This window comes from Ursus americanus, chromosome 12 (assembly GCF_024610735.1).
Source record: "Ursus americanus isolate L20-20 chromosome 12, mUrsAme1.1.p, whole genome shotgun sequence".
Lineage (NCBI taxonomy): Eukaryota > Metazoa > Chordata > Mammalia > Carnivora > Ursidae > Ursus > Ursus americanus.
Window position 1 is genome coordinate 5,576,185 of NC_142138.1, and position 62,788 is coordinate 5,638,972.

At 43.9% G+C, this 62,788-nt stretch overlaps 1 protein-coding gene across 2 annotated transcripts; it reads left to right on the top strand.

Annotated features, from left to right (window-relative positions):
• Positions 1-895: 895 nt before the first annotated feature.
• Positions 896-35,195, top strand: CMPK1 (cytidine/uridine monophosphate kinase 1). 2 transcript variants are annotated; one of them, XM_045799603.2, is made up of 6 exons: positions 896-1,193; positions 27,176-27,322; positions 31,269-31,421; positions 32,898-32,974; positions 33,210-33,306; positions 34,225-35,195. In XM_045799603.2, exons 1-6 carry the CDS (start codon positions 1,023-1,025, stop codon positions 34,264-34,266), a joined length of 687 nt encoding a protein of 228 aa, XP_045655559.1. In that variant the 5' UTR covers positions 896-1,022; the 3' UTR covers positions 34,267-35,195. The 2 variants fall into 2 exon arrangements, with proteins under 2 accessions (XP_045655559.1, XP_045655560.1); XM_045799604.2 differs by lacking the exon at positions 896-1,193 and adding an exon at positions 1,402-1,474.
• Positions 35,196-62,788: the final 27,593 nt, after the last annotated feature.

The following is a 62,788-nucleotide window of genomic DNA, read 5'->3' on the forward strand; positions in this document are numbered from 1 at the left end:
CTCCCTTTCTATCAAATCATTCCCAGGAGCTTAAATACAAGCTCTAGTACAGCACTGCCCAATAGAACTGATTGTAGTGGGTATGTTCTCTAGGAGCTGTCCAATACAATTGCCACTACCGCCTGTGACCACTGAGCACTTGAAATGTGTTAGTGTGACTGAAAAAATTAATTTTTATTTCTATTTAATGAGATTTTTCTCACATGCAGGCAGCAGAGAAATGGAGTTACAGTTAAAGGCTTCCCACTGCAATTAGAATGTAATACCAACTCCTTTCCATAACCAAAGCGCCTGAACGACCTGCCTGGGCCTACCTTTCCCACATTCCATTCTCTGCCTCATTCCCTTAGCTCTGGTCTCTCCGGCCTTTTCCAACACAGGCTGTTTTAGGGTTTTTTCACGCGCTTTTCTTTTTGCGGGACACTATCCTAGTCTTTACCTGCTTTTGCTCTTTCCTATTCCTATGTCTTGGCTTAAATGTCACCTCTTCAGAGGCTTTCTCTGCCTCCCTTCTACAAATCACATCCACCCCTTGTTATTTTTCCGCTCTTTTCCTCCAAAGCCTCTATCACTCTTCCTTCCTTCCTTCTTGTCTATCATCTCTTCTTACGTTGGCTTGTCCAGCTCGGCTGCCTCCCCATTGGAATTTAAACTCTTCACGAGCAGACAATAGGTTTTCTCTCCCCCGCGTCGCGTTGCAGACGCCAGCACAGCCCTGTCACACAAGGCGTGCGATGAAGGCTCTGCGGCTGGACGAACTGCCAGCGGTGGGATGAATGAGCCGGCAGAGGGGCGGGGACGAGAACGCGCGCGGGCCCGCACCGTGGGGCGCCCAGGCGCAGCCTCTTAGGGAGCAGCGGAAGCCCCGCCCCTTCCGGCTGCGGCGCGGACACCTCGGCAGCCACGGCGGCGGGGCCGCGGCGGGCGCCGACTCGGCCCGTCCCCTTTCCCCCGCCCCGCCCCGCGCCGCCGCCGGCCGGGCTGCTGTCAGCTCTCCTTAGCGTCGGGCGGAGACGCTGTGTATGCTGAACCGCTGCGGCCGGAGGCTGCTGCACGTCCTGGGCCTTAGCTTCCCGCTGCTGACCCGCCGGCCGCTTTTCCTCTGCCCTCACCGCCTCATGAAACCGCTGGTCGTGTTCGTCCTCGGCGGTCCCGGCGCCGGCAAGGGGACCCAGTGCGCCCGCATCGTCGAGGTGAGGCCCGGGCAGCAGGCGCACTCCCTGGGCTTGACCGGACGCCGGGTTGGCCTGTCCCGCCGTGCGGGGCGGTCCGCGCCCCCCCCCCCGGAGCCGCGGACTACGAGTCCCGGCGACCATTGCGGCGCCCGCGTGGCGGTAGTCGAGGGTCCTGAGGCGCGCAGCCTGTCGGGACTCGTAGTCCACGTCCGCCCGCCTCGGGGGCGCCCGTAATGGAGGGGGACCGCTTGGGGTCGCTTTGTTCCCGCGCACCTCTTTCCTTACAATTTGGGGATCAGGTTCGTCTCGAGAGTGGGCTGGGAGGGAGATCCGGGAAGATCAGCCTCGGGGGACCCCCGGCGCACCGAGGTCAGTGTGTCGCTGGTTGTGTGGTAGGTGAAGGCAGCAGGAGCGTGGGTTCAGGTTAGAGGCAGTGTGCACTCGCAGCTATCTGGAGGGGAGACCGGTTTATCCACTCCGCCCCTTCCCTCAAACCCTCCGTAAACACCAACGCCTCAGCTAACCTTACCCTGGTCTTAATCTTGGAAAAGAACCCCTGGGGACAGGGTGTTGCTTAAGGTATTCTGTGATCTGCCCGGAGCACTTCTGTGACCCTGTCAATGGCAGTACCAGCTCTGAGGCTCAGTCCGGATTCGTGTGGTCGAAAAGCTGAGGAGCAGAGTAGGAGTTCAAGCTTCAACCTCTGGTCCCGCTGCCAACTCACGCCTTGTCCATGGCCAAGTCACTTCCTCTCTCCGAGTCTCAGTTGCACTCTGGACCCTAAGAGCTCTGCACCCAGATTTAAACTCAATGTGAAATACCTCCCGACTCAAAAATTGTGTTACTTTTTTTGTTGTTGCTTCACATGTTAAGGTTACCGGTTCCGTTCTCTTAATTTTCGAACAGGTAAACGTGGTTAGCTGCGGTGACACTGTGAGGAGAAAGGCTAATTGGAGAATCAGGGGAGTGAAGGAAAACAGGATATGATATATAGAAATGAGAGGCGACCAGTGGTGCTGTAAAACACCCAAACAATCCCTGTGAAACTCTGTGACCACAAAAGTTTTGACCCAGAACTTCTAAAATAATGCTCTCTGCTGTTCCAGGACGTGGCTTATATTAGCTTTGGACTTTCATTCCATTCCTATGTTCATACAATGCACTCCTGTCCTGTATTTTATTCTCTAAAGAGCATCCAAAGAAAGTCAAATAGTAACATCTACTTCATTACTGTTTTACAGCTGTCTTGATAATTACTGATCATTTTAAGGAATGAAAGTGGAACTAATTCAACCAAAAAAAAACCCCATAAATATTTTTCTTCTTATTTTTGTTGGTTCTTTTTAACTTTTTAAGATAAGTGGCAATTGAATGATGTCAGGTTTTGTTTTGTTTTATTTTTATTTATTTATTTTTAAATATTTTATTTATTTATTTGACAGAGAGAGAGACAGCCAGCGAGAGAGGGAACACAAGCAGGGGGAGTGGGAGAGGAAGAAGCAGGCTTCCCAGCCAAGCAGGGAGGCAGTAGGGGAGCTCGATCCCGGCATTCTGGGATCCCGCCCTGAGCCGAAGGCAGATGCTTAACAACTGAGGCACTCAGGCGCCCTTTGTTTGTTTGTTTGTTTGTTTTAAATATCTGAGATGACTCTTACATGTATATAGCATAATAGGGAAAGGAGAAAAGATTTTGGAGTCAAAGAGGTACGGGTTCAAACCCTAACTCTGTCCTTTGTGTTTCTTTCTTTTTTTTTTTTTTTTTTTAAGATTTTATTCATTTTGGGCACCTGGGTAGCTCAGTTGGTTAAGCCACTGTCTTTGACTCAGATCGTAATCCTGGAGTCCCAGGGATGGAGTTCCGGAGTCCTGCTCCTTGCTCATCAGGGAGTCTGCTTCTTCCTCCGACTCGCCTCCCTCTCGTGCTCTCTCATTCTCTCTCTCAAATAAATAAATAAAATAAAATAAAAAGATTGTATTTATTTTTAAGTAATCTCTATGCCCACTGTGGGGCTTGAACTCACAACCTGGAGATCAAGAGTTGCATGCTCTACTGACTGAGCCAGCCAGGTGCCCCCCATTTACTGTTTGTTTAGACCCAGGGAAGTTGCTACTTTTATCTGGCCTTCCTCTGTGAAAAGAGAAATGATACCTATCTAGTGTGGTATTTGTGAGTATTAAATGAGGTAAAATATCTAGCACACATAGATGCAGATAATTTTTTTCTCCATTTTATACTTCTTGTACTTAATTTATGAAGTTGGTTATTTCTACTTTAAAGTAGTATTACTTTAAAAATTGGTTTATGACTGCTGTATTTGAATGCATTTAAATATTTTGTTTCTGAATCATAATGTGGCTTTAAATATCCACACCCAAACTAATAATACTCAAATTACTCCACTGCTTTAAAAATAATCTACACATTCTGTAACTAGTATTTATTCTTTACTGTGTTCAGTAATGGCTGATAATGTTTTAAACCTGTTAATTATCAACTATAAGATTTCCATGATTAAATGTTTCATAATGTATTATTCTTTAGTATTTTGGCAATTATATGAGCTTAAATTGTTTTAAATTGTCATCTTTCATGAAAATAGTTGCTCTTGATTCCAGTTGCGATAATTGGGTTGATTTCTACAAATTCCAAATAGTTTATAATTTAGCAATTGCTATCTCCTAGCTGACTAAATTAAACAATGGAATGTCTGTGAATAGTTAAGTCAGAGACTTTTTTTCCCCCCTCATGAGTCTTCTGTATTTTGACTCATTTTTTTAATTTCATAGGCAAATATAAACTGAATCCTAAAAAATTGTAATTTTGAGGACTAAGTTTTTTTCTGTAGGGAAAAAGTTCTGTAACTAAAGGTTAAATTCCCTATCTATCATGCCAGTGCTAGTTTAGCTTACAGGGTACCTGAATTGTGACTGAAATACAATTTGGGGAGGTGGGGAATTACATGGATTTCCAACTCATGCTGCCAGAAGTACATATTTGGACCTGGCTATAGAATCTGAGAATATCTGGCCCTCCAATGTCCTGGGGCATTGCAGTTAGTGATGTGGATATAAGGGGAGGGAAGCTGGTTTGTATGTTTATATGTATTTATTTATTATCTATCTCTTTCTTTTCTCCCTTCCCTCCCTGCCTTCTTTCCTTCCTTGAGGTGAGTTGTACCTCTGCTGCTTACTCTCCCAGACCGTGAGGAAGAAAAGGCAGATCTGATACAGTGTCTTCTGAAAGTGTTCTGAACTGGGATGAGAGGATTTGAGGGAGATTTGGGTGTTGACTTTGCCCATTTATTTGTACTTGTCTTCCTCAGTTTTATTTTATTCTGTAACTAATTGTTTCTAAATCTGTGTCCTCTTGTACTCGATTTGTTTTTGAAAATTAGCGGTGTTCTAAATCAGTGCAATCCTTCCAGAGTTAAGTGCTTAGAGTTATTGTGGAATAACTTGTTACTAAAGGATGATGGGCTTACTGTGTCATTTTTTTAATTTCTAAAATTAAGCTTTATTTATATTGTTTTGGCCCAAGAAAAATTTTGGTGCCATAACCTAAATTTGTCTTTCAAAATAATCACATTTTGCATGTGTTAGCTGGAAGGTTATTTAAACCTCCTCTCTCTCTCTCTTTTTTTTTTAAGATTTTTTATTTATTCATTTGAGGCACAGAAATACAGAGAGAGAGCGCGCATGAGATGGGGAGAGGGAGAAGCAGACTCCCCGCTGAGCCCGGGGTCCGGGCTGGGGGAGGGGGGGGAGCTGGATCGCAGGACCTGGAGATCATGACCTGAGCAGAAGGTAGGTGCTCAACCATCTGAGCCACCTAGGCGCCCCTTAAATCTCCTCTCTTTTAAAGATTTGCTTACATAAACAAATTATGCTAAATCTTATCTCAATGCCAAATTGCTTTCTTTAGTACCCCAAAAACATTCTTGTCATTTTCTGTGTCATAACTTTCTCCAGGGACTATATGGGTAATTCATACTTTGTATGGTCTCCCTACCTACTGTGCTTAGAAATTTTGGGATGATATTAACTTTAAGCATGTAGAAATCAGAAAGCTGATTTTATTTGTCTTTGTGTTTCTAGTGCTGTACATTGTGCCTGGCACATAGTAAGGGCTTAATAAGTATTTTTTGAATCAGTAGATTTCTTAGAAGACACTGGTTTGTCCTAAGATGTAAAAAGTTTTAAAATTTGGTCCCCAGGGGGCGCCCAAGTAGCTGTTAGCTCTCCCAATTTCAGGACAGAAATGCTTGAATGAGACCTAGCTCTGTCAGGCTCAGATTTCTTATGTAACACTTCTGCTTACTCTCAGTGAATAAATGGTATGGTTGTGAAAATCTGCTGAATATTCTGAAATATCCAAGCTCCTGATTACAAATCCCCAAAGCAGATTATGGCTCATAGAAGAAACTTGATAGAAAGATCCACTGAACATTAAGCTTGTTTAAGAATAGGCCTTTCTCTCCTTTTGGTGGGATAGGATAGAGTAAGAGATAGGTTTTTTAAATAATAGAAAGTTTAAATTATCTGTAAAAGAGATAGTCCACAGAATTCTTGACTTTTCTGATGTACCACCTTTCTTATTAAAGGTGGTTGTAACTTAGATTTTTTTTTTTTTTTTTTTTTTTGGTTAAGAACTTGTAGGAGAGGAGACTATATTGAGATACTACTATCATTACTTTTGAAAACGTCCTCTTTTTTTTTTTACCTTTCTATTTTAAATTACAAAAGTAATACATACTTGGTTGGGAAATGTAAAATCCCCTCTAATTCTGATGTCTTTTGTATTAGCTGTCTAGTTTTAACTGCTTCACCATCTCTTTCTCAATATTCTTAGAAATAAAAATGCCAGTGTATATATGTATTTTTTACCTCCAGATGGGATTTGTCTATTTTCTACTGAATGTATCATGGATATCCTTTCAGGTCATTACGTATAGATTTAATTCATTCTTTTTTTTTTTCTTTAAAGATTTTATTATTAGAGCATGAGAGAGAGAGAGAGAGAGAGAGAGAGAGAGAGAGAGAGCTCAAGCAGGGGGGAGGGGCAGAGGGAGAAGCAGACTTGCCGCTGAGCAGGGAACCCTACAAAGGACTCCATCCCAGGACCCTGAGATCATGACCTGAGCCGAAGGCAGACTCTTAACGGACTGAGCCACCCAGGCACCTGATTTAATTCATTCTTATTAGTAGCTGTAGAATATTCCATAATATTCATGTTCTATAGCATGGTTGTACCATTCCCCTATTGATGGACATTAAGGATAGTTTCCAGGAATTGTTTTGCTATTGTAGACTGTACTTCAGAAAACTTCCTTGTAAATAGACATTGCATATGGATACTGTTTTTGTAAATAAAGTCCCTAAAAGTAGGATTGTCGAGTCAGAGGATATGTGCATTTTTAAAAATTTTAATTGATAATTGTCAGAATACTTTTCAAAAACATTATACTTATTACATTTCTGTCAGCAGTGTATGGTTCTTTATTAGATAGCACGGGATGGTTATGAACTGCTTTAATTTTTGCAAACTTGTGAACCCCCTTTCTAAAGTTTTTCTGAGTAAACTCCTCATTTTTTCCAATAAGTCCATAAAGGTGAGAAAACATAATTTTAAAAATTTCCTTTGACTTGTCATTTATTCAGAAAACAGTTTTTTGAGAGCTAGGCACTGTGATTGTTGTTGAGCTGAATAAAGCACACATCCTGCTGCTGAAAGCTTTTAGTTAGTGTGGAGGTAAGGAAGTTTATCGGTGACTACTATAGAATAGAGTGGTAAGTCCTATGATAAAAATGTACTAAATATACCATTTAAATAAGGACATTTAAATTTCAGTCTAGTGGGTCAGGGAGGTCTTCCCAGGGTAGGTGGTGTGTCTGAACTCAGTTTTGAAGGACAGTAGGAAAGAAGCAGCTGGGAGATGTGGGGGAGTAGAGAACACTTAAAGCAGAGTTACCCTTGACGGGTAATTGGAGGTTTCATTTCTGAGAAAAGCCTAAGGAGAGTAAACCTATGTGAGATTGACCCAGAAAACACTTCCTGAATGCAGACTGTGTGCTTATCTGTGTATGCAGATAGAGGCAGGCTTCTACGGGCTTTCAATTTAGTAGGGATAGATACGCATTTAATAGAATTTTATGAGAAAAGATATGAAAAACTTTTGCAAATAGTCAAATTTAACATTACATTGTTTAAAAACTGTTTATCTTGTAGTTTTTGCCTTCTGAACTGTACTGTAATGCCTTCAAGGGTGGGGACCCTGTCTTTGACTCCTTCTCCTACTTGGTGTTTGAAATGCTTGCTTATCTTTCAGATCTTAGCTTACTACGGAAATTCCAGGACATTCTCAGTTCATGGTGCCCTAGTGTCTCAGTAATTTTTTCACAACTACCCTAGTCCAAAAGAAATATCTAAGTTATATTTGTTAAGTAATTAGATCTGAACAATACTTAGGTATTTTCAGAACAACTTGTGATCTTTGTTCACAGTTTCTGACTTAACACCTTCCCAAAACCCTTGGAATTTCCCTAGTGTTCAGAGTTACAAAAGTGTTTCTTGTTATGTTAATGAGGTGGGGTTTGGACCCCACGTAAGGTGGGCGGGGTGCTGGTTGACCAGAAAACCAACTGTGTGAAGAGAGGGTTGGAACTTTCAGTCTCACTCCTCCCCCTCACCTGCTGGGAGGGGAGTGAACCTGGATATTTAACCAATGGCCAATGATTTAATCAATCATGACTATGTAATAAAGCCTCCAAAAATGAGGACGGGGTTCAGAGAACTTCTGGGTTGGTGAACACGTGGAGACTCAGGGGGAGACACTTGTCTGGAGAGGCACGGAAGCTCTGTGCCCTGGTGCTATGCATGTATCTGGCTGTTCCTGAGTTACATCCTCTTTATAGTAAACCAATGATCTAGTAAGTAAAATGTTTCTCTGAGTTTTGTGAGCCATTCTAGCAAATTAATCAAATCCAAAGAGGGGGTCTTGGGGTCCTCTAATTTATAGTCATTTGGTCAGAAGTATAGGCAATACCTTGGATTTGGAACTGGGCTCTGAAGTGGTGGGGGGGGGCGTCTTGTAGGACTGAACCTTTAACCTGTGAAAGCTGACGATATCTCTGGGTAGATAGAATTGAGTTGAATTTTCGGACACTCTGCTGGTGTTCAAGAATTGTGTAAGGCAACCTGTCCCTCAAGTTAGAATTGGGTCCAGGAACCCCAAAGATTACCCCCCTTTAGACCATAAACTCCATATGGGTAGAACCTCAAATGTCTGATTTACTCTCATATCTTTAGTGCCCAGCACAACATCTGGCATAAACTGATGCTCACTGAACATTTAAATAGATTTTGAAGCCATTCAGACCTGGGTTCCTGCCTCTTGGTGAGTTACTGAAATTTTTGCTTTTTAGTTTCTTCCACTGAAAATTTGGAATATTAATTTACTTTTCATGGTGATTGTGAGGATTAACCAGAAGAACCTATGTAATAAAATGTCTGGCAGAGTGCCTAATATGTATTATTACTTCATATATGTTAGCACCCCCCTCTTTGCCTACTCTGTGCTTATCCATAAATAGTCAACGTAGGAAATGGTTTGAGCAGTGTAAGTAGCTATACTTTGGGTACGTTTGGTACAGGTAGCTAATTTCTTAGTCATTAGATGAAGAAAAATCGAACTGAAAGGATATGAATGAATGTCAAAGTGTCTGTGTATTGTCTATTAGGCACTATGTAGAGTTCAGATTCTAGAGTCAGACTGCCTGGGTTTGAATTTCATCCTAACACCTGTACGCGTGACCTCAGCCAAGTCATTTAATCTCTCTGTGCTTAAATTTCATCTGTAAAATGGGAATAATAATATATAGTATCTACCTCAAAGGGGTGGTGCGGAGATTAAGTGAACTAATATGTGTAGTTCTTAGAGCAGTGCCAGGCACGTGGTAAATCATACATAAGTGTTTTTATTAATATCATCATCTTTTTGTGTGTGAATTTTGTACACCCCCCTCCCGCATCTGCTTTCTTTGACTTGATTGAGATGCCTCCCCTCATTTACTCCCTCCTACTTTGGTTGCTATAGTCTGTTTTTAGTGTCTGCCCTAGAAATTTTAAGCATACGTGTTATTTAACTTAAGTCTAGTATTGATTAATATTTTTACTCTCCCCCCTCCTAATCAGTAGAAATACCTTAGTAGGCTTAACTCTAGGTTCATCCTATCTGTGTTCCAGGATTTAAATACTGTAGTGATTTCTTAAATCCCTGCAAATGATGTGTTAATGTTTTATAGCAATGATGTAATGTTTGTGTAGAATAACTCACATGTATACCAGTTTGTCTATTCACCATTTATTTTTGCACTTCAGAACTTCCTTCTTTTTTCCTTAACAAGTTTTTTTAATCAGTATGGGCTTGTGGTTAGGAATTGTTGCAGTTTTCTCTGCCTGGTGGGTTTTCTTTTCTAGTTGAGCCACGAAGAGTATCATCCTTTTGGGGTTCTGACTTTACATGGAGCTCTTTGATCTGATCTCCAGTCCTATTTAGGCCTCAGTCTTTGTCCCCTTTCCCCAGTCTGTGGGCCATTAAATCCCAGGTTCTAGCCATCAGAGATTTGGGGGTGGGGAAAGACCCCAGGGCAGCCACAACTCTAGCACACACTCACTCCAGATTTGTGCATCCTCGATTTAGCTAAATCTGAGTTACTTCTTTAATTTTCTGCCAGCTCAGTCATGCCTTGAAAAAGAATATATATACGGTGTGCCTGGCTGGCTTAGTTGGTAAAGCATGAGACTCTTGATCTCAGGGACATGAGTTTGAGCCCCACATTGGCTGTAGAGATTACTGAAGAAAATAAAGAAAAAATTTTATAAAAAATACTCCATTTGGGGTGCCTGGCTGGCTCAGTCGACTGGTGGAACATGTGACTCTTGATCTTGGGGTTGTGGGGTCAAGCCCCATGTTGGGTGTAGAGATTATTTTAAAATGAAATCTTAAAAAATACACACACACACACACACACACACACACATATATCCAACTACATGAATTTGCTATGCAGGGAGGAGCTTCTCTGAATGTATGTATATGTTCTACCCCCATGAAAATTAGATGCCTCGACCTAAGTCTTAGCTCAAAGCGCCTCTTCAACATCAGTTCTTTCCCTTATCCTTACTCTCTTTGAAATCTGCTTGATGTACACCCCTTGGGTTAAAGTTCCAGTGACAATAATGGGTTGATCTAAAGACCACATTCTAGTTAAGATGCCAATGGGGAGAGAACCTCAATCACTGAGGACCTCCCAAAGTTACATAGGAGTACAGTATTTTTTCTAACGCTTGTCCTGAGCACTTCAGAGAAGTTCTCTAGTAGTGGGACTTTTAGATCAGGTAAGAGAGAAAGGGTGGACATGGGTGATAACCGTCTTATTCTTCATGTCATGTTCACCGAATCACACCTACTCTTGTTAACCTTAAAGCTAATACTTTTAGCCCAGTTGCCTATGAAAATGTATTTGCTCTAACATTTCTATTGCTTTAACCTGGCAAATCAAGAACATTTTTATAGACTAAATATGTGATAAGAGCACCTAGAATTTAATAGAGAACAGGTGCGAGTGGACATATTGTTTGCCAACAGTTTTATGCTGCCTGGTAAATAAACCTAACAAAACATTACTTTGGTAAAGGAAGAAGGACCGGTTGTTACCGACCATTCTCAGAAACTCACGTTGAGGGACTGGGTCCCATCAGTCTTCTCCAGAAGACCCGTAAATTGGTTTCATTCATCATTAGGCTATATCTTATTTCAACAAACAATTAAATATGCTTAACTTGGGGCTATGCAAGAGACTGCTTCCCTGCCCACCATCCGTTTGGAACTTCCGTGATGTATTTGTCACTGGTGTGTGCCATTGGAAAGTATTATGTGTTTAATTTAACCGATAAGATTTCCCTTTATAATTATGTATGGTTTAGGTAGATAACATGAATTAATATTTTCTTGGTGTCTACAGGGAGTAGAGAGACAGCCCGGATGCTTTGATTATGTGATTGGGAATTGACTTAATGGTTAATACAGGTTTTTATATTGTGGGCAGTTTTATTTGCTACTTATTTAGTGATTATTGGGTGAGGGAGGTGGCAAGTGGAAATGGTAATGGTGTCAGAAGCGGTAGTGGTGTCATAAAGGCAAGACTGAAGCAAGGATGGTCAGAATCTGGCTGGATGATAGATAGGCCAAATATGTCTGGCTCTTTGTGTGTGGATAAAGTTCTCCTCTCATCCCTATGCTAGGATACAACCCAATGATAAAGTACATCAACTTTGAATTCCCTTTTTAATTTCTACCAGTAGATTCTGTTATTCAAAGGCAGTAAGTATCTTGAAGGCAAAAAACTGTCTCCAGGTCTGTCACCTAGGAATTGCCCCAGATGCTTACTGTGGATTAATAGTCAGATTTGGGTTCAAGTGCTGGTTTCCTCTCCACTAACTGGCAGGTCGGTTTATCTCAGCGTGCCCTCTTATAAAAGGAGGGGTATAGAAGTAGGTGGTCTTGCCAGCCCTGAAACAAATCTGTATCCCGAGACTTCAGTGTTAGATAGCGTGAAATCCAGTGTAGTCACACTCAGAGGCAAATCAGCCAGTCACTATGAATATGGATACCTTCTGTGCCATTCTGTGCTGTATGAATTGTGCTCAAGGAATTGTATTTAATAACTTCCCATGTATTTCATGTTTACATAGAGCTTCAGGCTGGTAACAAAGAATGTGTAAGGTGGGAAAAGGAGTAGCTTTCTGAAATAGAATTGTGCATGTATGTATTTTACACATTACAAATATGTAAGAATTGGGGTATTAGGACCAACTTTCTTTCTTACGATAGAGCATACAATTAGAAAGCACGTAGACTTTGAATTCAGACGTTGGTTTGACTCTCAGTCTACCACCTACAGCTGTATTTGCTAACTTGTCTGATTCTGTATCTTTGTTTGTAAAGCCATGATAATGCCAACCTCACTGGGCTGTTAGGAAGATGAAATGAGGTGATGATTCAACAATGTTCAGCACAGTACATGACACTGAGTGTGTAGGTGACATTTATCATTTTAGAAAAGACCTGTAGGAAAGAGATCAAAAAGTAATTTGGAAAAAAGTAGTTTTGGAAAGCATTATATTCTTATTGTTTGCTATAACATGAAAAGTGATTGCTCACACTGATCAGTTTATAAATTTTAGAAAATCTGGTATAGTATTTAGAGGCTATGGAATATGAAAGATCTTTGTACTTAGAGAAAGTATTTGGAGTTAGCTTACATTTAAAAATCCTAGAAAGGGTGAGTGGATTTAAGGAAGTTTATAGTATAAATATTATTTATATTCAAAATAGATTATTAGATGCCAAATGGAGCTAGTGACCTAATGATGGGTTAAGTGTCATAAGCTATTACTGTATATATACCTCAACTGTCCTGTTATTAAAGATGTACATACTTCTTATTTTGGTTACTTTTTTATTATGCAAGGAGTATAGAACATTACACAAAATTTAGAAAATACAGATACATAAAAATAAGAGTATAGGGGCTCCTGGGTGGCTCAGTCGGTTAAGCATCTGCCTTCGGCTCAAGTCATGATCTCAGGGTCCTGGGATCAAGCCCCACATTGGGCTCCCCACTTAGCGGACAGTCTGCTTGTCCCTCTCCCTCTGCCCCTCCCCTCACTCATGCTTTCTCCTCTCTCTCTCAAATAAATAAAATCTTAAAAAAGAAAAAGAATATAAAAATTATCAGTAATCTTACCATCCAGAGAAAGCTACCATCAGTCACTATTTTCAGGCATCTTCTTCCAGACATTTTTTTTAGTGGGCTCATGCTGTCTGGAAACCTGCTTTTTCACTTTTTTTTTTTTTTTTTTAAAGATTTTATTTATTTATTTAACAGAGAGACAGCCTGCAAGAGAGGGAACACAGGCAGGGGGAATGGGAGAGGAAGAAGCAGGCTCCCAGCGGAGGAGCCTGATGTGGGGCTCAATCCCAGGACTCTGGGATTACGCCCTGAGCTGAAGGCAGATGCTTAACGAGTGAGCCAGCCAGGCGCCCCTGCTTTTTCACTTATAATATCGTCAACATATTACCATGTTAATAAATATACTTTTATCATATAATCTATATAACAATATATTGTATAGATTAGATACATTATATAATTAATACCCTGTTTTGGAAATTTTCTTGTTTATGATTTTGCAGGAATTGTATTTTTTTTTAAGTATTTATTTCAGAGAGAGAGGAGGGAAAGCATGCAAGCATGAGCGGGGCGTGGAGCAGGGGGCTGCCGGGCAGGGGGAGAAGCCAACTCCGGCTGAGCAGAGAGCCCGATGTGGGGCTTGATTCCAGGACCCCGGGATTATGACCTGAGCTGAAGGCAGACACCTAACCAACCGAGCCACCCAGGCACCCCTGTATTCTGTTTTTTTAAAAAATAACTTCATTGAGATATAACTTACATACGATTCACCCATTTGAAGTGTATAATTCAGTGGTTTTGATATTACATTGTTAATTTTTTTAAATTGTGGTAAAATACAACTAAGATTTCTCATTTTAACCGTCTTAAGTGTGCAGCTGAGTAGCGTTAATCGCATTCACCACGTTGTGCAGCCATCACCACTTCTCTAAAACTTCTTTGATACACAAGCAGAAACTGTGCCATATAGAGATAAGTCCCCATGCCTCCCTTCTCCCAGTCCCCGTTAACCTCTGATCTACTTTCTCCCTTTATGAATCTGCCTATGTTGCATCCTTCACACAAGTGGAATCACAGTATTTGTCTCGTTGTGTCTAGCTTATTTCACTTAGCATTACTGTTTTCAAGGTTCATACACATTAGCATGTGTCAGAACTTTTTTCTTTTTTATGGCTAATACTTCATAATATGTACATCACATTTTGTTTATCCATTTATCTGTTGTGGGACAGGGCTGCTTCCACCTTTTGGCTATTGTGAATAATGCTGCAATGAACATTGGCATACAAGCATCTGTTTGAGTCAGTTTTGAATTCTTTTGGTTGTATAGCTAGGAATATAATTGCTGGGTCATATGATAATTCTGTTTAACTTGTTGAGGAACTGCCAAACTGTTTTCTGCAGTGACTGTTACCATTTTACATTCCCATCAGCAATGTTTGAGCGTTCCAGCTTCTTCAGATCCTTACCAACACTTAATTTTCAGTTTACCATCCTAGTAGTGTGAAGTGGTATCTCATTGTGGTTTCAGTCTGCATTTCCCTAATGACTAGAATGAGCATCTTTCCTGCACTTGTTGGTCATTTGTGTAGCTTTGGAGAAATGTCTATTCAAGTCCTCGACCCATTTATTAATTGAGGTGCCTTTTTGTTATTCGGTTATAGTTCTTTATTCTAGATATTAAGCCTTTGTCAGATAGACGAGGTGCAGACATTTTACATTTAAGCTTTTGAGGAACTGCTTGACTTTCTCAAAGTGGCTGCACTCTTTTACGTTCCTACCTACAGGGTATAAAGGTTCCAATTTCTTGATGTACTGGCTAACACTTCTTACCTGTTTTTTTCATTTGTTTGTTTTTTTAACAGCTATCCAGTGAATGGGAAGTGGTATCTTACTATGGTTTTGGTTTGCATTTCCCTAGTGACTAATGATATTGAGCAACTTTCCCATACTTACCAGGCATTTGTATACCTGCTTTGGGGACATGTATCCTTTGTCCTTTTTTTCTTTCTTTTCCCTGGAATATTGCATTTTACAAATTGTCTTTGTTTATGAATTGGATTATCTTTTTATTATTGAGTTACAAAGTTGTTTACGTATTTTAGATACAAGTCCCTTATCCAGATATATAATTTGCAAATATTTTCTCCCATCCCATGGGTCGTCTTTTCATTTTCTTGGTAGTACCCTTGGAAGCACAGTAGTTCTTAATTTTGATGAGGCCTTACATCTTGCACATTAGAACATAAGGTATGCGTTCTATTGCCTATGATGCAGGGATTAAGAGATTGATACGTTTAAAACTAAAAAAGAGGACAGCTGGTAAGTGTATGTCTTGTACTTGGGACTAAGAGTAGGGGGTGGATAAGAGAGGCGGTAGTGGTGGCTGGAAATGAGGAGTGAGGGTAACAGATTCTTAGTGCTTACTTGACTGATTCTAGGGCATAACTGAGTCCAACCAAGTTAAGTCACACTAGTGGGGTGGGAGAGAGAAGTTGCCCATTTAACAGAATGGTTTCCAGTGTTCTTCCTGTTGTATAGTCATGGCAGGAAAGAAAATTTGCCATAAAATTTTCTATACGTTTATCACTTTTTCCCTTATAGGAAGAAATTAGGCTCTAATCAAGAACTGGGAGTCCCTTATATTCTCTGTTCCCCATTATAGAAATGGGTACAGTTACCTGTGGCCAACATTGAATTCCAAGCTGGGTTAGGATTTAATGGCTGTTTCATCAAAAATGTGTATTCTTAGACTTAAACTTTGATTGATTGATTGATTGATTGATTGTTGATGCACAATGTTACATTCGTTTCAGGTGTACGTAGTGATTCAGGATCTCTGTAGGTTATGCTGTGCTCACCACAAGTGTAGCTACGATCTGTCCCTATACAATATTATTATAGTGTTATTGACTACATTCCCTATACTGTATCTTCTATTATAACTTGCCCATCCCCCCCAGCAACCATCAGTTTATTCTCTGTATCTGTAGATTTGATTCTGCTTTTTGTTTGTTCATTTGTTTTGCCGACTTTAATTTTAGATTGAACAAAATGTAATGAAACTAAACTTTATACCCCCAAATTTTAAAAACATGTACTATCTTTCAAAACCAAATAAATAATGGTTTTGATATGCCTGGGTGGCTCAGTTGGTTAAGCGTCTGCCTTCGGCTCAGGTTGTGATCCAGGGATCCTGGGATCAAGTCCGGCATTGGACTCCTTGCTCCATGAGGAGCCTGCTTCTGCCTCTGCCTTCTGCTCCCCCTGCTTGTGCTCTCTCTCTCTCTCTCTTTCTCTCTGGCACATAAATAAATAAGTAAATAAATAAATAAATAAAATCTTTGGGGAAAAAATGGTTTTGCTCATACTTTCTTCTATTAGCACAGGTTGGTGGACTAAAACGAAGACGATTCTTTGTTAAAGTTAAGCAAGATTAATTATGTCTAAAAAATCAATTGAGAGAGATTGCTTGGCACAGTAAAGTTCTGCAAGTGCTCCAAAGGGTTATTCTGGAGACTAGAAGTAGTATGAGTATATTGTCTTTGCCATGAAGGTGTCATTTACAGAACAACTTGCTTACAATTTTGAACTCTAGTGTCTAGAGTAGGGCTTCATTGAAATATGTTTCCTTTTAAATCTTCGCTGCTGTGCCTTTTGGATTCTCTCAACTGAATGTTGTCTCTAAATTTCCATCTGTTTCTAGGCTATAAAACTGAACTGTTTTCTGTCTCCTTATATAACTCTTGACTTCATGCCCATGCAGTATGTTTTTGTGTTGCTATATTATACTTTTGTTTCTCTTTTGTTTAAAGAATGGCTCACTTTACAGAGAAATTTTTATTCAAACATTTGAATTGGTTTTTGCTATTCTCTACAATGATTTAGTTTTAAATTTTAAATAAGTTCTTGATTGTACAGGTACTGTTTCCCTTTTTTCTTGAAATTACATTTTTTTTTATGTAGGGATTTTATCCTTCATGTGAGGCTATTTTGAATTTCATTTTGCTGTTTTTTTAAGAGTTTATATATACATATACATGTATACACACACACACATATACACACACACACATATGTATGTACTTTTTTTTTTTATATTTTTATTTCTGAGCAATCTCTACACCCAATGTGGGGCTTGAACTTAAAACCCCGAGATCAGGAGTTGCATGCTCCACCGACTGAGCCAGCCAGATGCCCCAAGGATTTTATATTAATAAAACATTTAAATCATTAATTTTTCTTTGTGGTATTTGCCATTTAGAGATGTGTGGATAGTATATATGCTTTATGTAAAAGTATATCTATTAAAACTTTAAAAAGTTTATACGTATACATGTACATTATAAAGATTCAAACGTTTTGAAAGTACATAAAGTAAAAGTGAAAGTTCTCCTTAATCAACCTCAGAGTACTCCTTATGTAATCACTTAAAAATTTTTTTGTATGTGTATCTGGTTCTTTTTTTTTTTTTTAATGTAGGCTCCACGCCCAACCTGGGGCTCCAACTCACGACCCTGAGATCCAGAGTAGCGTGCTCTACCGACTGAGCCAGCCACGCGTCGCTCTGGTCCTTTTCTTGATGTGTCTATACACAGATGCAATGCACGCACATCTGTGTGCACACATGTTGCCTGTTGTTTTGTGACTTGCATTTTTTTGCTTAACAGTGTATCTTGGATAGCTTTCCATAGAGATAGCTCTACATCATTCATAATACATACAAAGATCTATTTAACCTCTTGTATGTTGGTGAACAGTTTGATTTTGTTTACAAATGATGCTGCTGTGAACATTCACGTACAAAATGTCTTGGCGCGCATGTGCAACTCTTTCAGTAGCACAGCTCCTAGAGATGGAAGTACTGAGCCAGAGGGAGTATAAACTGAAATTCTGATAGATTCTGCTACATTGCCATCTAAAAAGGCTGAACCAGTTCACACTCCCACAGAGTATGAGGATGCTGGTTTTCCCACACCCCTACCGCCATTCTTGCCATAGCCAGATAGAGCAGTCTTTTTATTTTAACCGATCTGAAGGGTGGAAAATGGAATCACATTGTTTTAATTTGCATTTTCATGATTACCAGTGAATTGAGCATCTGTTCTTTCCTGTGAATTGTTTATTCTTATCCTTTGCCTATTTCTATATTGAGGTTTTTTCTTTATTTGTTAGTATGATGTCTTTACGTACAGTGTGGATTACCCCTTCCACCTTTGTATGGCGAAAACATTTTCTTCCAGGCTCTTGCTTGTTATTTGATTATATTTATGATATCTTTGTTTGTTCTGAAGTTTTTATTATTTATGTGGTCAAACATAAATCTTAGCTGACTTGGTTCTTATTTTAGAATGCCTTTTTTATATCTCAAGATTATTTTTCTCTAATACTGTCATAGGGTTTTTTGCTTAGGGTTTTACATATGGTATGATGCAGGAATCTGATTTAATTTTTTCCCAGATGGGTAGCTAGTTGTGCAAGTATCATTTATTAAATAGTTAATCTTTTCCTCATTGATTTTTATTTCATTTAAGTTTTTTTTAAAGATTTTATTTATTTGAGAGCGTGAGAGAGAGCACAAGTGGGGGTAGGCAGAAGGAGAGGGAGAAGCAGACTCTCCACTGAGCAGGGAGCCCGATGTCGGGCTCGATCCCCGGACTGAGATCATGACCTGAGCTGAAGGCAGATGCTTAACTGACTGAGCCACCCAGGTGTCCCTTCATTTAAGTCTTTTTTAACTTTTTTCTTTTTTTTTTTTAGTACTCTCTGTGCCCAACGTGGGGCTCAAACTCAGGACCCCGAGATCAAGAGTTGTGTGCTGTAGTGACTGAGCCAGCCAGCCACTCACTCCCTTTACTAGTTCTTAGATTCTAAGTCTATCTTTTTTTTTTAAGATTTTATTTATTTATGTGAGAGGGCACCAGAGCGGGGTGAGGGTCAGAGGAAGAGGCAGACTCCCTGCTGAGCAGGGAGCCTGTCGCGGGGCTGGATCCCGGGACTCAGGATCACTACCCAAGCTGAAGGCAGCCGCTTAACCAACGGAGCCACCCAGGACCCCCAAGTCTGTCATTTATTGAATTCCCATTTATACTTGGGTCTGTTTCAGGACTGTTGAGTTTCATTGTTCTGTTTGCCTATTTTTATACTAGTGTCATACTGTTTTAATTATAGTTTTGTAGTATTTTATGCCACCTGGTAGGACAAGTTCCCACTTGTAGTTGTTAAAATTATTTTCAGGTTTGGCCTTTCTCCTCGCATTTACTGTCTGATGAACTTGAGAATCAGGTCATTTTGTTTCATTAAAAAAATTAATTCATTCCAGTTGAAATTTGTTTGAGGTTGCAATAAATTCATAGATTAATTTGTGGAATTTTAAAATATTTATAGTATTGCATCCTTCTGTTCAGGAACACAGAAACACAGATGCCTTCTTTTTACTTATTTTTTTAAAAATATTTATTTTTTTTGAGTAAGCGCCCAATGTGGGACTCATGACCCTGAGATCGAGAGTCGCATGCCCTTCCAACTGAGCCAGCCAGATGCCCCAAAGCTTTCTTTTTATGGTAATGGTTTTAAGGATTTTTAATTTCTTTATATGATTTTTATACATTAGTTTTAATCCTAATTTAAGTTTTATTGCTGTTTTGAATAGGATCTTTTAAAATGTATATTTTCTAATTAGTCATTGCTAGTTGATTGGAAAGCTATTGATCTGTTTGTTTATAAGCAAGATAAGTTCCTGTTCTCATAAATTTTTAAATGTACTCAAATACATCTCTGATGCCAATTTTTGGAGCCTCTGTGTTTGAGGCTATTTGTATAGTGGATTGGATTGTCATTTATCATACTATACTTGTTCTGTAGTTATTTGTTGACTTTGCTCCTTTCTTGTGTACATTTGTATGCTGTTGACCCAGTTTGGTAGTTCTTTTCCTTGATTGGTATGTAATTTGTAGTTTAGCCACTGATTATTTTGGCCTTTGCTCCAGGAATAACCTGAATGTGATTGTCTAACTTCTCCCTGACATGAATGCTCTCATAGTAGGTCTTAAATCTAGCAATGTAGACCATGTATTTAGGACTGTGTTCTTAAGGAGAATACCTCTAGTTGTAATAGCTAATAACAATACTTTGTTGTAGCCGATAGTATAGTATAGATATTATTTCTGATAGTATTAATTGTGTTTTAGAAATGAAGCAGCTGAGATCTAAGAAAGGTTACACAGTTTTCCAGTGTCACACAGGGTTGTGACAGAGTTTATTCTTAAAACTAATCCCGTAACTTTCAGTTCAGTGTTCTGAGGATGTGACTTCATGCAAGGTTCTTATGTCCTTGTGGTTCTTGCTGAATTCTTTGTTTCTCTAAGTGCATTTCTCCATTAGTTTGATCATTTTTGCAGATGCTCAAATGCTATGTTTGTATACATTATTGAATTCAGAGTTTGGTATCCTTTGCACATTTTACTCAAAGAGTGGATTTGTAAATCCAAATAAATTCTAGCCCTTAGGGAGAACCTGAGCTGTTAAAATGTTGTTGTTTTGTGATGATGCTTTTTACAAATTGCATCCTCAAGTAGTTAAATCTCTTAGGGTGACTTTATTACTTTTGGTATTCCATAGGTAGTGATATTCTGATTTTAGTGTTATTTACTTTTCTTTAAATAATAAATACAATTAGGCCTGCTTAATATTTTAAAAACCTCTCTTTTCTAATGTGAAATAGAGGCAAGGGCTTCATCTGAGTGGTTTGATATATGTCCTCCAAGTGTTCTCACAGGAAATGACTTAACTGAACTCTAGGCTCTTAGGCCACCTGCAACAATATTTGGGTTGTAGTGATACGAGTGCATAGCTTGTAGACCCTACAGTGACTGTATGAATTGGTCATTCAATTAACAAGATCAGAGAGTGTTTTCCAAGATTAACAAGACCTCTGGGCCTGTCCATTAGTGTTGGAAGTTTTCAAATTATTGCTTCTGAGCTCCTGAAATCCCAGGAGGCTTCTGGGCCTGGTCTTCATCTTTGACCATTTTCCATCTCTTTCTAATGTAGGGAATACAGATTGATTAAGAATGGGTGAGATGAATTAAAAGAGAAATACTGGCAATGACCAACTGGAATGAAATTGGAGTGTGAAAATTGCAATTCACAGTTGCTATAGGGCCCATTCGGTATGTCAATCAGGTACCCAAATCCTTAGTTATCTGAGAGCCTTTCACAAACTGTTAGAGGGATATGCAGACTTACGCAGGCGGGGAAATAGTGTTGGGGGGTTTCTAACTCACCCTTGCTTTAAGTTTTATTTATTGTTCTGTCTTCTTGCCACCTCCTCTGAAGAATCAGCTTCTTCCCCAAGCAGACGGTGCTGGTAAAGACTGAATTCCTTAGGAAAAGTTGTGCAAGTATGAAGAATTGCCTTATTAGTTAATAGTAGGGTGCCCGTCACTTTATATATGCAGGTCACTATTACCTCCTATTTACCTTCCCTGAATCAGCGCATGACCTGACATTTCATAGATACTCAATAAATATTTATGGATTTAAGTATTGCCTGAATTAAGGTTTTCTTATATGAAGAGCAAAACATTGAGGAAAATAAATAGTGCTATAATTATGTGCAGTTGAATGGATTATACCCCTCCTCTTCTTTTCAGAATATAAGCTTTTAAAATATCACTCTTTAATTAGAAAAAGAAGTATGCTTCATTTTAATTTAAAATCTGTCTGCTAAAGCTTTTTGCTTAAGAAAAGATTTAGCTTGGTTTATAACTTCCATAGTTTATAGTTAATGTAGATTTGCAATTAAATAGGCATGTGAAATGCAATGCATACATTTGGAAATACAATGAGGGCAGACTAAAAATGAGATTGGAAATCCGCTAGCAACTTAAGTCAACTATTACACTCGGCTTCTCTTGCCCTGGATTTTTTTTTTTTTCTTTTAATGCTAACCTTTACTTTAATGGTGATTATAGGAAAGACCCTTTTTCAAACCCACTGTCGGTGAAACTGGAAGGAACCTTAAACGTTTGACCAGTTTTAAGCATCTGGGCACTGTGTTAGTTTTTACATTCAAAGTAATGGAAGTTCCCCAAGACTGGCAGATTCTGTTCTTGGAAGGTCCTTGTCAGACATCTCATTTAGAGTAATTGGAAAAAGTTCTATTGGAAATCCCTTTGAAATGAATGATAGGCTTACGTAAAATGTTGCTGGGAGGCTGTAGGCTCTGAAGCTGTTGTTTGCAACAAGCACCAGACTGGTGAGTGGATCGCTCTGGATAGTCCTTGCAGCATTTCTGGGTGTTCTGCTGAAGGTGCATTGTTGATAGTACATAACCAAAATTTACATTTTAAGGTTCATTAATCTTCTAGGGAATCCAAAGTAAACTTAGTCTTAAATGCTTCATAGATGCGTCCACTATTTAAAGGATGCCCAATAATCTTAACGCACATAGTTACATTAAAAATATATTTATATCTGATATATCTGCTATGTGCCCTTTGTTGTGAGGCTCAGAAGCAGTCCCATGGTACTTTCCAACCACCACACTAACTGGAGGAGGTATCTGGCATCTGGATCTCTTCTTGCCTCCAAGGACTTGCCATTTATGCATCATTTTTACCTTTTTTTAATTTTTAGATTTTATTTATTTGAGAGAGAGAGAGAGACCACGAGTGGGGGCGGGGAGGGGCAGAGCAAGAGGGGAAAAGCCGGCTCCTGCAGAGCAGGGAGCCCTAGGCGGGGCTCCGTCCCAGAACCCTGGGATCATAACTTCAGCTGAAGGCAGACTATTAATCACTGAGCCAACCCAGGCACCCCGTATCAGTTTTACCTTGAGCTCTTTTTTATTGTGGTGGTTTTGTTTTTGGTTGTTTTTATTGTTTTTGTTCACATAGAACCACTTTACCTAAATTAAGAAAGAAGGAAAGATGATTGCTAAGAAGTGAAAGAAGTCCGTCAAGATGATTGGAGATTTGATACCATAAAATTGTCAACATTCACCTAGTAAAGTAGAGTGCCATTCTGTCCTTATTGAGAGCATGGTGCTTTTTTTTTCTCCCTCCAAATCTTAGTATGTGGTTTATAAAAATTTATTGAGTTGTTTTTTCAGTTTCTTACGGGAGAAAATGAAAGTAAAAAGTTGAGACTGTTCCTCTAAATGAATTGAGTTTATACATTTGTCACTACAAAGCTATTTTTAGTTGAATAGTAGCTTGTAATTGTATTTATTGTAGTTTATAGTATTTATAACCTGCTGTGGTTTTGAATGTTGTTCTTAAGACTGCAGTTAGTGACCCACTAGGTTTTAATTGCTAGGAAATTTCAGAGAATGTGAAAAAGTTTTGGTTAAGCCTGGGAAATAGCCATTCTTGCTTTCCTCAAAATTGGCATCAGTGACTACTTAATGACAACAGAATGCTTTAAAAACATGCTCCTTGAAGTTGTTATTAAAATACCATAATAGCTAGTGTGTAAGTGATAGTTGCTTTTTTGTTGTAGAAACTCTGTGGTAAGAGGAAAGCTTCAGCAAAATCCTTAAGAAAAATATAGTATAAAACAGTAAATAGAGGGGCGCCTGGGTGGCACAGCGGTTAAGCGTCTGCCTTCGGCTCAGGGCGTGATCCCGGCGTTACGGGATCGAGCCCCACGTCAGGCTCCTCCACTTTGGGCCTGCTTCTTCCTCTCCCACTCCCCCTGCTTGTGTTCCCTCTCTCGCTGGCTGTCTCTATCTCTGTCAAATAAATAAATAAAATCTTTAAAAAAAAAAAAAAAAAAAAAAAAAAAAACAGTAAATAGAGGATTTTAAAAAATGGAATGTGGACGAGAAATAGGAAGACACATGTATAGATCTGACGTGGTTATATTTATTTAAATTCCTTGTTTTGTTTGACTTTGTAGATAAGGTTGTTTTCTCTCTTTTTGACAAACTGTGTGTAATTATTTTTTAAAATATCATTTGTATACTTCTACAGTTTATAACTAGTTTCTCTTTTAGAAAAGTGATATGCCAAAACCCATTTTAATGCAATGTAAAGCTTGCAAATTGGAGCACTCCAGTGTCAGGAAACCAACACCGTATGTACTCATTTCTAAATTACTAGCTGGGCTTCTAAATGTATGTTGTTCCTGCAGCAGAGGCAGTCCGTACAGAGCAGTCTGTGTGGTTGGTGTTTCACTAAGCATTTGCCATTGTTTAGTACTGTTTGTCTCTGCAGTTATTCAATATTACCATATGCTATAATCTCTAGACCAGATGCGAACATCCAGCAAGCATAGACTTCCAAGCAGGAAGCAAAGTAAGCTGTAGGAAATGGAGCTGCTATAAAATTTTATGGACACTAGTTGCAAAATGCTTTTTGAAAATTATAATAGTGAGTGGGAAAGTGGGTCACGCCTCATTTTTTATAGTCTTTTCTACACCCATCTTTCAGAAGTTTCCTTATGCTTGGTGATCAAAGTAGCATTTAAAAATGGCGTGGTGTGGAAATAATTTTAGAATAACAGTTTAAATAATTAAACATTTTGTATTTCCATTTTCTGTAAACAATGGGAGGGTTTTTTTTTAAAGCCTGTTACAACAACTAAATACACTTTTGATTATTCTAATGGAAGGGGCTGTATGACTAAGAGACGAGTGACGCTGCGGTTTTGTTTATTCTCATCCAACTTTATGCCCAATTTTAGTCAGCAAATAAACTATTTAGAGTTTGTTTTCCTTTGCTGACTACCTTGCCGCTAGCTTACTTTACTCAGCAAGAACAAGTTTAGCCAACAATGTTTAGAAATAGAAAAAGGGGTAAAGAATATATGGCTTCTGCAGTCCAAAAAAAGAAGACTCACCATAACCTAGGTAATTGAGAGTTTTTATGAACTGTGCAATTGAAATATCCTGCTTTAAAAGGAGGGTGGGAATGTGGGCTTCCTCAAATCTAAATGTTGAAATTAAAGATAAATTTAAGATATTAAATTTTTATTGTACACTTAACTATAGGTGAGATAAAAACCCATTTAGGGAGTCTTAAGAATTTGGGGTGAGATGATTGTTGTAACTGAAAATTGAATATAGTTCTGAGTGCCCTGATATTTGAGAGTAAAAACACTTTTTTAAATATTAAGTGTTCTTTTTATTATTTATTTGAAACAATTTTTTTAAGATTTACTTGAGAGAGAAAGTGAGATTGAATAAGTAGGGGGAGGGGCAGAGGGAGAGGGACAAGCCGACTCCGCGCGGAGCACAGAGCCCGACTTGGGGCTCAGTCTCACAACCCTGAGATCACGATCAGAGCTGAAATCAAGAGTCGTTGGCTTAACCGACTGAGCCACCCAGGTGCCCCAAAAATGTTTTTTAAGTAGATTTTATAGTTCTTTTGATTTAATGACAGGGAATGTGTACGTTCATGTGGTGGAAGAAGCTTCTCATTATTCAGAATTGTTTCTTAGATCTACATTGTTTTCTCATTCCAGTCATGGGGAAATGGCAGAACAACACTATAGCATCTCATATGACTTAGTTCAACTATTACCCTACACCCTGACCTAATGCATCATTAGGTCCTACACAATAATGATCATCACAATCATAATAATACTATTCTACTGACCTCTCATAGGCTATTCGTATCTGTAATTTCACTTAAGCCTCTTGATTGGTCCTTCTATAAAAACCATTAAAGTGCGTACGTATGCAGGTGTGTGTATATGTATATACGTAATATAAAAATGGTGTATATATATATATATATATACATATAATATAAAAATGCTTCTAGATTATTTAAGATAAGTATCTTCATAATGGCAAGAAGATAATTGATGACTTTTATCTCATACTATGCATCAGGCTCTTTGGTAGGCAATTTATATATGTTATCTCATTTAGTCATCACCACTAACTTATAAAATAGGTATCTGTATTCCCATTTTACAGATGAGACCTCTAGTTGCAACTGGAGAAGGAGGAGATGGGTATTTAAGAATGGTAAGGAAGGTAGTGGTCTCGGTAGAGAGACAGTGGTACTTGAAGGCACTGTTTGATTATGTGACCACTCTCCAGAGTGGTTAGGAAAGTTAATTTTGTGGAGGAGGTAGGACTTGTGCTATTTACCAGGAAAGGGAACAGACCAGAAGAACAGGGTTAGTGTAAATGCCGATGAGTTCAGTTTCGATGTTTTAAGGAAGGGAAGCATTTTGTAGAAGGTGGGTATGGCCAACAGTGGTGAGATTTTTTTTTTTTTTTGCCTTGAATTATATAGGTTTTTGTTAGGCATTTCTTTTAACATTATTAATGACATTTAAACTTTGATTGTGTTTCTAAAGAATTATAATGAAATGTTAAGGCCTTGAATAGTTACATAAATTTCGGGATGATTTCTTGGTGTGTGAACATTTTAGCTACCATGCCCTACCAGGTTAAGAATTTTTTTTTTTTCAGGGGCGCCTGGGTGGCACAGCGGTTAAGCGTCTGCCTTCAGCCCAGGGCATGATCCTGGCATTGTGGGATCGAGCCCCGCATCAGGCTCCTCCGCTATGAGCCTGCTTCTTCCTCTCCCACTCCCCCTGCTTGTGTTCTCTCTCACTGGCTGTCTCTCTCTCTCTGTCAGATAAATAAATAAAATCTGAAAAAAAAATTCTTTTTTTTTTTTTTTTAAAGATTTTATTTATTTATTCGACAGAGATAGAGACAGCCAGTGAGAGAGGGAACACAAGCAGGGGGAGTGGGAGAGGAAGAAACAGGCTCCCAGCGGAGCAGGGAACCCCATGCGGGGCTCGATCCCAGGACCCTGGGATCACGCCCTGGGCCGAAGGCAGACGCTTAATGACTGAGCCACCCAGGTGCCCCAAGAATGTTTTTTAAGCAAGCTTGATTGTATAAAATCTCTTAAAATTTGTTTATTATTTGTTTACTGTACAAGCAAAGCATATTAATTGTAGAAAAGTTAGACTATGGAAATTAACATGAAGGAAAAAAATTGATAGTCCTACCACTGGGTTGAGTGTATTATTATTTTTTTTTCTTTTTTTTTTTTTGAGAACGAGAGGGAGAGAGAGAGAGAGAGTGAGCCGGGGGAGGAGCAGAGGGAGAGGGACAAGCAGACTCATGCTGAGGGCGGAGCCAGACCTGAGGTTCCATCCAAAATCATGACCTGAGCCGAAATGAAGAGCGGGATGCTCAACCGACCAAGCCACCCAGGTGCTCCTGGGTTGAATGTATTCTGATTTTTTTCCCTATGTGTTGTTTCTTTCAGAAATATGGTTACACCCACCTTTCTGCAGGAGAACTTCTTCGTGATGAAAGGAAGAACCCAGATTCACAGTATGGTGAACTCATTGAAAAGTACATTAAAGATGGCAAGATTGTGCCAGTTGAGATAACCATCAGTTTGTTAAAGAGGGTAAGGACTGTGAATGCCAACCAGTTTAAACCAGCAAGGAAATGAGAAACTAAATCTACTTTTCCTTTGAGTATTTAAAAAAAAAAAAAATGAGAGTACTAAATTTCTTGGCTTGTGGTAGGTGGTCATGCTGTTTGAGAATGGTAATACTGGACATTCTGCTTTCACCTGGGAAGAAACTGGGCAGTAGCAAGCATTCTCTACCTCGATCTAGGATCAGCTAGCTCAGTTTCACATCCATATGTGTGTCCTTGATCCTTCCACAACATGCAGTGTGTCACTTCCACTTCTGTTTCTTCTTCCTTTTCTCCTTTCCCTCCTCCTCTTCTTCCTTCCCCCCTCCTTTCCCTTTTCTGTTTTCTTGTAAGCCTTCTTTCTTCCCTCCCTCCTTCCCTTCCTTCCTTTCCTTTCTTCCTTTTTCCCATGACCCTCCAATTGTTGCCATTTTCTCAATTTTGATGTTTCCTTTTGTGGTGAATGTGTCACCATCGTCAGTATGAAATATGGAGATTAGCAGCTATCAAATTAAAATATGTCCCATCTTAAATATAGTTATCTTGCATTTACGTGGTATCTCTCCACTATAGATTCCCAGGATGAGTCATTAACATGTATTTTCACATACAAGAAACAGCGAAGGAGAAATGCAAGAGTGAGAACAGCAAGAAATCGTTGAAACCCAACGGGAGAGAGATCTATGAGCACCTGGGTGCAACACAGGAACTTGCGGGGGAGGAGTGGCTCATTTACACGCATTCTTACCTTTTGTTTCAGAGATTGGAGTCACCTGCTTCTATTCCAGAATATATCCTCCCTCCCTATTCTTTAGATGTAATGCTCTTTCTCCGCTTTATCACTAAACGTGAAAAAGTCATCTCCGTTTTTCACTTTCTGCTCTTCAGCCCTTTGTAGTCAGGTTCTACTTCCATCTGCATTGAAACTACTCTTGCTATTGTTACCAGTGATCTTTCTTATCAAATCTAGGGGATATTTTTAGTGATTTTTCTTATAGCATTTAACTCTATTCACTGTCTTTTTGAAACTTCGTTGTTCTGTGTGACACCATTTTTCTTAATTCTTTCCTGCTTCAACAGCTGTTGTTCCTTACGTCTCCTTACAAGTTTCCTAAACCATGGTGTTCTCTGGGGTTTATCCATGGTTCTCCTCTCCTTTTACGTAGTCCATGCTGGATTCTTTTAGCCATGCCCACGGCTCTCATTATACTAACACATGCTAAAATCGATAGCTCTAGCACACACCTTTTTCCTGAACTCCAGACCTATATTTCTAATTACTAGACAGCCGCCCAAATATTTAACAAGTGTCTCAGCGTATCAGTGTATCATCTAAAGTGTAATCACCCTTCATCTCCTGTCCTGGTTAATGGTTCTACCATCTGTGCCCAAGCCAGAAATCTGGGGGCTATCCTGTATTTTCCACCTCTTCCTCACTTTCCCATATCAATTCAGTGAGCAGATCTTCCAGTTAACTTCCTCTTAACCCTCTTTGACTTAGTTTTTTTTCTCTATTACCACTGTCACCGTAGTTCAGGTCCTCTTTTCCTTACCTGGACCATCACTAGAGCCTTCTCATGAGTCTTTTTGCCTTTAATCCATGCTTGTCCCCTTCTAATTCAACCTTCATGGCGCAGTCAGGGTGATTTTTTTTTTTTTTGAGAGGGGGAGGGGAGGGGGGCAGAGGGAGTGAGAAAATCTCAAGCAGGCTCCACACCCAGTGCGGAGCCCATCACAGAGCCCATCATGGGGCTTGATTTCACAAACCTGAGATCATGACTTGAGCCAAAATGAAGAGTTGACGACGCTCAACAGACTTAGCCACTCAGGCATCCCAGTCAGGGTGATTTTTTTTCTAGAAGGTGATACAAGCATATCCTGCTTAAAATTCCTTAGCGGTCCTCTGTTGCTTCCAGAATAAAAACCAGTTCCTTTGGCATAATAAATTGTTCCTTAATCTTTCCCCTACCTGCTTTCTAGTCATATCTCCCACCACTCTGTACACATGTCCTAATATTCAGCTGCCTCAGCTTACTTCAGATTCATCAAAGCTGTTATGCTTTCTCATGTCCGAGCCTTTATATATTCAGTTTACACTCTCTGGAGTGCCTTGATCCCTGTCTGCTTGCCACTTCATGATTTAGGACTCAGCTCTTGATTTAGGAATCAGCTTTATTTCTTTGTTTTATCATAGCATCCTTTCATACGTCCTCATAGAACTTAGCACATTTCTTTACCCGTTTGTTACCTGCTGAACCATGAGCCCCGCCAAGAGCCATGTCGCTGTCCATGTTCCCTAGTAATAGGCCTTGAGTTAATGTACATTGAGTGAGCACAATATCCATGCACCTCTTCAGATACCTTCCCTACCATAATTGGAGTAGAAATGCTATATAGCAGGGGCCCAAAAACATTCTGGGCAAGTTTTGTATTCTTGGAGAATATTGGAGAAGCAAATGCTGGGACACAGCCAACCCTCAGATGAAGGAATCAGAGGGCCTGATGGCCCTTGTTCTTCTGGAGGAACAAGGAGATAGTTTGAGCACTGAGGGGACAGGCTGTTGGTTAGCTTTGGAATAGAGGCTTCTCTAGAGCGGGTCAGAGCCATGCATCAGTGCGTACCCCATGGTGGCGGGCGGTGGTGAGGATTTGGAGACCTCAGAGATATGCATCCCCTGTTCACATATTTCGACATTCTGGCTTCAGACTTTGGGGGAGGGTGGTGAAGCGTGCTCTCTTGCTGTCTTTCTTGACTGAATTCTTTCCTCTGCTACCTGTGTTATGGGGTAGCTAGTGGCTTTTAAAGTTTAATTAGCTTCTGTCAGAAATATATTAACTTTTATGCTAATAATTAATGCTAGCAATCTCTTTATATTTGTCTGAAGCTTTGTGCAATTGGACTTGAATTATTGCAGAGAATCTGAATGGCTGCAGAAGCAGCATACTTCTTCCTACAGCAAAATGACTTGGGAATTGGGCGGGGGGGGGGCAGGGGGGTAGGCAAGATAGGGTCTCTAGGGGCTGGAGCAAAGGTACTGGTTAACGCTTTTTTTTTTTTTTCTTTTTGCCGTTCATAACTTTGTGAATGTATATATGAAAGTAATAAATGCTTACTGAAGAAAATCTAGAAACTGCAGGAAAAAAAGTTGTATGTGTGTATGTGTATAAATTGGGAAGGGATACATACCTGTAATTCCACCAACTTGCTACACTGGATCATTTCCTTTAAGTCTTTTTTTTTTTTTTTTTCTATGCACCCTCCACTCTTTACTAGTGATTTAAGGAATAATAATAACAAAACAAACACTCATATCTCCAACACCCTGCTTAAGAAATTGCATTTTGTTGGAGGGGAGCGGGGTGGGGGGATGGGGTAACTGGGTGATGGACATTAAGGAGGGCACGTGATGTAATGAGCACTGGGTGTTATATAAGACCGATGAATCACTGGACTCTACCTCTGAAACCAGTAATACGTTATATGTTAGTTAAAATTTAAGTAAGCATAAAATCTTAAAAAAAAAAAAAAGAACTTCTCTACCCTTTTCACTCCATTTTTCAACTAATCTTTTTGCTGCCAATTTAAAATTAATAGAATTCTGTACGTCTTTATATTTTAATTTCTTCTGTGTGGTCAGTCAGCATTTTGTAGTCATTTATTGATATCTACCTTACGAGCTTTTTTTTTTTTTTTTTTTTTTTTTACATTTCTGCTTATGCTTCATTGTTTCAGATACCCCCTCAAATGGACATCGTTCCTGAGTCAAACCTTTTCTTATACCCTCGCCCCATAAACTTCATAAAATTAGTCACTCCTTCAGTTAGGCTACTTTTGAACCTAGTATATGCTTTTCTTTAACATGTTAACACTGAAAAAAAGAAATTGCATTTTGTTGTTGTCCTGTTGAACCTAAATCTTCCTTCTCTTTTAGGAAATGGATCAGACAATGGCTGCCAATGCTCAGAAGAATAAATTCTTGATTGATGGGTTTCCAAGAAATCAAGACAACCTTCAAGGATGGAACAAGACCATGGATGGGAAGGCAGATGTGTCTTTCGTTCTGTTTTTTGATTGTAATAATGAGGTAATGAAGACCTTCATCAGCTCACATGGGCTTTAACCAACGGACAGTTGTTTTTAGAGAAAAACAGTGACTTTGTACTTACATTTACATGTTATATTGGCAGCAGTTTTACTTTGAACTGGTAAATTGAACTGGAGAGGCACTGTCTTGCTGTTGGACTACTAAAAACTGTTTGGCATCAGCAACTTTGTGGACCTCAAATTTGTTTTATTTTCAAGATAACAAGTAGTTGCTTTGTTTTTAAGTAAGAATTGACGTGTCCAATGATGTGAGGTAATGAGGCTGCGCTCTTATCAGAGAGCATTGCCTTAGGATGTTAGGGAAACAGTTTTGGGAAGTTGGGAAAGCTTTCTTTTTTAAACATATAAGCTAGCTTGATTTGGGAGGGGGGGAAGATAGCTTGATAGTGATCTCCCTAAGAGTGAAAGGATCTTGAAAAAAGCAGGGAAGCCTTCTTTTTCTTCCCGGTACTTCTAATAACATACCCAGACATACCTTTGAATAACTAAATGAATTTCTCAGGATCATTTAATTAAAGGGCCTGACTGTTTGACAGCTGCACTATAACTTCATTAAATTAGTGCCAACAGCCTGAAAGAATAAGACTCTGAAGTACTGCCTGGAAGGAAGTTGGCTCTTCTTGGGTTGAATTGCAAATGTGCCTCTGCTGGAGAGACTTGCTGCAGCCTTTGCGTTGTTTGAAAATCTAACTCTCTTTTTCCAACCCTCAAAAATATGTTTTCAGTTATTCTTCAAAGTTAACTTTAGAATGTTACCACAGCTTTATAACTAAGGAATGTTTATTCACTATTAACAAGGGATACTTTATTCAAATGCAAATTTGTTGATTCTTAAATATTAGGAGATTTATGGAATTATCAAAAAGTAAGCAAAATGGAACAAAGTTTGAGGCATGTAATTCATACCTAATAAGTTAATAATATATCCTAGATGGAAGCATACACATACAGATCTTCTTTTTATTGCGGTTTAAAAAAAAGTACACAGGAAAAACTGAGTCATGAATGAATTCTTATTATGCTCTGTACTTATTTAACCTAGTTTATATAAATTGAGCCACATGTTTAAATTTAAAAGGACTTTGCATGTTGATTAATGAATTAGACAAATTAGTTTCAATGTAGGAGTTTTTGTATTCTCTTCAAACTTTGTTCTCTTTTCAGGTTAAAAGAATGGCAAATGTGGGGGCGCCTGGGTGGCGCAGTCGTTAAGCGGCTGCCTTTGGCTCAGGGCGTGATCCCGGCGTTCTGGGATCGAGCCCCACATCAGGCTCCTCTGCTAGGAGCCTGCTTCTTCCTCTCCCACTCCCCCTGCTTGTGTTCCCTCTCTCGCTGGCTGTCTCTCTCTGTCAAATAAATAAATAAAATCTTTAAAAAAAAAAAAAAAAGGATGGTGAATGTGAATAGCAAATTCACATCTTTTTTTTTTGTAATGACTATTTATTTCTCTTTTTAGATCTGTATCGAACGATGCCTTGAGAGGGGAAAGAGTAGTGGTAGAAGTGATGACAACAGAGAGAGCTTGGAGAAGAGGTACTTTGCAGATTTTACACATCGCCGCCTTAGGCTCAGTTGGGAACTTTGAGGAGCAGATTAAATACCTGCCTCAGTTTGCCCAGACACAGAGAATGGCATGCTTCAATACGTAAAATGTCTTGTCTAAGGAGATGGTAAGGGAGTCAGATCTGGGTTGTGCTCTGAGCGATCCTGTAACATGGGGAAGAACGGGTGGATACTTAGAACCTTGCATTATTTGCTGTTTTTGCAGAATTCAGACCTATCTTCAGTCAACAAAGCCAATTATTGACTTATATGAAGAAATGGGGAAAGTCAAGAAAATAGATGCCTCTAAGTCTGTTGACGAAGTGAGTATCCCTCGCTTGCCTTAAAAGAAAAGTCAAGTAAAAATGTGATTTAGCAGGGCCAGGGGGGGTAGGTAGGCAGGAGAAAAAGAGATATGACAAGTTAGTTTGTTTGCTTTTCAAGACCCTGGAGACTAAATGAAAAATGAGCTTTTTTTTCTCCTTTTTGAAAAGCGTCTAAAGTAAATTTTACAACTTCAGACTTGTTCCTCACAAGAAATGCGTGGTTATTAATTCCAAACCTCTTTGCTCAAGCACTGGAAAATTGGCATTTTGAGAACTATGATTTGGACCGTGTTCACTTTTTAAAATCTAATGTGAATGGCAATTCCTCTTAGCTCAAGGGCACCGGGCTGCTTCCATCTCTTCATCACAGAGCACAGAGCTCTAGGGGCGCAGGGCTTCCAGACCCGGCCCTTCTCTCCTCTGAAAATTGATGATCTCTCAGTGCCCAGCAGCTCTTTCTAGTATCTCTTAATCCATCTCCTCTTGCCTTGATTCCCTGAGTCTTCCTTTCTGGACCTTCCTTGTTTATCACATAGTTCTGTTGGGTTTTTTATCCATTACTCCTTCCCATAGAAGTGAGCTGGTACATCAGGGAAGTTAGTGCTTTAGAACCAGATCTAGAAAAACAAGCCACTTCAGTTTGCATTTTATCAAGTAATTGCTACCGATCAAGAAATTTGTTTTGTCCTGAAAACACAATAAAATTGAATGTACCTGTTTACCATTTTTTATGTATTTTTGCTATTACATACTACTGTCTGAAGTAAAATAGATGAAACCAACAAATTACAATATTTTTAATATGATACATCTTGAAAATTAATTTAAAAATTGACTTTTTAACAGGAACTTAGCCACATAATGTGTTTTAATAATACCTGCTTTTTAAATTACTATTATTTTTGTCCTTTACAGGTTTTCGATGAAGTCGTGAAGATTTTTGACAAAGAAGGCTAACTCTAAACCTGAAAGCATCTTCGAAATCATGCTTGAATATTGCTTTGATAGCTGCTATTACAACCCCTTTTTAAGGCAATTTTAATCTTTCATAATTACATCTCAATTAATGGCTGGAAAGTATGTAGTAAGACAAATTAAATTTTTTATCTTAGATTTTTTTGGTTGTAGGAGTAGACAGTGAATTCGGGTCTAACTTCATCTTAGCTATGGTGCTCACAAAACAAAGAAGGATATCAGCTTAGTTCTTTGTTTTTATTCAAAAAGCATATCCCTTTTATAGTTTGTGCCTTCTGTGAGCAAAACTTTTTAGTATGTCTGTATATCCCTTTAATAATTACAACATGTTAGGATTAGGGATTCCCCACATCCTTTTTTTCTTGCAGGTTTTAAATTTCCAACCTGTTAAGTGAATTTGTGGACCAAATTCTAAAGGAACTTATTGTGTAGTCAGTTCTTGCAAAATGTGTTTGGTAAACAATCTTATAAAATGAATTCCTAGAAGTGTTTTAGTATTTATCAAATAACTGACCATTTCCTATAGAAAGGTAAGAAAACTTAGGCTTTGTTTTATTACAACTTATACAAAGTTGTGTGACAGGGCATCTTCTTTGCTTCCAGGGATTGGGATGGGGTCACTGGGGGTTCAGAGCCTGGCAGAATTGTCAGCTTTATTCTGACATTAATCTGAGGGTGAGGGGCAAGGATCACATCTAATGACCTGTGTTCCTGTGCTCTATTATATAGTGTTATTAATGATTAAATTGATCTTAACAAAATTCCTAGCAGTGGAACCTTGAAATGCATGTACGAGGTTTATGGTAAATGATTTGGTTAGCGTTTTAGTAACACTTGATTCAAAGTGTTTTTGTTTGTTTTCTAGACTAAATGTAGGATTGGTATGAAGTAAAAACATCTGGTTAATTTTCCATTTGTGTTTTATTTTCTTGAATACTTTTTTCAATTATTTGTTTAAGGAGATTTAAAAATCATTGCACTTTGGTCAGAAAAATAATAAATATATCTTATAAATGTTTGATTTCCTTACTGGTTACTTTTATTTAGTATATTCTTTTTTGGCATCATGTTGAAGCATTGAAAGTTACAGAATAAAAAAAAAAAAGGCTATAGAGCCCAAAGGAATTGTCTCTTAAATCCATTCTTCCTTTAAAAAATCTCTGAGAAATTTGTTTTCTCCTTTCTTATCTTTTTCTGCCATTACTAATGCAGAGTGACTTCCAGTGTTCTTAGTGTGAGATTTATTAAAATGTTTCTCATTTTTGGTATACAGGTTTAAATCAGGTAAGGAATTTTGTCCTTGCGTAATTTGATTTTATATTTAAAGTCCTTGGGAATAGGAGCCACCTGGCTGGCTAAGTGGTAGAGCATGTAGTTCTTGATCTCATGGTCATGAGTTCAAGCCCCACATTGAACACAGAGTTTACTTTAAAAAAAGAAGAAGAAGAAGTATAAAGTCATTGGGGATAGTGAGTGCAATTTATGGATGTTCTTATATTATAATAGGTTCATTTCTTTCTATGTGTATTATGAAATTCACTTATTAATGATACATTTTTCAACAAACTTGCCATTAGGAAACAAAGTATCTGTAAGTACTGTAACATATTAGCCACCAAAATTTGTATTGAGATTATCTTGGTTTCTTGGAAGAGATTGTAATGAATTCTTATCTAGAGATGTAGTCCAGCCTGGACAGAGGGACTTTGCTGGTGGTTTAATCAAACAGCGGCAGGATGAAGCGAGAGTAAAGACTAAGGCTTTGAGAGCATTCCTACTCAAATAAGTGAAGAAATTCATCAGATGGCAGAATCTAAATATTTACATTCATATTGGGAAAGCAAATTTAAGGTTTTGAAGAAGACTGCTGAGACTAGGTGCTTTGGTTCCTTTCATCACACATTGTTCTGTGGCATTTGAGAACAGAAACCAAGAAACAATAAGTACTGAATTATGAGGCTTTGCTTGTTTGCTTTTGAGTAGAAACCCATGTTGGCAATATTGGGTTTAGGATTTGACTGAGATACATCTGACTTCATTAGTTTGGTCATTCCATTTGTTAAAGATACAGGTTTTTTTTGACTTTCTTGAAAGACCCCAGTGGAAGCTTTGCTTTTTTAAAAAAATTTTTATTATTATTATTTTTTTAATTAATTAACCTTATTTCCATTCAGAGATGTTGAATGTGTATGGCTTATTTGGTAAATAATCCCAATACCTTTTGTGCTATGGCCTTTACTGTTTCAGATTTCTGTTCTCTCAGGCAGAAGTATCACGTATTTAACATGTGGGTTTAAAAGCAGAGTTCAGGATCCAGGAGAATTTTCTGCTCTGCGTATTATGTTTGCACATCTTAAATTAAGTAGAAAGCATGACTTTATCCCATTCCTTTAAGAAGTAGTTTGGATTGAGGCACAAGTATAGTGTCTTTTCTGTAGCATCAATTGCTTGTCTCTTTGAGGGGGAGGTTGGCAGCTGGCAGTATCTCAGGATGGAGGATTTGGGGGGCTTGTGGCTTTGTCACGTAATTTGAGTGGTCGCCTGACACTCCAGTGGTCTCTGGAGAGAAGAGTGGCTGCAAGTACAGGCCAGAGTAGGTCAGCATTTTTTCGGTGGAGGTTTGGTCCTCCATCTTCAAATGCATACGGATTGCACTAGCCATGGTGCTACGAGCATCCTCTGCCTTCCAAGAGTTTTCTGCCTAAAACTAGCATCTTGATACGGGTAGACCTCAGATGTCTTCTGTTGGCTAATAATCATTATTATATAGCTTATTTCCCTTCTCCCTAGCCTACCTGTACGCTTCAGCTAAATTAAGTAAGCTTTAATTCTAAGCATTTTTTTCCTAATGAAAGCAAGGAAGCTCATTGTGTACCAAGGAAAAAAGGTAAAAATGGTTCTAATCACCAATCCCTTTATTTACTCACCCCTGACTCCAGTGTAAGTATTCTCTCAGATCCAGGTATGCTTTCCTTTGAGTGGGTGTGGTTATTGTGATTGTGGTGTTAATTCTGGGTCTCAGTTACATTCTGCTGGTCACCAGCTTTCCTGTCCTGGGGAGAGCTAAAGGATGAAGTTGAATTTCTGGCTATCACCCTGTACCCTTGGTCAGCCATGCCAGTTCCAGGCTATCACCAGGGCTCAGATTTTTATGGGGTCCCTGCTGTCCCCGCTCATCAGAGCAGAACCTGGTTTTCTTGAGTCCCTCTTCTTTAAAGAGGTTTTTCTGTCATATTTTGTCCTCCTAAGACGAGGCATAAGAGAAGAGTGTTTAATTATTTTGTCCTATTTAGGGGGAAGACAAGGGTCATAAATCAGCATTTCTCTAAGTGAGGTTCTTTCAGCTACGGAAAATTGTGTTTTATTTCTGATGCATTTTGAAGTAACTTTATGCAACTTCTGACATTAGCCTTTGATGCCCTAACCGACCAGAGGAAAAGCATCTGCACATGTGCGGAGGTAGGTTACCACATCCCAACCCTAACGGGATAATCCAAGCAAACTTTACAAAGTGTCTTCTACACAGTGGAACCGAGCAGTTAAGCTGCATTCTGCGTAGATGGCAGATGTATTCTCATTTGGTTGAGTAACCACATTTAAAAAAAGAAAGTAAAATTCAAAAAACATGTATGTGAGCTTTGGGAATATTCGCATTCTACCCTTTAGGAGGCTTCTTGGAAGAAATATACTGTCAGTAGCTGCTTCTATGAGATTCCGGGGGAAATTGATACGGTGGACTCAAGATGGACTTCCACGAAAACCCCTGGATTAGCCGAGATTTCTTGCCAGTCTATAAATGCTTGCAGCTCTCTAAGGACTCTAGGTAGAACTGGCCTCTCACAACCACCTGGCTCCAAGGGCTTCCAGAACCAGAGGGAAAGGACAGTGAGTTGGTTCAGCAGTTAGTACTTAAAAGCGCAAAGCTGTTGTGCACGGCTCACTGTAGGTTGTTCATTCGTCTTATAGAGAAGCATTTTCACAAGTGGCTCTAAAGCAGCTGCCAGAATTTGGCCAGAATATCTGTGATTGAGACAAGGCTGCATCAGAATAGCCTCGTCAAAATGGAAACCTTCTTTTTAATACCAGGGAGTGCACAATAGGCACTACCATTATCCAGTCCTGTACTGGGAGAGTGGTTAAGATAGACACGTTGTTTACGTTATTTGGAGGGAAAATGCTGAAGTTTAATGTTTAACTTTCATGTTGGGTCAAAACATTCTTACATCAGAATGACCAGTTTAAAACAGCTGCATCAAAATCCCCCTGACATCAAGTACTGTGTCAAGATGTCTGTTGTCATATCCAGCATCAAACACGACTGAGCAGAGACTGTTCCTCTGTTTAGGGCCTTTACTGAGGTCTGAATAAGTGCTCTTGAGTGACAGAAGGTCCACTACTGGACTTGAGGCTGCTGCTACTGTGCTAGCAAGATTCAGAAGGGGAGGGGAGGGAAGGGGAGGGGATGAGGGCAGGGAGGGTGAAGCCGTCTGTATAGAGAAGCAGGAGTTGGTTCAGTCCAGTTCTGCATCCACGATGGCCCTTGTAGGAGACTTATTCTACCCATAAACACTCCCACCAACACCCTTTCTAGGGGCGCCTGGGTGGCTCAGTCGTTAAGCGTCTGCCTTCGGCTCAGGGCATGATCCTGGCGTTCTGGGATCGAGCCCCACATCAGGCTCCTCCGCTGGGAGCCTGCTTCTTCCTCTCCCACTCCCCCTGCTTGTGTTCCCTCTCTCGCTGGCTGTCTCTTTCTCTGTTAAATGAATAAATAAAATCTTTAAAAAAAAAAAACATCCTTTCTAAATCTGCCCAAACTTTTCATGATTGTAAACCACATTCCCACTACTCTCCAGGAGCATTTTGTTGATGAAAATAGGTTTCAGGAATGTGACTCCCTTGACACCATCTATCTTCATTTATCCTTAACTTATGGTTTGAGTAATTTTACGAATATTTGTGAGTTTAGCTTGTATATATGACTTAAAGTAGCTGTTTAATTTATAGTCATCAGCTAAATCATCGTTTCATATGACAATACACAGACCATGGCCACTTGCTAGACTCCTACAGGAGGCATTATTAGTTTGTAATCACATTCATGCAAGGATCTGCCATCTTAATTGAGCTAACTGATCATGTTAGCAAGCTGCATTTCAGAGATGCTAGCCCTTGACTGAGATCAGAGTTTGTTACAGGAAATCTCCATCTTCCTTAGGCAATGTGTCTGACATCAGACCAGGAGATGACAAGAGCACTAAATGATGATGTTACCACAAGTTGGTTGACCATTCAGAATATGTTTGAGACAAATTAATTAGGGCTACCACAATCAGTAATACACAGTCGCTGCCCTCAGCAAGCTCACCAGTTAAGCTCAAGTCTAGTGGTTTCTTAACTGTATTGTGTTTTCGTATAGCGCTTTAATGCCAGCACACTTTTACCTCTGTGATCTCATTTCGTTTTCCAAATCATGTAGGTTGGGATGGCAAGTTTCCTGTTTCACGGATGATTAAACTGAAGCTCAAGGAATCCAAGTCAATTGCCCAACAACCTTTATAGCTAGACAGTTACGAGTCTTGAATCGGACCCCAGACCTCGGGTCTTACCAGATATGCCTCCTGTCTTTCTGGTAGCCCCTACTTCTCGTCACTAGCCTGATACCCTCGTTTATCTTCCCTATTGCACAGATCTGCAGTTTGTGAGATTACTCTGTTTACTCATTGTTGATCCCCTTTGCTAGATTATAAATGTCAGGAGAGCAAAAATGTTTTCATCTCTGTTTCCTGTGTCTGCACATAGTAGGCACTCAATAAATATTTCTTGAAAAAATAAACAGAAAAGGCAAATTATTTTTGACTGTAGCTATAGCCACAAGTTGCATTACTGAACTTTGGATCCTAATCGGGTCTACTTGTAATTTCCTCAGGATTTTTTTTTAAGAGAGGAAGAGGGGGAGGGGGAGAGGGAGAGAGAATCTTAAGCAGGTTCCACAGCTGGCATGGAGCCCAATGAGGGGCTCAATCTCACAACCCTGAGACCATGACTTGAGCCGAAATGAAGAGTCAGAGGCTTAACCACCTGAGCCACCCAGGCGCCCCTCTTCAGGATTCCATTTTCATTCCTCCTGGAGACCTGATGCTGATAACCATATAGTAGTGGGGATGGGAGGGAGATGAATCTTCATCAACTTCCCTCTACTTGTAGCACACGACTCAGAGAAGACTTACAGTGTGACTGACTGTCTTGAAAGGAAAACCGGGAGAGAGACTGGGACCAGAACACAATGTTTGGGCGAAAATCTCACCACCCATGCGTAGTTCAATCTAGTGGACAGATTTTTGACCTGTTGTCCCTCTGTTTTAATGTTCCTGTGTTATGACCTAGAAAATGCTTGCTTTATGAAGACTTTTGACAGTTTTGGTTCATATTCCAGATGTGAAACTGCTTAGCGTAAATTTCTACTTGAAGCCTTGGAAGACTATGGTATGTCCTCAGCACTTTGCACTGACCGTGCTTACTGGACTGCGAAAGAGAAGTGAGAGGCTTTCTGCCTATTTTCTCCTCCGTGGGTGTACCTCATAGTTCTTGATGCATGGAGTCTTTGGGAAAGAAATTTTAGAGGTCTTAGTTGTATGTCTGTATTCTCTTACTGACCTGGCACAGGGTATATTCTTAATACATTTTATTCTTAATACATTCTCTTGAATATTGAAGGATGTGTCTTCCTCAAAGCCCTCCAGATAGTAGGGGAACTAGGCCTAGAACCCAGCTCTCCTTTCTCTCAGCCTGCATTCCTTAATTAACACCAACATGCTTTTATCCACTGTCATTCCTAACACAAACTTGGAAAGGGGAAAGGCAGAGTCCTATCTTGGGATGCTCCAGAGTCACTCTACTTAATAGGATTCCGTTCAATGTACAGAACATTCGTTGAGTGTCCTTTAAACCATCTTTTTAAAAAACCAGTGTGTCGGGCATCGCTCCCAGAAATCTAGTTGCATTTTAAAGGCTCCCCAGGTGAATCTAAATCAGTGGTTCTCAAACTTTCAATTGCATCGGAAACATTTGGAGGGCTTGTTAAACCCAGTTTGTGCCCCCCCCCCCAGAGCCGCTAGTACAGTAGATCTAGGGATGGTCCGAGAATTTGCTTTTCTTATAAAGTTCCAGGTGACACTGAGACTTTGAGAACCGCCATACTAGTGACCAGAGCCGGTATTGGAAGCTCCCAGTCTTGCATCTTTGTGGGCAAGGGACCAAGCAAGTCTTCTTGGTCTTTCTATCCACAGTGCCTAACATCGAGTAGGTACTTAGTGCTGGGTAAGCAACAAATTGATCACAACCCTAATGAGAGCTCACAAGTCAAACAGTTGCCTAGTCTGCCATCCCGGAAGCTCCTGGGTTGGTCGGGGGGTGGGGAGAGAGAAGGGCTAGGAGAAGATCCCAAATGTTTTCCCTCTAAAGAAGTTGTCAGATGGGTACTAACTTGATGGTGCAGGGTGGCTTTCAGCTCACCAGCTGCCACTGTCTTAAAAGGTGAGGAAGAGCCCTGGGGGCCCCTGTCACTGTCCAGATTTCCGAAGGGAGATGTGGTAGATGTGTTCAGTGTGGGCTTGAGGGCACAGCTAAGACCAGGGAAGGAACTAAAGAAGTCGTTTTCAAGTTGGAGCTGCCCAGCAGTGAATTGGGATAACTGAGGACATGAGTTCCCCATCACTGGAGGTGTGCAATCAGCCTGGATGCCTACTCAGCAGGATGTTTTAGAATCTCCCAGCCCTTAGGTTCTATGGCTTGTGGACCATCCTGTTCAAGTTGTAGCTACCTAAGTCTGAGGTCTGCCTAGAACCCCAGCCACATTCTCTGGGTGCTCTTGAAACCCAGGACACAGAACAGCTCCCTGTCCATAGAACCAGGGAGGAAAGGCTGAGGAACATCATGGGAGCCTGTGCCTTCCCCTAGGAACCCAAATACTAAGAAGTTTCCTTAAGCTTCTGTTTCTGCCTCCTGGGTCCCCTCCCCAGTGTCTGGGATAGAGTTCTTTGGTGGCAATGCTGCTGGTGGTGAGGTCCTGCTTTGCAGCAGAGGAGAGGAACGGCACTGCCAGGATGAGTGAGGGCTGGGAGAGATGCGCCCAGCTGGACAGGATGGGGGTCCGTGTACCAAACAATGGGAGACAGGAACATGCAAAGACAAGGTGGGGGGATGTAATGGACGAAGTGTAAAGGCAGGTAAAAGAATGCGGACTTCTCCTGTGTCTGTGTAGTCACGTCCAGACTAGAATGCTGGGTCACGACTGGGCCGGATAAGGCAGTTTGACAAAGGCGTCTCAGGTTTTGGAGGCTGCTCTCCTCCTCACCCCTCCTCTTTTTCTCCTCTTTTCCCTCCTTGCTGTAAGCTGTCCCTTGAGTTCTATTCTGAACCCTTAATGGTTTTTCCATCTCACTAGGGACAGTTTGCAAACCCTCCCTGGCTTGGCCTGGGTGAGGGCTGGGCCCAGGCCCGGCCTGCCTGAGCCGGGGCGAGGAGGCGCCTCTTAGCAATGAGCAACCCACAGAATTGTGTCTGTTATTTAAGAAAAGTTTCTGGGTTTTCGGCTAATTGCAAAAATACATAATGGATGCTTTTCGCATCTGCTAGTTATTCTGCAACAGGCCTGCATCCAAGAGCAAACTTTAAACAAACAATAAGATTATGGAGCTTAACCATTTCAATGTGTAACAGAAAAGAAAGCCGAGGCCCAAAAAGTTACGTTAACACACATCCAGGCAGACACAAGCAGTCCTACCAACAGATACACGTACACACAAACATACAGATGCACCTTCTGGCCCCGGTGCTCACCACGCCTGCACACAAGCCTGCACACACGCCTGCACACACAGCTCGCTCCTGTGCCCAGTCACCGGCCCCGGTACGCGTACTCTCAGACACAGACGCAAATACACATGCCTGAGTTCATATACACACGTACGCCTACCCAACTGGGCAACACAAGCACACAGACACACAGCCCCAGCCCCAGCTGCATTCGCACAAATCACTTTCGCGGCAACAAAGTGGTCCTCTTGTGTGCGCCAGGGGGCCCTTCTGGTCCCGAGGTGGGTGAAACAGTCAGTTGGGCACTGGTTGTGTCCGGTAGGTGTCAGGTGTAGTTATTCAGTGTGGCCACCAAGGGGCACCCGTCATCCATCCTGCATCCACCTCCCGCTGGTTCTGCAGCCCGTCCATTGTTTCTGCACCCACAAGCCTGCACCTTCTGTTCCGGCTCCCTGCACAGAGCTGGGAGGCACCTTACTTCCAGCCCCAACCTTCCAGGATCCACTGCAGTCATTCACAGCTTTTCCCTCTCCCAAACCACGGAAACAGCCACAACTCCTCCTCCCTCCTCCCGCGCTTCCGAGCCCCCTGCTCAGTCCTGAGACTGCTCCTTGGGAACTTGATCTGTCAGGTCTTAATCATAATGCAGCCTCTACCAAAAGCTGCTCCCCCAGGAGCAGCTGTCAAAATCTCCTCTCTTTTTCAGAGCTGGAGAGAGCATCTCCCAGGGCAGGAGTGCCCAAGTTAACAATGCATGTTAAAATAATCAAATGAGTTAATGCCCAACTCAACAACTTTCCCACCAGCCCCAGCTGGAGAGATCTTCCACCCCCAGTACTTGCCTCCTTTCTCTCCCCCCACACCCATGGGTCTATGGAATAAATCCTGGTTTCAAAATATAAGCTAGGGTAGAAAGACCTAGTGTGTCATGAAGCCAATCTTTTTCAGCATCCCTGACGGGTAGCTACCCTAGTAACAGATTGCTCACCCCTCCCTAAGCAGTTGTCCTCACTGGGTGGCTCAGACTTCTAGGAACTTTCTCTATGTTCCTTCTCCATAAACATTCTGGATTTCTGCCCTTCCACGAGCTAATAGTCTGGAGAGGGCCATTTATAACCGGTACAGCATGAGGCCTGCAATCGGACAGCAAGGACAAAGGGCAGGGGAGGGTGTGGTGAACTTTCCAGAGGAGCGAGGCAGGGAGTCAGGGAGTCGGAGGGGGTGAGAGCTGAACAGAGAAAGAGTGAATAAAACAATAGTTGCAATTCTGTTTATTGAACACTTCCTGTGTTTGTGACCGCCAACCCTCATGGAGGAATAATTCTAATCCAGGGCAGCCTGCCTGCAATCTGACGGCTTAACCACTAGGCCAGAACATCTCCTGTAACAAATAAAATAGGAGTTTGGGGGCAGACATGCCAGGTATTAGTTTTCTATTTCTGTGTAACGAATCATCACAAACCTGGCAACTTTAAACTACACCCACGTGTTACCTCGCAGTTGTTCAGAAGTCTGGGTTCTCTGCTCACAGTATCACAGAGCTGAAATCAAGAAACCAGCTGGGCCAGGCTCTCATCTGGAGGCTCTGGAGAGATTCTACTTCCAAACTTATCCACACCGTTGGCAGAATCCAGTTCCTTGAGGTTGTAAGACTGAGGTGCCTGTTTCCTTGTGGACTATTGGGCATGGGGCACTCTTGGCACTAGGGGCTGGGCTCAGGTCCCTTCCACTTGCCCCTTCCAAGATAGAATGCATATAGATGCATCCAAAAATTTAGAAACTAAGAAACTTTTTTGCGTAATTGTGTTAGTATCATTCACTGCAGAGGTGGTGGTTCCTAGATGACATTTTCTTTCTTTTTTAAGATTTTATCGATTTGAGAGTGGCAGGGAGTGTGAGCAGGGGGAGAGGGAGAGGGAGATGCAGACTCCCCGCTGAGCAGGGAGCCCGACTCGAGGCTCCATCCCAGCCCCCTGGGACTATGACCTAAGCCCAAGGCAGACGCCCAACCAACCAAGCCCCCCAGGCGCCCCTAGATGGCATTTTATTTCTTACACTACATTTTCTTTTCCTCTTTTCCTTACTGCCTTCATCTCTCCCTCATGTTTATCCAGTCTCTCACTCAGCCTCCCTCTCTTCCCAGAGAGCGCCTCTCAAGGCCCCCTACTCTCCCACTCCAGTCTTGTCTGCGAGCGTCTAAGCCTGCTGGACACCCGTCAGCCGGACTTCCTCTCACAGCTTCTGCATGGGGGCTAGTGTTTTCTGGAACTTAGTCTTTTTTCTTCCCTGGCTTATTTCCATGTTTGTCTGGAGAAAACCCTCCAAGTAATCACCTAAGGCAGGGTACGTAGGACATAAATATTCCCACTCCTTATATGGCTGCATACGTCTTGACTCTAGCCCAGTAACGGATCCTCCAGCCTTTGCAGAGCTCTGCGTTGAAACTGCTCTGCCAGCATTTGGAAGCGTTTCTCCCTTGACTGCTAGCGTCCCATGTTGCTGCTGAGAATTCTGAAGTCATTCTCATTCTCGTTCCTTTGGGCCTTTTTCCTTTTCATTTTTCTCCTTCTGAAAGCCTTTAGACCCTCTCTTTAGTCCCGGTGTTAAAAATGTCAGGATACCCTTCCTGAGTGTGGGTCGCTTTGTCATTCATTTCGGGGGCACACAGTGACCTCTTTTAGTAGGGAGACCTTATGAACTTTGTTTATGGGAAATTTCCTTATGTATCCGTGTGTATCTGCTTGTGCTAGAATTCCCATTTGTTGGGTTTTTAACTTCTTGGATTGATCCTTTATGTTGCTTATATTTTCTGTCATATTTTCTTCTTATTTTTTAAATTTATTTATTTTTCTTAGTAATCGCTACACCCCGTGTGCTGCTTGAACTCAACCCCGAGATCAAGAGTCGTGTGCTCTTCCAGCTGAGCCAGCCAGGAGCCCCATTCACTCCTATTTTCTACCTCCTCATCTTTTTATTTCACTCTCTGAAAAATTTCCTTAGCTTGAGAACATTCTATTCCTATTATATATATTTATATTAGGTATAAATTATATAGTATATATAATATATAGGTATAATTTATAGTATATAATGTATATATAGGTATAATTTACATAGTATATAAATAAATAATATATATAATTTATTTACATAGTATATAAATTAATTACATAATATATACATGTAATATAAAGCTATTTATATAACTAATATATACATATACTATAAATAAGTATATTGTTTCCAAGAGTTCTATTTGGTTCTTTATACTGTCCAGTTTTTATTTCAGGGATACAATACCTCCTTGAATCTCTGTGAGGGTATTAAGAGAGTGTAAACTTTTTTTTAGTTCTTCTCAGTTCCTTGCATCATTTCCATTTCCTCCAGGCCATTTTATTTCTTTGTCCTACGTTCACTTTGGAGGCTTTCCTCACGGTGCGGTAACCTTTGGCGGCCCATCCGTGGTGGGGAACGAAGAACTGGAAAGCTTGCTGACGAGCTGGCATGCCTTGGTTGATGAGCGGCCGGGCAACCACGACAGCAGAGGACTCCCTCCCCCCATTCCCGCCCCAACGCCGCACATGAGGGCCCTTCTTCTGGGGACACTCGATTTCTCCAGAAACTGCCTGCTCCTACCTGAAGAGTAGACCCTGACCTCTAGGTGCTCTGTGCCCAGGTGTGGGGAGCCACCGTCCAGGGTACGGATCTTCATTGCACCCGCTGATTTGAGCTCTGCATCTTGCTGGGTCTGCCAAGGACGACTGCCTCTTTCCCTGGCCGTATCCTCTCCGCATGCTCCGGGCTAAGGCTTTCTCTGCCCTCCTGCATGGTTACCGCTCTTCCATCTGCTTTCTGTTGTCCTGAAATTTTTGGAGCGTCCCCCCTCCCGATGGCACCTCAGCCATTTATCGTTGCGGGTTCACATCCTCTTTCTTTCCCACCCGTCGTTGCAGAGGGCGCTAGAGAAGGGGCAGTGAAGCAAGCCGTCAGTTTGTCATCGCCAAGGACCGGTCACGCCCGCGCTTTCTTCTGTGCCTCTTACTACCACACCGGCCCGCTGTGAGGTCCTCAACGGCGTGTCTCCGGACTCCTGCGCTGCTCCCGCTGCCCCGAGCCTCAGGCGCCGCTTCTTCACCCTTCAAGGCTCTCTCCTCCGCAGGGAAGGACGGTAGACTGCTCCACTCCGAGTGTGCGTGTCAGCTGAGAGCTTCTGGGGACGTAGTCCCTGCTGCTTCGCACCTCACACATGAGGAGTGTTCCAGGGCTTGATTTGGGAAAGCCGTATCTCAGGCTTGAGCACCCGTCTTACATGTCTCGAGCCCCTAAAGCGATCTCATGTTACCCGCTGGTGAGGACAGCGCAAGTGCGAATCTCTCAAAGGGCTGGAGGGAGGTTGTCGCTACTCCATACTATACCCTCCCTCTCCAGGCCCAGACGTGTAGCTTGCGATCACCCAGCGGCCGCTCTGTCCCTGACCGATAAGGCCAAATAGCCTGGTTGCCTGGGGGTGGCTCTGCATCCCGGGCCTCCAGCGGACAGACTCCTTGGCCAGGATGTTACCCCTTACACCGGGACACAAGACTCGCTGAATCCTGGAGGGCTCTGCCTAAAGGGTCCCCTGCAGACGGGATCTGACCAACCGTCCTGGTTTGCCCTGTGCTGAACGGCCACTTAGGATGGGAGATTTTCAATGCTAAAACCGGAAAGTCCTGGGCAAACTCGGGCAAACTGGTCACCCTACCTGCAGAGGACTGTTCCCCATCCCAACCTCAGGGTTCCATAGAGGAAGATTTGGGGCCTCACAGACTACCTGAAGCAATTGTTCAGGGTCCCAACTAGGCTCCTCTCCCTAGCTCCAAAATTACAGGCCACTCCCTCTGCAGGCCACAGACCTCTTCCCCATCACTGACCTGTACAGGACAGTCCAGCTTCTCCCAGGACCCCTCAGCTCTGCTTTTGCCCCTAGAGATGGAAGGGGCACATCCAGAGGCAGCCATGTGCCCCACAAAATGCTTTCCTGACACTTCCCCTCAATGGTCTCAGCAACAGCGGGAAGCACACGAAACCAACTGGGTTACTTTTCTGTCTCTCAATAATTTGATAAAATAGTCATGATAAATAACACTTAAAAATCACTTACTATGCATCAGATCTCATGCTAAGCTCTTACTATGTATCATCTCATTGAATTCTCAGAAGGGCCTTAGAGGCAACTATTATTATTATGCCTATTTTATAAATGAGGAAATTGAAGCTCATAGAGGCTAAGTCGCTCAGAGTCACACAGCTAGTAGTAATTGCAGAAATAGAACTCAAACCTAGGAGTATTTGATATCAAAGTGTAAGAACTTGAGATGGTCTTGAAATGTCCAGTTTAAGACCCACCTTCTCCAGGAAGTCTTCCCTGATCATGTTTGCCTCCTGCTCCAAATTTGGACAGAAAATCCAACTCATAATGGCTTAAGCTCTTAGGACATTATTTGTTTACTTGAGAAGCCCGAAAATGAGTGGCTTATAGGTAACAAGGACCGGGACTCTTTCCAGCTTACCACATCATGGTCTTCAGGCTGTGGGTATGGTAGATTGCGTTTTCCAAAGACGGAGAGAACAATAGCTCCCATGCCTCTTGCTCTTCTGCAATGGCACCTTGCCATTCTCTCTCCTGGAGAGAGAGTCGGACTCTCTTCCTCTTTGATCTGAGCTGGCCTTAGTAATTAGCTTAACCAATAGAATGTGGTGGCAACGACATTTTGAACTTTCAAGGGTACATCATAAGCCTTGCAGCATCTATCTGGGCCTCTTAAAATGGTTAGTACTTGAACACTTGCCCTTGGAAAACAGCAGCCATACACTGTGGGACACCCAAGGCAAATGGAGAATCCCTGTGCAGGTGTCCTGGTCAAGGGCCCTAGCTGAGCTCCCCCTGGGCATCCAGCATCAACTTCCAGCTATGTGAGTGAGCCATCCAGGACTTCCAGCCCGTTGAGCCCTTAGGTGATTCCTGTCCCCGCTTCTATCAGATTGCAACCACATAAGAGACCTGCAGTAAGAACCATCTAGTCAAGTCTGGTCACCATGCAGAATGGTAACAGATAATAAATTGTTCCTTTAAGATACTGAATTTTGGGGGCTGATTTATTACAAAGAAATAGGTGACTGCAACAGTTGTCTTTCTTCTCCTAGTTTGTTGCCTCAAGTGACAAGATGGTTGCCTCAGCCCCAAGTATCACTACAGACCACCAAAGGTAAAAGCAGAAGTGAGGGAGAAAGTATGGAGCAAAAGCTTTCTTCCTGAGTAACTTGAAGGAGGAAGAAAATCTACCCAAAAGTCCTCCAGAAAAGTCCCCCGCATATCTCACTGGCCTGAAGTGGGTCACGTAGTCTCTCCTAACCACAAGAGAAGTTTTGCACAGCCTCTTTAGTGGGAGGTAGGCAAAGGAAAAGGAGGATGGGAGTGACTGTTGGGTGGACACCAATGGTGTCTGCCATATTGTTGACACTAGTGGTTGTTCAAGGAGAAAGAAGAATCAGGTGGAAAAAATGACCCCATGCTAAGGAAGGAGCCTTCACTGCTCCTTCCAGAAGCAAAGCTGCCAGTGGGAACAGGTTTACTGAAAACTCCTTCTTTAGATGGCAAGTATGGTGTAATGGTTAGTCTTTCTCTGGAAGGCAGGACCTGGCTCTATTACTTGCTAGTGGTGGAGTAGTGGTGGATTGGTTCCCCATTCTGTGCCTCAGTTTCCTCATCTACACAATGAAAGGACCCCCTCAAACTCCTTCAGGCTAGGAGAAGCCGGGGCAGAAGGCAAGAACCGGATGCTACCCGCGTGTGGAGGCTGTGCGCCGCCCAAGTCAAGCTCCGCAGAGCCTGCCTCTAGCCACAGATGCTGGGATTTGCCAAACAAACCCTAATCACTTAATGAGAAACGAAAATGGTGCCTGGTTCCTCCACTTAATTGCCCCTTTGAAAACAACACACGGGAGATTTATAGTAATCACCATAATCGCCTCATAAAAACCCGAGAATTTAAAGACCGACATGCCTCATTTCTGGGAGGAATTAGAAGCAACAATTAAGGCAAGGAATTCCTGGCCCGCCTTGGCCTTGGCCCCCTGGAGTCCAGGACTCTGCCCACAGAGAGCCCGCCACTCCGGACAGCCTCCTGGCCCCAGCCAAGTCCACTGCAAATGCTCAGCTGCCAGTGTCTCCTGCAGGCTGGCTCCCGGGGCCCCTCTGTCATTGTCTTGCCCAAGGCAGGTACCAAACCCACCAAGAAGGCTCGACAGCGCTGGGGGTGAGAGGAGGTCCGGTCGGAGGAGACAGGCGCCTCGCACCCGCTTGCACCGTCCGAACTAGAGGACAGGTGTTGGGGGACACGCAGGCTGTCCCTAGCCCACGGAAGGCCACAGCTCCTAATTCTCCTGAGGTCACCTGCGCTTCAGTCGCACAGCTCCCACGACAAGATGTTATGACCTCCCAGAACACTTGCTAAGATCTCCTGCCAGCTCTGCTCAGTGACATTTGTTCCCTTCCACGTCTTCCAAACTAGACTCAGAAGCGCTGAGTGTCAAGGTCGGAAGTGTCCTTCGGGCTTGCCTCTCCAGCTTCTCCCCTCAATGGCAATTCTTTCTTCCTTCTCATTCTCCTCGGCTATTTCATTCTAAAATCCCTATTAAATCCCTAATGTGTGTCGAAACTATCAATTCTTACCACAATAGCCAGAGTGGTCCTTTTAAAACCTCCATCAGATCAATCTACTTCTCTGTCGCTCTCCAGCGGCTTCCCAACTCAGAGGGAAGGGGAAGCCCTTATGGTGCCCTGCGAGGCTCTCATGCCCTGCCCCTTGGCTCACTCTGCTCCAGTCTTCCTGGCTTTCTTGCTGTTGTTCCTGGAAAAAGCCAGGGACACTCCCACCTCAACACTTTTGTGCTTGCTGTTCCCACTGTCTGGAATGCCTTTCCCACAAATATCCAAATGGATCCCCCTTATCTCCCTATAGGCCCTTCCTCTCCTCCCTACATATAATCACACCCCTACTCTTTCTATTATCCTCCCTACTTTAGTTCTGTGCATCATGCTTAATACCTTCAAAGACCTAACACACTGTAAGATTTGTTGATTGTCTGTCTATGCTTGGAGGTAAACTGCAAAAGGCAGGAATTTTTATCTTTTTTTCCCCGTGATTGAATACCAAACACCTAGCACAGTGGCTGTCACAGACTGGGTACCCAATAGATATTTGGGGTTAGAGCAGGGACATAGATGAAGCCCCTCCTGTTGGGGGACTTACAGTCCGATGGTAGAGGCAGACGTTAGACACATAGTCACCCGCAGGGCTAACTGCTGGAGGGAAAGGGGCCGCCGTGACAGGGGTCACCTGACTGTGGCCCAGGGGGCCAGCCTGCAGAGAGCTGTTTGTGAGAGAGGGGGGCTGACAAGTAGGGGGCTGAAGGTTTGGGGCCATGAAGCTTTGGGAGGAAAGGGTGCTGCTTCTACACCCTCTAAAGGCAATGGGACTCCACGAGAGGGCGGCCATCTGCCAGCTGAGTTCCAGTCCCCGCTGGGCCACTTCCCAGCCATCCATGGTGGGGCAAGCCACCTCAACACCCGAATACTTACTTGCTTGCCTATAAGGCGGAGAGGGGAGAACGAGCTCCCAGGCTTGTTGGGAGGAACAGATGAAAGATGATTCAGAGCTGGAACCTGTAGGTCCACAGAAGAGTGCTCACTCATTTCCTGCTCATTTCTTCTTTGCCAAACCTTTTAAACAGCTGATCTCTTCATCTGGCTGGGCCAGTCTCTCTCCTGGCCCCTTGTGAGCTTTAGGGTGCATCTAATCAGCCTGGATGTAAAGCTACAGGTTAACCGAGATTAACCAGATCTTTGGGGAGCATCACCTGGTGTGAGAAATTGAATTGATTTCTACTGTGCCCCAGGCCCTCCCGGGCTCCAGGCCAGACTGGGTTGGCTCTGGAGCTATTGACGATACAGTCCGTCGGCCTCTGGGCCTGATGCCTGGGGCCCATAGGAGTGGGGGCCAGCGGGTGGCCGACACAGCTGGGCCTGTAATGCTGCCAGCCGCTCTGCTCTCGGGGGGGGCTTCCTTGACTCACAACCTGGAAAGCCCCCTGCACAGACCCGTGCGCGGCCACACCTGTGCGGTACTCTGCGCATCCACACGCAGCTCCCTGCCCCCTCAAACCTCGCTCTCTCTCCTGAGTGGTAAGTCGGCAGCAAACACATCACTCGTCCTGTGCTTAGTATGGACAGGGATTTAGCAAAAGTTCCCCACTGTGGGCCAACCCCAGCCCTGGGCCCCAGAGAAGCCACGAATCCGATCTGAGTTCCTGGCCTCAGTTCTCACATTCTAGTGGGGACAACGGATGCACGGGTCAGTATAATATAAGCGACACAGTAGAGGGTCCAAGTGGGAATTCACAGAAAGAGAGCCTGGATTTCACTTTGGGGGTTGGGGGAGGGTGACAGGAAAGGCTGTCAGGATAAGCTGGCCTTTGAGCTGCATCGAGATTGGATGAAGGGCTCCTAGGTGAGTCAACTGCCCCAGCAAAAGCACTTGCTGTGAGGGGCAGGGCAGGAAATGGTGAACTGTCTGATGTCAAGCTAGAGAGAGCACCGGGGGCATATAATTGCTTTCACTGCAGTGATTTGGTTTGTAACCAGGCCTGAGAAACCGTCCCAGAGCTTCATGCTTCCCAATCCCTCCCTACACCCACCCAACACCTTGGATGGCTTTGGATGGCTCCTGGGGACCAGCCATCTTTCTGGTTTGCTACTTTCCCTCCCTACTTGGTCACACATTCAATTCCTTCAAACCAGCCTCTCTTGCATCACTTCAAGTGCCCCTCAGAAGCATTCCACCTCATCTCTCCCTGCTTACAAAGATCTCATCCTTCAAGGACAGAGGAGTCCTGCTTGTTCCAGGGATACCCTCTTGACCACCCCAGCCCCCAATGGCCTCCTCGTCAGACCACCGAAAATGACTGAAGTAACCCCATGCTTTCATGGAATGATCCCCTTCCCACTAAATGCTTTGCTACATGCTATATTAGGATGCTATTTTTACAATAAGAAACCCAACTCCAGTCAGTTTAAACAAAGAAAAGGGAATTGATTACAAGGGACTTGGAATCCCAAGCAACCTAAGGCAGGAAAGGACTTGCCCCAGCTCAGCGATCCAGGGGTACAAATGTCTCTGCTTCTGTCTCCGTCTCTGTTCTCTTCTCTTCCCAGGCTGGACCTCTCTGCCCTCTACCAGATGAAGGGCAACGTGACGGCTCACAACACCTGACAGGTCCAGACATGTGAAAGGAATCTCCAAATTCCTGAGAAGGTGATTGGCCCAACTGAAGCAGGTGTCCCACTCTGGCCCGGTCAGCTTTGGGAAGGAGAATGGGGTCACATGGTACTAACATGGCTGCCAGGCTACTCCTCTGGGGGTCATTCCCCAGAGTCATGGGGATAGGGGGCTGGGCTGTTCTGACAGAAGGGACATTGCCATGAGCAGAGCAGATACCCCAAGGATGTCTATCACATATCTGTAATGTAAGGTGACTGAACACTCATGACTGTCCTACTCACCTACTCTGTGACTTCACGCAAGTCCTTCCCCTCTTGGGCTGTGGTTTTCGCTGGACACAGAGGAGGGGGGACTAAGTGTTTTGTTGGACTCCTTTAAATCTCTAGGACTTTCAGCCAATTACTTACCCTCTCTGGACCTCTGCTTTCTCACCTGAGAATAACATGGGAGCAATGCTACCCACCTCACAGAGTTCTCGTAAGACAGTACGCGTGAGAATGCTTAACATGGGTTGGGAACTAAGATGCTCCAGAAACGCTAGAAGGGACACCCCCACACACACACACACACCCGTGGTCATGGCCGAGCTACCCTGTGTGTTTGGGGGAATTGTTTCTCCTCTAGCTGGGATCTGCCACTCTCCGACAGCGATTTGTCAAGGCGACAGCGTGTCCCAAATCGGATGCCTTGGAGTGCTTCTCTGGAGCTTTTTTCTTTTTCTCCAACTGCAGCTCTTTTGTCTCCGTTTGCAGAACTGTAAGGACGGGACCATAAAGCTGCCAACACCCAGGTCTTGGTTCCAGACATCCCTAAATCCTGTTTTGTCCTTACCATGATTTATGAGCCAGTACACCCTCCTCATTTTTCTTAAGTTGATTTGAGTTGGTGTTCTGTCGCTTGCAAGCAACGACTCCCGGTAATACTGCTCCCTCCTGGCGTAAACCTCAGAATCCTGACTATAAAGTGCCGGGGCTGCAGCCTGCCCCTTCATCTCTGAGGCTCTGTGACTGCATCCATCAGTTTCTTCATTTCATCCACCAGTCGGTTAGTCAGCATCCACGCGCATGTGCTCTGTCCCTGGCCCGACGCTGGATGCTGGGAGGCTCGCTAGAGGAATAACTCACACCGCCAGTTCCCGAGACGTACAGAGTCAGGAGGGGGCTGAGCAAGCATTCCGTACTGAGTGTGGTAACGGCTGGGCTGGAGGGAAGTGCAGGAGCTGGACGGAAGTCAGCGAAGGAGCCCAGGGCCATTTGGAATGCTTCCTGGAGGAGGTGGCCTGAGCCGAGTTTTTCAGATGGGGGTGGGAGCAGAGAGAGGAGGAAGGGCCTTCTGGGCAGAAGCAGCTAACTCTGTATGGGCCCAAAGGAGAATGAGGGAAAGTGGCAGCCTGGGGCTGGAGGGAAGGGACGCAAGGGATGGTTTTATTTGTATTTTCCACCCATGTAACTCCTGCGGGGAGGGAAAAAAAAAAAAACAATAACAAGACCTCCGTTTTTCAAGCGGGGAAAATCCCTAGGGTGGAGTCTTTGAAGAGGGAAGAAAAGAAGTGACTCTTGACCACAGTAAAACACTGGAGCAAATGATCCTTTCCCTCGCAGGCCACCCCACTGGCCCTTGGTCCCTCAGGGAAGCCAGGCTTGCAGTTGCCTCCCAAGGCTGGTGCTAAGGCTGCTGGACCTGTCTAAAAATAGGAAGGCAGGGAGCCGAACGCCAAGCAGACGGCAGAAGAGCAGGCCTGGGAGGAGCGCACACATCCCCCCTCCTAGGAAACATACTCATTACATTCTGAGCAAAGGCGGTTCACAACGCATCCTGGAGAAAATATGCAGTTATTGCCCCCAAACATGCCAAAGCTCGACTAATGACTGCACGCCTGCTCCAAAGGCATAAACTATTCCAGATGCTACTTCTTGCCTCCGTGAGAGCCCTTCTTTCTTCCAGCCTGAGGTTCCGGACTCTTCCTTGGGTTCTAGTCCTTTGGGAGACACAGGGTCAGCTGAGGGTCTTGGGGTAAGTGATCACCCTCTCGGGGCCTCATCGGGGCATTCTACAGGGTCTTTGACGTAACAGACTATTGTGGAGACGAGGCCGACCTGCTGGAGGGGGTGGTGGGAGAAGGGTGCCAGTGGGACGCTGGGAGCCAGTGCTCTGGGTGAGGCAGGGGCGCTCTGAACCTCAGCATGTTCAGTTTCTGCATCTCTCAAGTGGTAACGAGCCTGCAGGGAAGCGCTACTTTGAAAACTCCACGTGCCAGATACGCTGAGGGATTGCGAGGGCTGGAGAGCACTGCAGCTTTGGCCTGTCTTCTGGCTGGGGACTCCGGGCCGCTCCCTCCACCTCTGAGGCCCTCCGTTCCCTCGTCTGTGGTCAAAGAAACCCCCGGGTTACAGAACTCATACATGCTTATTGTCTATTTTTTAAAAAATTAATCAACCCATCTTTGAACAGATAATACACTCAATGATTCCAAGTTCAAAAGATGCAAATGGTACAGAGTTAGTCCCTGCTCACTCCTGTCCCAGAACCACACCATTTTCTTCCACTGAGGCAACCATTGCTATTGGTTTCTGGTATATTCAATACGTGTAAGTTAAAATCATTTTTATTGCAGTATTAACACACACACACACACACACACACACACACACACACACGCAGAGCCAAGTGACTATGTCTCAAAAACACAACTTGGTGAATAATATTCATAGTTCTAACTCCTAAAGAGAAAAAAAGAAAAAAGGAAAAATCACCTGAAACTCATCACCTAGAGGTAAAGCTGTTGACATTTTCGTGTATTTTCTTCCTCTTCCTTATCTATGTATGCGTATATACATACGCACCAGAACCATGCTGTATACTTTGGTACCCTGTTCTTATACTTAACCTATGTCACAGACATTTCCTCATGTCATTAAAAACTCCCTCCAGATTTTCTTCCAGTGTTTGCCGGATGTTTCAAGGAATGGACCCGACCTTGCTGTGGGGCATCAGGATCCACTGTCCCCTGTGACGAATAACACAGCGATGACCGTCCCTGAAGAGGCACCATGGGGCACACCCGTCAGGATGAAGTGCTAGCAGGGGAATGACTGAATCAAATTGTATGAGCTACGCCATCACGACTCAGGAGACAGGATGGAGGGTCGGGCCGGAGGCTCAGAGCTGCGTGTGTGAGCTGTCATGTCAGGCTCCGTCCTCCTGCTGGGCACAGACAGGGCTCCCGGAGTGTGAGCAAGGCCCTCCGTCCCTGGAGTCTCCTGACAGCCCCAAGGGAGCGGCTCGGTCTTGTCTGAGCTTATTTTAATCCCTGGAGACTTGCCAAATGGTGGGCTGGTGAATGTTTAACAGCCGGCTCTTGGGGGTGTATCCAGGTTCGGATTTGTGGCATTTGCCCATTTCTGTGGTGTAAAAGCCGCCGCCGTGGCCAATTCCAGACGGCCCGCACGTCGTGGCAAGCAGAGCTGGGATGAGGCGCACCTCATCTCACAGGGGGCCGGAGCTCACTTGTCCCAGTGCCTGAGGCTCCCTCTTGCCCCCTTCTCCCTCCTCCCCATGCATCCCCCTCCCTGGGGCTCATCCCAAGTGACAGGGATCGAATATTCTGTGGGGAGGTAGATGTTGCTGAAGAATGAGAACATCCTCTCCCAGTTCTCTAAAGGAGAAACGGAGGCTCAAGGAGGTCCAGATGATGGCCCCAGGCCACCCCGCGGGGTCATCTTCCACAGGGGTGTTCTTCCCTGCTCGCTGCTGGGGACACCTCTCCGATGGGAGTCTGTGCTTCCTACTGGGGAAACACACTGCCTCTTCTACCACTCCTCTTCCTCTCCTCCCTGTTTGCGGACTCCTGTGCCCGGATCCGCAAGAGCACGAGTCCCAGGCCTCGCCCTCCGGGAACTGAGAGCCAAGTGGGGAGGCGGACACACGCGGGCGGCTTATTCCAGGCAGAGGGCTGAGTGCCCTGTAGGAGCTCCCCTGCTCAAACAACTCCAGTCTGGGCTTTCTGCTTCTCTCTTCTCTCCGGGTAGCAGGCATGGTGGAGGACTTCTCTTCCTCCTTCCTCAGGGAACCCGTTTTTTCTCCATATCTCCTTTCATGTAGCAACCCGTTTCATGGGCAAGTCAGCTATCCCCAGCTGTGGGACTAGGTGGGTTCTCATCAGTCTTGGTCAGACTGTCTTTCATTCCTTCTTGTCAGACATTGTTTAGGAATGGGAAGTGATCCAATTCTGGCCAATGAGCGCTGAGGAGACACAGGGAGGGGGAGTGTGGGGGGGCAGGGGGCCCTGTGTAGAAACAGACAACCTCTCTTCTTCCAGATACTTGGAACTCAGTGTTGTAGTTCTGGCTGCTGTCATTACCTTGTCGCCAGCCTGAAGATGAAGCCAACCCATGAGGGATAGCGGAGCCAAGAGAATCACAGGAAAGGAGAGCCAGAGCCCTAATGGCATCCTCCCTCTGACCTTCTTGTTAGGGAGAAAAGAGATTTCCCTCCAGCCTAAATCACTTTCAGTTGATGTTTTCTGTTACCCAAGCCAAAAACATCCTAAATGATGAAACACTTCCCGTCCATCATCCACACTGCAGACGCAGTGGTTAACCATACAACAGGGATCTTATCACATCGCTTCCTCAACCCAGTCCTTCCATGGCTTCTTTAGGAAGTTAGGATAAAACCTTTGCTCACTGTGTCCTCTCCCTGCATCACACCTCCCCACCTCCCAGACAAGGCCAGCCCCTGCAAGTAGGACAGGGGATCGTCACCACTGGCTCCCTAGTGCCCGGCACAGAACCCACCACAAGGCAGGCCCTTAACCAATGCTGTTGAATAAGTACGGAGGAGGAGGAGCTGGGGCCGGGGGTGGGGTGGGTGGTCAGAGTCCTAGGCTTGGCACTGACTCGTTCTGGGACTTTGGGTGCATCTCTCCTCTGTATGGACCTCAACATCCAAAGCTGTAAAGGCATATTGTGGACTACAGCAGTAGTTTAAGAATTGGGATTAAAAATACCTCTTAGTGACTCCATATAATAACACTTGTGCTTTTGGTATCCATGGGCACAAAGCTTTAAAATGCGGGTATTTGCTGGTCACAGCGGCATCGATGTCCATTTGGAAAGCCTTCATCCTTGCATGTGAGACACACTGTCTATCCTCTTTACAGAGCGCACTGGGGACCACATGGTTTCCAGATGCCTCCGTTGAGCTCAGGGGGCCCGCAGGCTGGAGTACCGGCCTGCAGCGTCGCAGAGCTCCTCAGGCACCAGGGGCTCATGTGTCTGGCTCGGGCCAGAGCAGGTGTGGCTCAGGGTCATGCAGCAATTAGCGGTGGATTCAGACCCACTCTTCTCCCGCCTGGGCTCCTTCCGCTCGGCCAACCTGGCCGACGGCACCAGTCCCCCTCAGCGTCCCTGGAAATGGGAAGCAGGGAGGCCTGTGAGCCCTGAGGTTGCCTAGGGTGGGGGGCGAGGTAGATGGCAGAACACAGAACGCTGACAGCCCAAAATGACAGGGAACATACTTCAGATGCCGGGGGTGTGGTTTAGGAGTGGCTGGTGTTACACCCTCAGGGCTGAGCCAACATTGTCTGAGTCTGAGCCTGAACCGAGTCTGGACCCTGCAGAGGCCGGGACCGTGTGGGGAGTCCCCAGTCCAGGGCTACAGAGCTGAGCAGAGAGGCAGTGGAGGCTGAAGGCAGATTCCTAGCTGGAAACCGGACACCGGGATCTTTTGCCTTTCCAGACACGTGTGGTCATTTGTTAGTTGTTCCTGCATCATTCATTCATTCATTCATCCATCCATTCATTCATTCATTCACTCAGCCAGGTCCTCAGGCACTCAACAATGCTCCCGGAGCCACGCCGCTTGCAGCCTGGCATCGGGTCCAGGGAGGAACTGGGCACAGGGAGGGAGACGCAGAGCATGTGCCCAAGTCTTTCTGGGTAGGGTCGGCCCAGAGGCGCCGGTGGGCCTTCTGCCTGGGAAAGGGCGAGGGAGGGGGAACTGGGAACTGTGTTCTAGCGGATAAAGCGGTCATCTTCTGCGAGCGGGTCCTCAAAGGACAAGGAGGAGTACAGCAGGCCGGTCAGGGGGTCTCTCAGAGGGAAGGATGGGACGTTTTGTTCATAAAGGGCTTAGGAGATCGAGGGGCTGGTTGGGAAAATCAACGCGAGTGTATTTGTATCTGAAGCGGGCAATGCGGGCTGCACTCATTCCCGTAGCAAAGGCTCAGGGTGGGAGAGGACCCGGCACCTGGCTGAAAGCGGCTCCGTATAGGGCCCATGTGCGTGGAGGGGGGTGGCCACCAGGGACTGGTGAGCAGCGGGGCCGCAGGTCCGGCCATGGGGCACTGCCGGCCAGCCTTCCCAACAATTTGGTCTTGCTCCCAGTGGGAGTGCAAGCAGGGCTGCCGAGGGGGGGGTCGCTCTAGTTCCTGAGGGGAGGCGGAGGGGGAGGGGGAGGTTGGAGAGCAGCCAGGAGGCTACTGCCCCGGCACCGTGAGAACTGGTGTTGGCCTGAACAAGGACCAGGACAGAGGCATGAGAGCAGTCGACGGGTCTAGAGAAACAGCTGGGAACTGACAGGTCTGGATGACTAGAGGTGGTCGGAGAAGGAGAGAGAGGGGCCCATGGTGACGGACAGGATGACGGCCAATCCCTGGACCGTGTGGCAGTGGATGTTTAAGCCGCCTTCTGAGGTGGACAGCTGGAGGGTCCCTCTCTGTCATGGTCTGGAGTGAATGGGAACGAGGGGTCGATGCTTCCCCAGAGCCAGAGCCAGAGCCTTGGTTCACACCTCACTGTCTGCTCAGCCTCCCATCTGGTCTCAGCCTCCAGCCTCTTCCCTCTGTAGTCTCTCTGTGGCCACACTGATCGCAACAAGGGATCTGACCATGTCACTCCCCTGCTGAGAAACTTTCGAGGGCTACCTGTTGTCTCGAAAGATCTGAGCTCCTTAGCCTGTCAAAGTCATCTACAGCCTGACCCCGTCTACTTTCTCTGTCTCTGTCCCTTGGCACTCTCTACTAGCCACAGTGAACAATAACAGTAACAGCAGCAACAACAAACAACAGCTACCATGCAGCGTTGATGTGGGCCAGACAGTGTCCCAAGACCTTTACATTCACTCAGGTAATTCTCAGTTGAAAAACACGGCAAGTCTTGGACTTCCCAGAATGGGCCATATCCTCTTGCTCTCAGATCTTCATACCTTCAGTTTTCTTGTCCTGGTATCCAGCCGTCCTCCAGCCATGTGATAGTATTTATAGACCATTGGCTTACGCCAGGCCCTGCACTAAGTGCCCGGGATCCCCACATGAGTGAGGTGTGTTCCCACCCTCAATGCGTACAGTGCAGTGTGGGAGACAGATCCAGGAAGTCAGTAAGGTAAGTGCGGTGACAGGGAGGATGGGGGCTCAGAATGAACCCTAATCCAGCCTGGGGCTGCCAGTCTGGCCCACTGGAGATTCACCCCCTCCAGGAAGCTTCCCTGACTTCGCCAGGCTGACTGAGGTACCTCTTTTGTGCTCCTACAGTCCCTTCTCTGCCCGCATCACACACCGACCACCGTGTATGGGGAGTGTCGGTGTGGCTGCCCCCTCCTGAGCACAGCGAAGGCAGGAACAGCCTGACTCATCACTGACCCAGCACCCGAGGCAGCCCGGACACAGATCCTTTTGGATTTGCTGAATAGAAGTGCTTGCAGGATGAAGAGTCACCAAGAGGGGCATCCTCGTCTTCTGATGCTCTCCCCTGAGCCAGACCTGATCTTATTCCCTTTCCTGAGCCTGGCTCAGGCCCCTCAGCCAGGAGGACACCCCACAGGGGTCGGGGCCTGTGGGTAAGGCTGGGGCTGCTGTCTTAACGAGTTCAGGAGCAGCCCGGCTAGAAAATGTCCCGCCAGAATGGGGGCCCAACCACCCCCAGCCAGGTTGGAAGCATCTGCCCCAGGCTCCTGAAGAAGGAGCAGTATCCTGGGCAGCTCTAGTCTTGGGGGTAAGAAGGAAGAGGTCCTGCAGCATCCCTCAGAATCCCTGGGTGGTTGGGGTGGGGTGGGGTGTCTCTGAGAGTTCCTTTGGTTCCTGAGCCTCATCTGCAGCCTCTGGGCTATGGGCTCCATGGCTGCTGTGATGAAGAGCTTAAGGAATAAATGACTCCAGAGTGGTCTCTAGGGGCATTTGAGGAATATTCCAGGAAGCCTTCTGAGGCCTGGTGACAGCTCAGGCTGGCCCCTTGGACTCACTGGGTTAGCATAGCTCTTTCTCCCCAGAGCTCCGGAGTGGCAATCATGGGCCCTCCTAGAGGGGCTGTGAATCTCAGGGCAAGGACCTAAAAGGACTTTCCCAGGCAGAGTGGTCGGGAAGGTCTGGCCCCCACCCTCTGCTCCTTACCTCAAAGCCCATCTTGGCTCGTGGTGCCTCTGTAGGGGTGGGGCTGGGGGCAGGGAGCCTTGGGGGCTGATGCTAACAGCTTTGGACAGGGTGGGAATTTCCATTCCTATCTAGGGAGCCATCAACACTGTGTGCCCTGACCTGGGCCTTTGGCCTCCAAAGGGCAGTGGGAAGGCCGGCCCCAGGGCCAATCCCTGGCCGTTAATCCCTCCTGCCAGCCTGAATATCCACCCAGCGTGGTCAGACAAAGGACTGCCCAGCCCAGCCACTGTGTTCCTCCCGCCCCAGGGGCTCCACTCAGACGCTGGGCCGCCTGGAATCCAGGCCCATGAGAAAGGGGCCGCCTTCACTGGCCATCTTATGCCCGGATGCTCAGCCGCATCCCGTCCGGCCCAGGGCCTGTGAAAAGAGGGCCCAGCCACGCTGAAAACATGGATTAGCCCTTGGGCCACCCCCTGACACAGGCCTGCTCGGCTCCGGGAAGCAGGCCCAATGGAGGGGGCCAGGGAGGCACAGAGAACTGGAAAAGTCTGGGTTCTCACCCCTTTGGCCCCATTCCCCGCCCCCACCCTCCCCAGGATCCGCATAGCTAAGTGCATACTCAGTATCATTTACTGAACATATACTATGTCCCAGGCCCTACACCTGGCTTGGCAAATTGAAAGTACAGGAAAACGGCAGTCAGCCATGGGAAGTAATCAGAGCCCCTCTCCATAACCCCGTCCCCACCCCCACAGACAGGCTGTGGGAGGGGCCTTCGGAGGGGCCTTCGGCTCCAAGGGAAGGTGGGAAAGATTGTGACTCTGGTTCTGTGCCTGAGTCCTGCTGCAGGATTACGCTGCACCTGGCTAAAAATATTCAGGCTCTGAAATCACTTCTTGGACTGCCTCTCTCCTTCCCTTCCTGGCTTAATACTGGAAATGCCAACTGGGTAGCAGGGGAAAAAAATCTCCTGTTATCAAGTGCCACTGTGGCCCAAGCACCT

What these genes read in the sequence shown, in the direction of transcription:
- CMPK1 (XM_045799603.2), top strand. Translation starts at nt 1,023, where the DNA reads ATGCTGAACCGCTGCGGCCGGAGGCTGCTGCACGTCCTGGGCCTTAGC. An exon ending in AGTGCGCCCGCATCGTCGAG is followed by an intron (nt 1,194 to 27,175) that starts GTGAGGCCCGGG and finishes TGTTTCTTTCAG; the next exon opens with AAATATGGTTACACCCACCT. An exon ending in AGAGAGAGCTTGGAGAAGAG is followed by an intron (nt 32,975 to 33,209) that starts GTACTTTGCAGA and finishes CTGTTTTTGCAG; the next exon opens with AATTCAGACCTATCTTCAGT.